The sequence below is a fragment of the Cyanistes caeruleus genome, chromosome 5 (genome assembly GCF_971803275.1).
Source record: "Cyanistes caeruleus chromosome 5, bCyaCae1.hap1.1, whole genome shotgun sequence".
NCBI lineage: Eukaryota > Metazoa > Chordata > Aves > Passeriformes > Paridae > Cyanistes > Cyanistes caeruleus.
The window spans coordinates 73145229-73217317 of NC_141705.1; the positions used below are offsets into that span (position 1 = coordinate 73145229).

Consider the following 72089-nt stretch of genomic DNA (forward strand, 5'->3'; position numbering starts at 1 on the left):
TGGGAGTATTTTATCTCTTGGTCTTCCCCTTAGCAAGAGAAAAGGGATTACAATTTTTGTGCTGCTTTCAAAAGCTTAGACTTGGAGTTTATCTGCTGCTTGAGGGCATAAGTGTGGACAGTAGTAAAGCCAAGCTAGAAACAGGTTCATTCATCTCCCTTCTTATTCTTTGATGTGGTTAAGTCTGTTCCTTGCTGGTTTTCAGCCTGTAGAATTTTGTCTTTTTACTGAAGGAGAAATAAAGGGTGGTTTAAGGTAACAACCTGTTGGAACCTAAATGACTTCCCGATGGACAGGATTTTGTTACAGCCTGGCATCATCCCTTAGCTCCACTGAAGGTGATGTTGGGCAGAAAGGCTGATCCTCATTCAAGAAAAAATGCACAGAGCAAAATTACAGACACACAGACAATTCAAATTTTACATTTACTATCAACCCCCCTTCAAACTATCACATTCCTTTTTTTTTTTTTTTTTTGTGAAAAGACTGTGTTCTCTTGCCACTGACATTTATTAAACCGGTGACTTTGTATAATCTTAATAATTCTGTGTAGCCTGCATGTTATTACTGTTGGGATAGAACTGTTCAGGGCTGATAATGAATCGAGCCTGTAGGCAGGAGGTTAGCAAGCCTGTTCATATAAGGTTATGCTTCCAGAATGTTCTTTCCCCTGATTGGTTGTTGTTTGCTGCATTATTTTTAATATTCCTAATCTCAGTTTATGATAGGAACCCTGCCTTCAGACCTACCCTCAGATCTTCCATATATATACTGCTGTACCCACCCTTTTTTCACCTCTTGTGGTTGACCCTATACTGTGTGTTTGCCTTCTGCTGGGATTTTTTTGCCATTAAAGCAGTTTTAATTTTTGGGTCACCCAATCGTGCCTGTCCCATTTATTTTCCACACCAATCCCGGCTGGCCCCGTGTCCAAGGTTGTGAAGCTGAAATGTGACGGTTACAACTTTAGAACTGGAGCTTACTCTTAGTCATCATGAAACTAAAATAGAACAGCAAGTTGTCAACTCTGAGGTCCACACACCTGTTAGACAAGTTATATAAATTGCTTAAAACTGTTTAGGTAGACATGTTTATGTAGAAAATTTTCTGGCTACCCCCATCTTATGCCTAGATGTCTACTTTGAGCAATTGCACAAGAAAAACACCCATTATAAAGTAGAAAAAATATTTTCACAGAGTCCTTGTTAGCCATAACAAAGCCATAAAGAAATCTCATGTTTTTTTCTCTTCTTTTCTACATCACCTTTAGCTAACTTCATGTTGCTTTACTCACTGACCTCAGTGACTGTATGCTTCAGGCTAAAACTGTTTTTCTCTGCAAACTGCAATGCTTTTCATTAATAAATTCTCTAAAGTCAGATGTTATACATGTCATACATTTTTGTAGCAACCAGCAGTGCTGTGGCAGTCCTTTAGGAAAGCATTGCTTATCAGCATATTGGAGTGGTGGCAGCCTGTGCCACCATGTGGAGTGGTGATACATGGAACTAGAGCCTCACAGAAAGAGCAAGAGGTGAATATTGGCTTAGAATTGACATCCCTTGTATGCCTCTAATTGAGGCTAGCATTCCTCCTTGGAATCATGACCTGACCTTGCTCTGAGCACTGGTGTTCAGTGTGTCAGTGGTGCATTTTGAAGGCACTGATGTTGTTCCAAGGCAGCCCAAACTCAAGCTATCTACAAATCCTATGTGCGTTCACAGTAGAAGGTGGAACCTTGTAACCTGTAACTGATGTTCTCTTTTCTTATCTTTCCTCAGTTCATCTCCACACATGTAAGATTTTTTTTTCCTGGCCATTTGTGCCTGTCCACCCAATATGGAAGAAGAGGTGGTAATGTAGAACCAAAATAAAAATCTTAACTATTAATTTGTAATCTTAAATCTTAATTTGTAGTGGTGGCAAATCAGTTTATCTTTTTGGTTTATATAATAGAATGGCTACTGTGGTACAGGCATAAAATTGGCTACCTAACAAGATCTTAAATTTATGTAGCTTAAGCTTCTTCGTTGTTGGAGGCTCCCTTGACTGTCTCCAACACCTGAAATGGGGTGAAGTTGAGGTGTGAAGACATCCCCCTTAACACAGAAGCACAAACTCAGGATCAGTTGGTTGAAGAAGAGTCCCAAGACCATAGATTCCAACCTTTGACCAAACACCACCATGTCATCTAGACCATGGCACTAAGTGCCATGTCCAGTCTTTTCTTAAACACCTCCAGGGATGGTGACTCCACCACCTCCCTGAGCAGGCCATTTCAATGTTTAATCACCCTTTCTATGAAGAACTTCCTCTTGATGTCCAACCTGAACCTCCCCTGGCACCACTTGAGGCCATTTCCTCTTATCCTGTCACTTGTTGCCTGGGACCCCTGCCTGGCTACAACCTCTTTCAGGGAGTTCTATAGAGCAATAAGGTCTCTCCTGAGTGTCCTCATCTCCAGGTTAAACAACCCCAGCTCCCTCAGCCATTCCTCATAGGGTTAACCCTCCAAACCCTTCATGAGCATTGTGTCATCCTTCAGCATCTCAATGTCCTTCCTGAATTAAGGCTCCCAGAACTGGACACAGCATTTGAGGTGTGCCCTCCTTACTGCCGAGTACTCAAACCAGTTGAGTCGGAGTGCAAATGTTTAACCTGGTGTTTGCAGTTGTTTCTTAGCTTTTGATTCTACTTTTTTTTGGCACTGATCACTTTGCTGAACTGCAGAGATTTGCTGGATCCAAACTAGATCACTGGGTCAGAGAATCACGGAATAGTTTGCATTGGAAAGGACCTTATGATTGTCTAGTTCCAACACCCCTCCATGGGCAAGGAAACCTTCCACTTAGACCAGGTTGCTCAAATTCCCATCCAGCCTGGCCTTGAACACTTCTGTGGATGGGACATCCACAGCTTCTCTCAGCAACCTGTTCCAGTGCTGAAATGAAGGGTCTCTGAAGTGTACTCCATTATGTGCTGTAAGTCCATGGGATATATATATATATATATACTGTTTGGAAGTGCCTTCCCTCTAATTTTCTTTAACTGAGCAGGCTAAAAGCCTTCACTGTACAAATGGGAAAAATTTCAGAGTGGCAGTATATCCAAAGCCACCTTAGAACAAAAGCCCTTTTGGAAACCAAATCTTTAAGAGTGTTTAAGAGGAAGACTCCTGTAGCTAGGTCTCTGAAGTAATGCTTAAGGAAAGGAATGGCAGAGAATATAGGTGATGCTTGCAAATTTAAAGCTCCTTGTCTTTGTTGAGAGGTAATAAAATCACCTGAATTCTCTGATCATTCTGGCCTTTCTCCTCCCTAATTTGGAGTCAAACATAAGGTGTTTGGTTATGGGCTACATCCTCCAAGCTGTCAGGACGGAAATGCTGTCTCCCAGCTCATCTGCCCTATTCTTTCTGCCACTTTCAAGGAGTGCCTATGGTAATTGCCCTTGCACTGATATTTGAGTAGGCTCAGAGTTTTTTTATAGCTCCAACCAGGAAAGCCATTGGAGCACTCCAGACAGCTATGAACCTGAGCCAACTGCAGACAAATAAGGAGTGAAGGAAGAAAAGTTGTATCTGCCAGGTCAAGCTGGGTGCAAATATGCTCTGGAGTTGCTGAAATGGAAGAGGAATTTCACCATGTCGAACTTCTCATGAGAAAACAGCCCTCTCTTCTGTGTCCTCTTCCCGAGGTCTGTGTGAGTCAGCCCAAGTGGTATGTGGTTTGCAGTACTGATAAAAAAAATAACAAGAATCCCAAGGAGATAAAGATGCTTATTATAGAGCCCTTGTACTGCTAAGCTGTGTTTTCTCCCCAGGGAAAAATGTTAACAAGTGGCAGCGGTCAGCATGAATAACAATTTAAAAGTATTATGCTCTTATCGGAAGAAAGATGTTGAAAAACTGACTTCATCAAAAATCCATTTCCTTCCAAGTATTTTACTACTACATTATTGATAGTGTTTCTTTGTTAGAGTATAGTTTACACATAAATGTCATTTTTCCCTTTCTTCTTAATCAGTCTGTGCCAACGCAGGGACTCTTCTGAGTTGTGGATATGATCTGTGGAAAGAACTGGGCATGGAGCTTGGTGGCTTTTACAAGAAAAAAACAGAATATGCGCTTCAACTTGATGCATGTTTTATGTGTGCTGGATTTGCTCTGCTCACTTTGTCAGCATGTCAGTGACCTTGAGCTTATTATCTTACGTTGGACTTGTACTGGTGAAGGCTCATTTAAATACAGTTATTGCTCTGTTGTTGAAAGGACAGAGAAAGGAAGGAAAGTTGAGGGATCATTTGAAAGTTACTGCTAAAGGGACAGTCACCAACCAGCCACATGTCATGCATTTGATGCCCTAAATGGTAAGTCAGAGATGCCCTGTAGCCCTCAAGCTGGTAACATGGGCTCATGCACTTTTTTTCTGAGGGCTACCATTCCTCAAGGCTGAGAAAAACTGAGAGTCAGCACATCAAAGCTGTAAAATCAGATTGACCAACTCCTCTTTTTTGTAGCCTGTTTTGCTTCCCATGTGTCCTACATTTCAGTTAGTATAAAGCTGGAAGTCAGATGCAAAATGGGATGCTATTTTTGCTGCTCCCCTGGGATAGTAATAATAGTAATATTAATAATAATGCTATAGAGTAAATGGCAAGAACTTTTGCCCTTGCTGTTGTGACAGTACGACTGAGCTGTGTGTTCCATAGTGAGCACCCATAGTGAGTACGATCTTCTGTTCCTTTCTCAGCTTCTCAGTACTTTTGTTTCCCCTTTACTTCCATTCCAGCTACTAATAGGATTTTATAAAACATATAGTTCTGTTAAAATCTTCCAAGAAATTTTGTGAAGTGAATTTCTCCTTCCCTGAACAATACCAGAGAAACAAAATGAAGCCATTTGCTGGGTGTAAGAGTCAGTAGGGTCAGGCATGACAAAAATATGTAGAGCTTAAATTTCAAACTCTAGATATATGTCAAGATCCGATTACTAAGGTTCTTAGAAATGCCTTTGCCTGAATGAAGGTGCAAACGAGACCATATGACAATAGTATGGGTTTTATTTGATAGTAAATATGAGAGAGAGAGAATGAAATAAAAAATGGGTGGGGGGGACAGAAAGAGGTTGCCAGAGACAGAATAAGGAAAATATCACCACTCTGTGGATCTCAACAATGCTCCATTGATCCTCTTCAGTTGGACTTCTTGGTGGTGAAGGTCCCCCCAAAAAGCACAGAATCCAATGGGTTAATATACGCTCAGGCCAGGTAGGAAAATGCAGGCACCTCCCTGGGTGGGGGTGGAGTTTGCCATTGTCTCTTACAACAGATTCTGGGTTTGTTGCATCAGGTGCAGTCCGGTAGTACAAGGCCTCAGGAATGACTCTGGGGGTCACTTCTGGGGTGTTTGATGGATTAAGGCACCCCCTCAGCTGCCTCTCGTGTGAATGTCTCATGGATGTGGCCTTCCCAGGGTTGGAGGTTCCATACCCAGTTTGGGTAAGGGAAGACGGGTTTACTGTCCCTGAGCAGAGGTTACAACACACGGAAATTTCCTCCCCTCACCTCGGCTGGGGGGGAGATCTGTGCAAACCTGCTCCCAGCAAATGGGTCTGTGGGCTATGGCCTCCCCCACCCCAAAGCAAGCCAGAGATGATTCTTAGCAGGGCAGATGGGTTTGGCTCACACTCTTCTCCTTGTTTACTTGTTTGTTTCAGGTGATTGAAGAATGGGTTTTCCCTTTATCTAATCTCAGCAGTTTGACTTTCAGTCCTAAGTCCCAGTCAGGTATTTTCAGGGAGGCCTCTTTGGTTGTAGCTTCTTTATACAGTTTTTGTTAAAACGAACTAAACTTTATATCAATGTTTGAGGCATGAACTATTTCAGTCTCTGACAATATAAAAGACCAGAATGTCAAAAGTTTCATTGGAAGATGTACAGAGGAGTGCTGCAAAGCTGAATTAGTCCAAATATTTTTGGACTACTACTACTACTACTACTGTTATGAATGCACTCAAAAGAGCGATATGGTTCAATCAGAGAAAAGTTTTATTAATTACAGCAAGCAAGCAATAAGCAATAGATCAGCGCTGGGCGACAGGGGAGCAGGAGGATTCCCGCTCCACGAAACTGCTGCGCATCTCGCTTCCGTGTTTCCCCTTTTAAGTGCCTCGGCTTCTGGGTTACGTGTCCTTTCTCTGGTGTCTCTGTGCATGCGTCTCTAGTTATTAGGGGGTCGTTTTCTGTTCTCTGGTGGTCGTGGGATGTAGGCTCCAAGTCTTCCTCAATCTTACTCTGCTGACCTTTTCTCACTGTTTTTCTTTTAAGGCTTATCTTGTCTTGGCATTCCAGGAGTCTCTGCTAGGCTGTTAATTATTATGCGAGCCTCAGTGATTTAGCGGCCTTCAACTTCCTCTCGATTTTACACACAAAGCACAATTTTGCAAAGCTATATCATATCTATATATTTAGGCGAACAAAAGAGTTTCTGTCTATTACAACTACTATTACTACTACTACTACTACTACTACTACTACTGCTACTACTTCAGTTTAATGTATTTATTCTAAACATGCGGAAGGCATATTTTTCTGGTCAAAAATACAACCTTCATATAAATAATGTAAGTACAGTCTTAGAGGCTCTTTCTATGAAGCAAAACAACCTGAGTTAAAAGCATTCTTCTTAAACATGCTGTTTCTGGAGCTGACCACAATTTTTTATGTGGAAATTGGAAGTTTATGCTTCATAGAAATACAGAGTGAGCTCCCAGGAGTAGAATACAAGATGGCTGAAGGCACTTTAACTTTAGATTTAACTGAATCTTGTTGACAAACAAAAACACCTCTGTTAGATTCTTCTCTTTACAAAGATCATGTTTTTCCCCTGAAACTTACAGCAATTATGCTAGTAGAGTTGAAACTAATTTCCAAGCAACTCCTAACAAATTGGTCTCAAAGCTATTTTATCTGAAGTTATACAAAGTAACTATTTCATAGATATGAGATTCCTAATAATGAGAATGTAGAAGATTACACTTTCATTATAACTGGGAGAGGGGAAGTGTAGAATATAGGATGGGACGGGGCAGGGTGGGTCTGACCCAGAATTTTTCAGAATCTCATGACAAAAAGAGATCTATGATTTTGAAGTAATTTGAATTTACATCCAGATGCTTTTGGTAGGAAGTCTCCTGCCTTTTTTTTTGATATTTGTCTAAGGATGTGTTTCAGCCTATAAAATTGGAAGGCCAAATTACTTTCTTTTTTCACCACTGCTACACCTGTGGAGCTACCTTCAGATCAGTTCTCTGTCTCCAGCAGTGGCTCATTGAACCCACCACAGCCAAATACAGACCACATTAGTAGCAGGAATATTTTTATTTGAGAGGATGGTATCAAAGGAGGTCAGTGAAGTAAACACCCCTAAAAGTAGACATAAAGAAAGGTTTGTTTTTCTATGTATATTGTTTAATAGGTGGAATGGTCCTTTAATACCATATACAAAACTGCAGAGTTTCTAAAATAAGTCAGCATGGACTACATCAACAACTGATCTGTGGACACTATAAATGATGTAAGAAGTTAGGAATAGGTTGCAGTGGAAACATAGGCTGTATCCTGTTTCCTATTTTCTTTCTCCTTTACCAATAGCAGGATTTTGCTCTAAACTGGCTGTGCTGTCCCATGGATCACATCTGATGTATAGTCACAGCCCACCTACCTCTCTTCCTCTTTCCGTTAGCCAATACTACAAGGGAAAACTGACCACTTTACATTGTTGTCTCTCCTTTTGGCCACAGTTTGCTCTAAGGACAGGATCAGGAAAGAAGAGAAAGTCTGAATTAATTTACTTACCTTTCATCTGTCACAACAGACACTGGATGCAGTCCTATCTCCCCATCAATATTTCTCCTATGGCACAGCAACTTGTGTAATCAAAACTCTTTTTAAGTTGCTCTTGAGATGAGTTTTGAAGGGGAGAATGTGCAATTCTAGGCAGCTCTAGAAAGAAATTATTTTCAGACAGGATTTTCTTCTGTAGACGATAAAGTAAACTCTTTCTTTGCCCGTGTAATTGATCCAAGATGGCCTGTCTGGGTAAACACTGAAGGAGGAGCAATTAGAAATAGTTGTTAGGGTGTGTGTAGTTTACATGTTGAAAATGCAAATCTAAACATAAGCTTGAAAATACAGCTTTCACAGGCAGAATGATGAGAAACTTTTTGAAGAACATAATTTAAAATTATTGAGGCTTCAAGTACATGCTTTGGCATCTTCCTTATGTCTGTCCTGCCATGCCAGCTTCATGCAGTGTTATATTCTTCCAAAAAGAAAACAAGAGTATGGATGCTAAATCTGAACCAGAATGCCTGTACAATTGCAGGCTGCATGGCTACTCAGGCTGCCTGAGAAAATAGCCTGGGAAAAATATGAGAAAGAATTAAAACAATTCTCAGAGATACTAAACAGCCTTGCAGGTATTGTTTTGCAGTCTTGTTTTCTCTTGCAGGAGAAGGCCAGGGGGGGTGATGGGCCCCCCTGACCAATGATGGTGATGTAGTACTTTGTTAACCAATGGGAGTTTCTTTTCTGTACTTTCCACGTATCGGTCTCTGGGACAGAGGTGAAGCAATAAACTAAGGAATTCTCCTGTTGTGACTCCCTTGAGAGTCAGTGTCGTTCTTTCTAGCCGTTCCCAATCGGAACGACACAAGAGTATTACAGGTGGGCCCAGTTATCTTAACTACAGGGTGGCTATACACATAAATGCTGAAATGGGCAGCATTTAGTTTAATGAGTTATTTAAAAAACAAAGAAACAAAAAAGAACCATGGTGTCTGTACTCTGCTTCACCATTTGTTTCTGTTTACTCACGTCAGTGGAGCTCAGTTTACATGATCCACCCCAACCAGAGGTCAGTAATATTTGACCAGAGAAGAGAGCTTTGCATAAATAAAAGGCACAAAAGAAAAGATTGTGCTGGATAAAGAAATATTCCTCCTAGAACTAAATTGCTTTCTTTTTTTTTTTTTTTTTTAATTTATTTCTTTACTTATTTTCTTTTTAATAATACCAAAAATGAGGGCAACTGTACTAAGAAGAATGCTTTTTTCCTTTCAGGTAAGGGTAACAGAAAATGATCCAACATTTTGGACCTGAGTGCCCTTTATTAAAGTCAAAGGCTTCTGGCTACAGTGAGTTATCAAGGCAAAACCTGTATGCTCTGTAATGTCCTTGATAAAGGTCACTTGAGACTAAATGTCAAACCATTTCCATCTCTTTACCTTAAGTAAAAACACTATTTCATCTATTAAGCTGTCTCAATTCATTTAGTGTTTCAAGGAATTATTTGGGTCCAGCATGCCCAGGGTATTTTTTTGTTAGTTTGTAACAAATGAAATGCTGAATTTGGAACAGGCAGCACCCTGGAGCATCTGCTTCATGCATTAAAGAGTAATGTCAGGCTGGTTGTCCGCCCCTGTTCAGGACTCACCTTGCTCATTTAGAAGTCAGGTAGAACAAAGAAGAAAGCTTCAGGAGAAACTCAGGCACTCATGAACTACAGGGAGTAGCATGGCACTAATACACAGCCAGTCTTTTTTCTGGCTGTCATCTATAAAGAGTTTTCACCAGAGGCCAGTTTTCTCTCATATATGATTCTCCTCCTGTGCAGGTACAATTCCTCTTGCCAGGTGTGACCTCCTCTATCAGTTGCCCTCACTAGTTTCTTAGGAACTTAACTATGGGCTTCTTTGCACCTGGTGAGAAGACTGTGCTCAATTTTCCAGCCACTGTTTATCAATAGCTGGGTTGGAGATGTCAGGGGTCAGTGAACATATTTGTAGCTTTTTCTTTGAGATAATATTTTTCTAAAGAATTTCTGATTGTTTAAGTAGAACGAATGTGCATTATTTAGTATTTTCAGTGGCTCTGGACAGGGTAGCTCAGTACCTGAGGGGGGCACTACAAGGGAGCTGAGACACTTTACTGAAGGGCAGATAGTCACAGAATCACAAAATGTTCTGAGTTAGAAGGGACCTGGAAGGATCATAGAAAACTTGATATGCATAGCTGGCAAACTAGGCTGTAACAGGTCATGACTGGAACAATTTGACTCTAACCATTTGTTTCCTTGGACTGTCGCTTCTTACCTGGGAGAAGGGACCAATCCTCACCTTTTGGGTAGCTGTAGAGAGTGATGAGGTCCCCCATGTTTCATTTTCTCCAGGCTAAACACTCCCAGGTTCCTCAGCCACTCATCCTCAGTCTTGTGCTCCAGACCCTTCTCCAGCTCCACTGCCCTTCCTGAACACACTCCCTCACCTCATGCAAACAGTGATGTGTACAGCAGGGTCCATAGTGCTTGACCGTTGGCTTGAACCCCAAAGTACCACATTTTTTAAGCTGAAAGAAGGCAGGTTTATATTAAATATTAGGAAGAAATTTTTCTCTGTGAGGATGGTGAAGTACTGAAACAGTTTGTAGACAGAAACTGTGGTTGTCCCATTCCTGGATGTTTTCAAGGCCAGGTTGGATGGGGCTCTGAGCAATCAGATCTAGTGGAAGGTGCTCCTGGGTGGGGGCTGGAACCTGAAAACTCCATGATTCTAGGATAAAAATGAAGAGGTCATAACCTCAGAAACTGACAAGATCTGTGTGTTTCCTGTGGTGAAGAGTAGAGATAGAACCTTGTTAGCATGAGTGCTGTAGCAGTTGGAGATTTTCAGCATATTAGTTATGAAAAGCTAAGAAAAGACTTTGGAGTAGCTGTCTGATGATTGGGTCTTTGGACCACAACAGGACCCTGAGAAGCACCTGAGAAAAACATGAGGCCATGGTTTCCTGCACCAGATAAATCATTCAGCTTCAGTTGAATGATAGGGCAGGAAAACTGCAACTGCAGAAAGAGCAGGAAAGGGTAAGTTCTTGACTAGCTCTTCCTTGTGAACTTCCTGCATTTTGCAGTCAGTGTGGGGAAAAAGGCTTTGCTTTGCTCTGGCCAGGCATGTTCTTGTTAACAGTTATATTTATGCCAAAGGAGGATTAGTTTTTCCTGATAGCTCTTCCTCTTTTCCCACTGACTACCTGACTAACTTTGTCCTCAGCAGAGATTCTGTTAAGGCGTGATTGGGGGATATAAATTTAATGTGGTAATTATTTTGATCAAATTAGCATACTTAATCTGGATTTGCAAAATGTCAGGGTGTCTGTTTTAAGCACTTCATTTCATCCAAGCCTGAATTTATGCTCATTTGCCACTTGACTTTATGTCATGGGGTGACTTTAAGATAGCTTTGGGAGCTAAGGAACTTGAAGCTGCTGGAGGCTGATGGGAGTTTTTTCTTCTGACCAATTATCGGTCATTTCTGAGAATTGGTGGTGGTTTTAACCATTGAGAAGTGAGACCAACTTGTGAACACCGCCTTAAGATGTAAATCCAGGGCTCTCTTATTCTCTTTGGTTTCCAGCCTCTGAGCCGGCCAGGCTGTCTTGGTTTGTAGTTTCTGTCGCTGCACTGAAACTTGACACCATGAATATCTGCAGCTTTCCAAGACTTTAACTCTTTTACTACCTGGATGAGACTTAAAGATTACTCCTTTTTCCCAGAGAGACATAGAGAGAGAGACAATCAACATGAAGAAGACATCATAAAACCGTCAAAGACAGTGAAGAAAAGAGTTAAGTTTTAGATGGAGAAGAGAGAATAAGGAGATGCTTTATAAGCTAAAATATTTTTCTGTTAAAGCTATGGAGATGGACAATAGTGTTCTGGAAAAACTGCTTTAATTCATGACAGAGTATATTAGGAGGAATGGAGTGTTCAAAGTGTGGATTTTGAGCAAACAGTAGAGAGTAGTTGTGATACAGTGAGGTGTTGGAACAGAGGGGGAGAAGTAATAGTTGAAGATTTGGGGCCGCTTGAGGCAAAGAGAAAACGTCTGTTTCCAGAGAGGCTCACAGAGACAGATAAAGAGAACTTTTGCCTTTAACTCATCCTTAAAAATGACATCCCTAGACTCATTGAACCATACACACGTCAGAGTGATGTGAAATGGGAGGAGTGAACAGATGACAGGATTTCCGGGCAACTGGCATCAGAGAAATAGAAAACTATAACAGAAATAGTTTTCTTGTGAGAAACTCCATGGATTAGCAGGAGAAGACTTCTGTTTCTCTATAAAGACTAATAGAAAGACTATAGCAAGAATTGTGACTGTTTTAAATACCAAAGTTCCAAAGTTTTTTTTTTAATCTCTATGTTGTCATGTAAACAAGGGAATGGTTAGGTAGTGGGAGAAAAAGGGGCTTTCTGGAAGTTTTATTCTGGTTTTGTTATTCTTGTAGTTTGTTAATAAACTTTCTTTATTTCTTTTAAGTTTTAAGCCTGTTTTGCTCTTGTTCTAATCCATATTTCACAGCAAGAAATAAGTAAGTTTTCTAGTAATTTTTTAGTTACTGCTTTAAAACCATGACATTTATTTGGTGTGTTGGCCAGGAAACGAAATTAACATCTAAACCACTACACTTCAGGAATGTACTTGGCAGTTCTCTTATTCTGATATGTGAAGCGAGTCCTCAGTTAAAATATATAATGTAATTGTGGATAAATATTCATGAATAAAATCTATAGGTGGGGGTAAACTGTTCCTGAAAGGAACACAGCAAGGTATTCCAGGAAAATCAGAATGAATTTTCAGTGTTCTTAGGAACCTGCTTTGAGAAATCACTTATTCTCTTAATCCTGATTCACATAATTTTCCATTTCGTTGGAAACCTCTCTCTTTCCATGGTTCTTGATTTCTGTTGAACTCAAAAATTAAAATTAGTACCTACATGACAATTCAGTTATAAAATACTTAATGCTGAAGTCAGAATTATCGAAGTTGGTTGTCACTAGTCTAGTCCAATTCTGATTTTATCAATGCTACTGTCTGGTTTTAGTTCTAGTCAGGTTTGCATTGGACTACTGCAAGCTGCATTTGAAGATACTGTCCTGAAAGATCAGTTTTACTAGTTTGAAAGCAAACCAGTGAGACTCTGAGTCAGAACTACAATTTAATAGGAATATTAAAATAAATGCAATAGTAAAAAAACACTAACTCAGAGTCAGAGTACAACCTGACACCCTGGTGGCCAGGGTGTTGGTAGCAATCTGATTAAATGGTGGCTGCAGTCCTCCTGGAGTGACAGATGTGGTTCTGTTGAAGCAGTGATCCTGTAGAAGGGTGTGGTTTCCCTCTGAAGGTCCAGTGGTAGTGTAGAAGGATCTGGTCTTCCTCTGGGAATCCAGTGGAAAAAAAAAGGCTGCTTGTGGTGTTCCAAAACTCAGATTATATCCAGGTAGGAATGCTCCAGGGTGGAGCATCTCACAATGGGATGATGTAATTTTATCAGTCCTGCAATGAGATTCAATGGCCCATTAACAGAAGGTATGCCCCTGAGAGGAGGATGGATCATGGAAGGGATAAAGAACACTGCCCTACCTGGTATAAGCAGATAGTGATAGAATACACACTTTTGGTTTCATCTCCCATTGCAACTTAAGACAACAGTATGTAGATTTATTCTAGAGACTAAATAGAATTCCTACTAAAAAAAAAAAAAGGATTGCAGTGCAAGGTGCAAGTCACTCAAGTCCATTCCTTTTGTTGCTAAAAAGACAAGTATAGCTAAGAGTATACTCATGATTTTATGTTTAGTTTGCATTCACCTACCTTTGAAATAATGGCATATAGAATTGTTTAAAATCATATTTCTGATAAATCTCATGACGGTACAATAAAGTGGAAGAAATAAAGTTCACAAGAACCTGCAGTAACATAGTCTAGTATGTTGAGACAAGACCAATACAGGGACAAGTAAATGGAGTGCTATTAAAAACAATATTTATGCTTTCAGAATATTTTGCTTTTGCAGGAACTACTGATCTGTCTACATCTAGTTTGCTTATATCAGATAGGATAAGAGGTCTGGACTCATTTGTACTATCTAAGCAGATTGCACAAGTTAGATGATGGGAGACTTTTTGCTATGAAAAATAACATACTATACAAGATTCCTTTTCTCTCTTGGAACAGGATGTGACCTCCTCCTTTCACCCTCCATTAAAGACAGCCTGTCTGAGAAAAGCAGTGAGCCTGGAAAGTTTCTGGGGTAGGAATCATTTCTGGGTAATGGGGAGATTGTCTAGTCCTGAGGCACGGGCCAGCTGAACCAATGTGAAAACACATCGGGCTTGGTGAATGTAAAAGGGAATTTTTGTTACATAAAAAAGCTCCAGGGCAGTGTTTTGCATGATATCAAGGGAAGTTAATATATGACAAGTAACTCACCCAAAAAAAGAAGAGAAAAGGTTATACAAAGGACCTTTTTGTATCTCCCAGGGCAGCACTATGTCCATGTTGCACTGTGACAGAAGTGTCAGCTTCTACAACTAAAAGTTCTTCTGTAAAAACCCAAGGGAAGGAACACTGATTCTCCTTTAACAATGTGGTTGTAAATGATTTTAAGGTAATCAAAATTGCCTAAGATTTTTTGATTTGCTTGCACTACTTCTGGCTGGTTGTCTAAATTTAATGGAAATGTCTCAGATCCAAATGTTTAATAATCTCCTGGGTTGTCTGTTTCAACAATATGGCTATTTCAGCAATAAAGCGACAATTAGAGAATTGCAAACCACATGATCAGATTTCACTCTATCCTTCCTACTTTGGAAATAGATTACTAATGTAGAGATATATTTTCAGTTTACTGCTTGCAGATGTGACATCAGAGATAGCTCTTCATTGTCATGAAGAAGCAAATTCGCAGAAAAATTACATTAAATAACAATAAGAGTGATAATTTTTTCTAGGTGTGTGGTTTGCATTTTAAGGCAAAATTATTGCATTTCTGTCATCTAAAGATGAGGTTTTTTAGAAGATATAAGTGATGAACAGATTGATTTTTACCAGAGACAGTAATTTTTGTTACCAATATGTGAGCACAATCAAGTAGTGCTAAATGCTTTTGGAAATTCCACCTATCCTCCAGTATAGTGTAGTGTGACTTAAATTATATATTCATTTACTGTGTCCTACTTACATCATGAGCTAATTTGGTGACTGATTTTTCACATCTATGCAAGTTTGAGTGTTTTTATTTACATAAGTATCAACAATAGCTTTAAAACTGTCTCTTATTGTCTTTGTCCCATTAAAAAAATAAGATTTTTTTTCCTAAATCACTTGGGTATTTAATGAATCAGTATTTCCCTCCTCTCACTTCTCCCTGTTTAAAGAATACAATCTATTTGCTGAATTCATTTTAGATCTAACTAACTATCTCATTTTTCAGCCTCAGTTCTTCACATAAATAAAATTAAACGACAAAATACTTCAAATGTTAAACACATGAGAGGAAAAGCCATATTCTTACTGTCTTGAAGTATAACAGAATGGTTCATTAACGTCTGGAACTTCAGTCAAAAATTAATGTCTGAAGGTAATGCCTTATTCAGCAAGACTTTAACATTGTCTGACTGGTTTTTTTATGCTGCAATCCAAGGTGCACTCAGCCCCCTTGATAGGCTCCCAAATCCATCAGCAGTGTTTGGATAATGACCAAAGAACAATGTGTGGTTAGATAGGACGCTCTTCCAGAGTGGAATAAGGCTATATTCTCCACAATAGGATGAATTGGCAGTCAGGTCTATAAAGAATACTTTAATAATATTACTTTGGCTGAGTATCTGTGACCTCCCCTTTTTTCCCTTTCTATAGTACTCATTTTGGCAGAGGTCAGTAAATTCTTGGCTCCCACAAATTTTTTTAAAGTGTCACATTTAAAACAAGTTTTGAAGGAATGAGCTGCCCCAGAAAGGATTTAGAGCCTTCATTTTTCTTCAGACACATATTCAAACTCTGAGACAATTAAATATGGATTGAAGAAGAAAGTCAATAGCAGTGTCACTAACATGGAAAAGTATCTTCAGGTAATATGTAATCTTGTTCTAAAGGACGTCTGATATTTCTGTCTTAAAGGTCATTTATTTCAATGCAATTTAATTTATTTCTTTTCATCTATTAAAAAATATTTAGAAATTAGTATTGATCACGAGGATTAAAATGTCAGATTTTGTAATTTAAAACAACTCCTGTTGCTAAAATACATACAGCTGTAATAGCATATAATAATGGAAAAATTATTTTTTAGATGCCATTAAATATATGAGAAAAAGTGATCATTTACAGCAAGAAAGATTGGTGAAAGTATAGCTCATATTAGATTTTTACTGTTCTATGATGTGTACAAAACTTTCACTCATGTATATAACCCAGTGGAATACGGTGGATAAAGAAATGAAGGCTTCACCAAAAACAGTATTTTTTTCTTTTTTTCAGTTGAAAACCATTAAAAAAAATATTCATGAAATGTTAACAGTATGATTTGTCAAGGGAACAGCACATAGGTGGACTTTACAGCTGGGCTCGGATTCAGTATTTTTAAGCATTAATTACACACATCAATAGCTTCTTCTAGACTTGATAATGTCACTCACATAGTAACACCAAACATGGCCTTAAGTGCTTGGTGCTTGGCCATTGCAAGATAAAAACATTCATTCACATTTAATGATTTTAGGAAGTCTCTCTCCTTTTTTAAGCTTCACAGAATGTTTAGACTTCAAAGATTCAGACTGTTACGAGCTGGTTCTCATTAATGACTAATCAAATCCCTATTCCTGAATGTGTTACCTGCTGTTGGTGTAAGGCACAGCAGTAATAGTCCTGTTGGTGTTTTCAGACAGCGTCTGATCTGGAAAAATGTATTAAAATGACATGAAAAAGAATTCAGTATTAACTCCTCACTTTGAATATTGGGCTGTGGGACAGACATTGATTTTTATAAAATAATATTGGTTATTTAAATGTATGGTCCATTTATGACTAGACCTGGAAATACTAATGAGATTTAAAAATGTATGTTTAAAAACATATTCTGCCATATGTTTCAAATGGAGTGTCTCATTTTAAATAGTCCCTAAAGAGCCACTCATCTTAATGTGTGCAAGAAAGTAATTAAAAATTCAAGGCAGTAGATAAACCAGATTTAACATGTTTGCATCAGGTTTAAATTGTCTAGAATCCCAAGAACCACCAAACTGTATCCTAGAAGTGTCAATTCAACTAATTAATTTTTCTGAGCTGCAGGTGCATGTGAAAATAAATCTCTTAAGATTACAGGCAATGCAGAAAATTTTGCTTGGTTTCTTAAAAACCGGGACTCTTATTATCTTGTGGAGATAAATAGTCATAAATATTATTTTACTTAGGCTCTCTAATACACTAATACACTGTAATATAAGACCTTTTTTTAATGTGTATCTAGTACTATCTAGTTGTTGTTTCACAGCTTAGCAATAATTGTATTCAAGAGTGTCAAAACATTGCTCTGCAGAATCAAAATTGCTTGATAAACATTGCTTTGTGATTTATTTAGATGATTCTCCAAATAAAAGGTGGAAATATAAATATTTTATTTGTTTTATAGCCTTAAATTAGAAGTAATAAATATAAAATCAGGGGAAAAATAGGCAGTTGTAGGTGCTTGTAAGTAAAAATTCTGTGTTTGGCTAGTGTAGCAATATGAACTATAAAATTTAATTAGAAATTCATTTGGAGAAGTAATCCAATGTATCTGTAACTGCAATTACATTTGTAATTGTAATTTGTCCTAAGAATTGTCTTCCCTGTTGATATAGGGATGATGCTATCAGAACAGAGTATCACACTGTTCTTTTCTGAGATAGTATTTTTTCTTCCTAATGTTACTTGCATTAGTGGCCAGTAAATAGCAATTTTGTTCTTGTAGTAATAGAATGCTGTATAATAAGTATCTCTCTATGATGTCACCTGCACAGGGAATTTCCTGAAGACAAATAGTTATTGCTGAGCATAGTATCATGAATAAGAAAGATAAGAATTTTTTATTTTGCATTCAATTCACAACCCAAACTATGCTAAAGCTATGATCTTTGTTAGATGGTAAGACATGTTGACAAAAATCTCTTGTTTCAATGACTTCTTCAACATGCCCCATTCCTGGAAATGTTCAAGGGCAAGTTGGAAGGTGTTTGGAGCAACCTGCTTTACAGAAAGTGTTCCTGCATGGGAGTTGGAATTAGATGGTCATTTAGATCCCTTCCAACCCAAACCATTTTGCAATTCCATGATTTGTTACAAGAAACATAAAGCATTGCAGTCAGGGAAACAGCAATATTTCTTACATGACATAGACATTTCTGATTTTTTGTTAAAATGTCTTTCTTGAGTCAGTGAACTACATTTTGCTCTATAGCTTCCCTGGATTGATGGCTTGTTAATAGACATCTGTGTCTCACTGAAAAATTCACTGTAGAAACGAGGAGCTATTACTAGTTCCTAACTGCATGACCTCACAGTGTTTTCTACATCATTTAATCAATTTTTTTAATAACTTCACATCTCAAAATGATCCATTTGCCTTGCTCCTTCTTGAATTTACAGTGCATCTTCTATCTGCATCAGCAGGAAATGTATCAACATACTTTACTTTTTCTGTCAAGATACTTAATGATTTTTCACAAGAGTGATTCTTGAAGAACCATATCAGAAATGCCCCCTAGCCCCAGTTTCTTATAACCTTTACCTCCACGTCACCCAGATCCTTATCCATCTTACAATTTTCCTACCTGTTCTGCATATTCCCTATGTTTCCTAAATTAATATTTTCCTATGTGCCATAGTGCTTAATTTTGGATGGAGATCAAATTTCCCCCAGTTTCCCCCAAATATATACCTTTTTTCTAGAGAATAGGTTTCACAAAAGACTTAGTCTGCCCAGGCATTTTTTCTTTGTCAGAATATTTGCATGCTTGCATAAGAAAATGATATTGAGATGAATCCACCAAGAAGAGTCAGTTGAAGTTCTTCTGTCCAGAACACTAGGACAACTGTTTCTGAAAACTGTGCTGAAGGATTTAATTCTCTCCAGAGTTATGTGCTGAATACAGATTACTTTAAGGATGAAAAGAAACTTGTATGGCATGGGTTGCAATTCAAAATCTGTGTTTCTTTCACTGGTTTTAGTATTTTGCAGAGATGGAAAATAAAGTTCCCAAAAAAGTTAGTTACTACCCCATAAAGACAACAATCCAGGGTGCGCCCTTTCCTTCTCAATTTTTCTTTTCGTGAAAAGTTTCCGGAGTGGGAGGAATTTAACATTGTAGGAGGTCATAGAGAAAGTTATCATCATACCCTTCAGGGTAACTCAAATAATTTTCTCTCTTCACAGTCTCTTTCTGATCTACTACAGCTTCCTCAAAATCTGTATAAAAACTGTACCTGATGTGGAAGTTTTCATCTGAGCACTGAGATAAATACTGCAGGAGGGGCAAGGAAAAGATGTGCCTTCCTTTCATAAATCCATGTTGGTTAGGCTTTATCCCCTGGTTGTCCTGTATGTGCTGTGTAATGGCACTCAGGATGATCTCTTCCATAACCTTGCCCAGAACCAAGGTTAAGATGACAAGCCTGTTATTCCTTGGATCATCCTTCTGAAATGTAATGGACATTACATTTACTAATTTCCAGTCAGCTGTAACTTCTCCAGTTAACCAGGACTTCAAGTTCTTTTGCCAGTTCCTTCATTATTTTGGGGTAGATCTCATCAGGGTCCATAGAGTTGTGGGTATTTAATTGGCACAGCAGATCCCTAACCATTTTTGTGTGAGCAGACGTATTGGACTAGAGGATCATGAGATCCTATCCTGCTTCAGCTATTCTGTGACACATCATTGGTAACCAGTAAACATGACCCTTTCTTGCAAGAAAAGGACCTCATAACCTCTTTATCTGGCCAGTATGTAAGCTCTTACACCAGTGTGTGTTGATTTCCAAAACCCAAATCCAGTTCTGAGCTCAGTATTTTAGTTAGTTCCTGTTGTATTGTTGGTACTTTTAAAATACTGCCATGTCTGATACTCCAGAAGATCAGACAATAATATACATTTAACGAGCCACTAAAATAGGTGTGGACTTGAAAAGGACCAAATTTGGATGTCTGGGTTAGCAGATCCAAGGGCTGCTCTGCTTTCAGCTTGGTTAGGGATATGCTGTCACTGCTCTGTCACCTCTGGATAGGTCATTCAGCTCCCCTGAGAAATCTAAAAGAAGAAAAGAAGACCCATGATTTGGGGCCTACCTGAAGCTGTGCCTAGTAAACATCACAGCTTTGTGGTTCTGAGTGCTGGACCAGGGGATTAGAAAGAATTTTTTTGGTTTACAGAAATAGTGAGTGATGGATGAAGAAAAAATGAAATGGTGTCTAAAATTTGTCAATAATTTGGGAACCCTCCCCCCCCCCCCCAAAAAAAAAAAACCCAGAAAAAACAACCCACAAGCCTCCCCAGAACAAAACTTTCCTAGCTTGGTTTTGTTTGTTGTTTTTTTGCTTTCATTGTTTTTGTTTCAATACTCTGCTGAGAGCACTTTATTCAGAATAATTGAATAATTAACATTTAAATATTCAGATGCTGTTAGAACATCAGCATTTCTTTTTCTACTTAGCATATAACTCCTTTTGCTCCAGCTACTTATTTTCTCCATGGTATTAGCTATCTTTTGGCACACAAGTGCTGTGTGTTGAATACTATCTGTCTCAACCTTACTCAGAAAAAGTGGAACTTAATCTGAAGAGTGAAGAGAGTTTTGAAACCAAGTCCTTTGGACTCAGTCTCTGAAGGGATGTTGAATCCCAACAAGTCCTTCTGAAATAAGACTTCCACTGATTTCAACAGGAGTTTTCATTTCATATGTGCCTTACGCAATTCAAATCTGGCAAATTAACTGCAGCCATATACTATTATCTGACATTATAGGAAGCACTCAAATATAATACATTCTTTTACAAAATTTATCAAATGTTTAGTTAAAGAAGCAAGAGGATTATTGGGCTTTTTGATATACAATTTAAATTCCTGGAGTGAATCCTGCATTTCTAAATCACCTTCCAAAAGACAGACAGAAATATGTTGAAGTGAGAAAGAGTGCAGCAGTCAAGATTTCAATTTGATGTGCAATTTCAGTTCCCATTGCCCTCAGGACTCTAAGGGTTAACACAATTTGGAGAAGTCATTTAAATGCATGTGTTATATATATTTTTTTACATTTGGGACGCAGAGCCTACTGTTCAAGGAAATCAATTCACAGCTTTTAGTAAAGTGTCAATGGACCTAACAGGACCATGAGTAAATTAATGCATATAAGGGGTCTTCCTCTCTGCCTCACAGTAATTGCTTACCAGGGCCTCTGACATTAAGCCTCATTAGTGTATATGGTTTAAGCATTTTACATTTGCAGCAGAGAGAAGTTTTTATAGTTTTTTAACTTTTCTGGCAAGAGGCTTTTTAATTAAGGATGTGAGAAAGTGATGACCATATAGATTATAAGTGAAAACTTACCTGTTTGTCCTTTGGCAGAACTGTAGCACAACTCTGTGAACTACCTTGGTGGAAACACAAGTAGAAACCAAGGCAATTCTCAAATAACATGCCTCAGTTCAACTTCTCTTGAATTTCCCTGTTCCCAGCCTGTACTTTGGCAGATAACTAACAGTGAAAAGCACACTCCTACCATGTGGAATTGTGGGTCTGAGAGTTTGTGAAGAATTATGCTTCACAACATAAGTGCTCATGTCATTAAGGAAGGAAGAGTGACTTCTGTTGTAATTTCAGTTATTCCTTGCATTAATTATTATGGGCTGGCAATGCTTACATCATGTTGTGCTGAGAAACATCTCTCACCCCCTGCATGTGGCTCACAAACTGCTCAACATTTCCTGTTCCCGATCACCTTCAGACCTCCATTTGCACGTTTCTCCCAGAGTTTGGCTTGTTCTGTGACTGTCACTTGACAGTAAGGTAGAGTTTGCACTAATTCTTCTCTGGAGGGGTTTGAGGCTACAATATGAGAGGGTGAAAGCTGCTAGACAGAGAGAAAATCAAAAAATAGTGTTGGCTTTGAGAAAAAGCAAAGTGTGTAAGAGCAAAACCACAAGTAGGGACTCAAAGTACCCTATTGTCTCTATCCCTAAGTGAAATGGTGCAGGGTTTACCTCAACTTCTGGAAAAAAAATCTGACATCCGATCATAAGCTGCACAAGTTTACACAGGGTGCAGATTAATTCTTGAGCAGGTGAGCTCCAGAATCAGGGACCAGAAAGAAACTGGTTTCTTGTTAATGAGAAAGCTGAGAAAAGCAGGTATGTCAGCACAGTAAGATGGCTTACTTGCCCCTGGTGTCCTGGCTCCAACTTTTCTACGTATGATACCATAGGCTAGAGCCTAACCACCATACTGATGTATAGGAAACCTTGCCTGGCTGTGATAGATTCATATTTTGCTTTTGTCCTAGGTCAATACATTTCCAACATCAGGTTTAGCATCTGCAGAAGTGGATGTAGTACAGAAATACTGTTCTTTGAAACTGGACCTTTGTCAGCAGTCACTTAGGTGTCAGGAGACACTGGTTTGATTCTATTTAATTATCTATTTAATTAAAAATTAAACTAATAACAGACACAAATATCAGGACCCTCTTTGTCACTTTAAATACTTTACAGATCAGGCCTTTCCTTACCCCTGGAGTAGAAATAATTTATTCTGTTTGCAGTTCTTCTAGACTTCTCCAGGAAATTTTGCATCAGGTTTCTTTGAGGAAGCCTTGCTAATAGATCTAACTAAGAATGCAGTTCCCCTTACAATGTTTCAAGCCTCTGAAAAGGCCTTTCAGACTCTCAAGAACTGTTTCAATTGTAAGTCTGTACATGCTTCTCTTCAATGAGGAATTCACATTTCAAACATATTTCTGAGAGGAAATAGGGTTTGTCTTATCCCAGGAGGTCAATGGACAGAAGTATCTATCTAGACCAAATTGCTTCTAAATCTTACTTGATGACAGAGAAGGAATGTCTTTCTATTGAAAGGCTTTGAATATCTTCACAAATGTCTCTTCAGTAACCAGTCAGAACTGATGACTCTTTGAGACATCTGACATCCTGGGGAAATGTCAGTATCTGAAATAGAATACAGTACTTAGCCCTCAACCCTCTTCCTTCAGAAGCAGAACACTGTATTTCCAATTCTGTAGCATGGAAGAATTTGACATTTGCTATATAGGTCTGAAGACCTTCGCTCACTTGTATATGAATGTCTAAGGAGTACACAAATTCAAGAATGGCCCAGCATGGAAAAGAATTTAGGACAGAAATTGTCAGGATGGATTTAGGTCTTAATGCAATACTTCCCAATTATACATATTTTATTTGCTGTTGATAATCAAGGAAAATGAAGAAACAAAGAAAAGGAAAGAAGTTTCAGTAAGGAACTGCTTTTACAAAGACAGGACAACATTTCTCTATGGCTGGACACTTCATATAATGAGCCTTACCTACTTTCAGGCATATTTTCTTGATTATATCTGATGTGGAGAAATTTGGTTTTGTAGTTTTCTTGTCAGATACTTCTATAACTTCTTTTGAGCTCTCAGAAGCTTTGACTTTCTTAAACTTGAAAGACTTTCCATTTATTTTACACTTTTATTTCTTTTTTTTTTCTTCTTATGCTTTATGCATCTCTTCTTTCCCCCCCCCCCTTTGCTTCTCAACTTTAGCTGCAATTCTGATTTCTTTCTTCCTTTTTCTTCTCTGCTCTTAATTGCTGCTTTTGTAAAGCTGAAATGAAAAAGGGGCTTAAATATGCTTTCCATAGCAGTAGCAGACAGCAACTGCAAAATCTCTGAACTCCTACCAAAGGCTTATGGAAAGAAGGTTTGGGTTTTTTTCCTTTTATTTACTTGAGAGTACATAATTTGTTCCTGGGCAAAATGTCTTGAATTGAATTTGCTCAGTGCTGTTAGGAGGCACTGCTAGGACTATGTAATGCAATAATATAAACATAATAATGTAATATGTTTATGCAATAACATAAACAATTAGTGAATCTCAGTGTATGCTATTGGAAAAAAGGTCAATTATATGAATATTGTAATTTTCTTTATAAAATTTCCATAGTTCTAAAGGATTTTAACTATATATCTTATATTTTCAGTGCTTAAAGTAATATGTCAATAGTAGCAGAGAGCTAAAAGGCACCAATATTAATATTTTAAGGTTGTCTTAGTTGTTTTTTTTTAATTAGAAGTAGAAAATAGGTAAATTCACATTACACTGATCCTATAGGATGACTAATGCTTTCTGCCACTGAATACTCAGATTTCCAAGATTTGTTCTTGCAGGACTGACCACTAAATGAACATTTCTTCAGGCTAGTTCAGCTTAAATTGGACTCTTATGAGAAGTAACATGATTAGCTTGAGGAGAAAGTAAGAAATTAGCTTATTTAGATAAATTTTGTTATCTCACACCAACTTCATCCCTTTCATGCTCCCCCTCCTTCCACTCCTTTACATGCTGTCTGCACATATATTGACACATTTAAGCTGAGAAGAAATGTTCAGGCATGTTGGGAAGAATCTATAAGCTCAAATGCTTCTGCTCTGTCTTTACCAGTGCATATTTTCTCTATCTGATTGTTCCATTTGATATGAAGTCATGATGTGAAACTCCCAACATTTCTGACATTTGGTGGAGCAGTTTCATGAGGAACCTAGGGGAATGGCAAAATTCTGTAGAAGAATAATTAAAACCTTATGGAATGATAAAAACCTCAGTCATCTGTACCCTGTACATATCATTGCTATGCTATCTATCCTGAGAGGATAAAAACAGCTATTCAGAGAGAAGGGAAAAAGATGAAGCTGCACATTTTTACTCCAAAACTTCATGACATGATCTTGATTCAGCAGTGCAATAATTCAGCAATAAGTGGAGAATTATGACAGGTTTTCTGGGACATATTAAAACCTGAAAAACTAACACGTTCTACCATGTTAAAATTTCAAGACACAAAGCATATCAGGAATTAGTGGAGAGAAAATGGCATCTTTATCTGTTGATGAAATTTTAATCTGCATATAAAGTATGAAATAAGATGACTAAATTATGTGTCTTCACTATGGAGCATGGGACATTAGCATTTGGAAGCCTGTTAAATTTTTTATGGAAGTTTGGTCAGTGGTGGATAATCTGAGCCCCTAAAAATGAACGGATAAGGTTGAATATGAGTAGAGACAAGCAGAAGAAAAGAGAAAGATATCAGGAAGTTCAGACAAATTTGCATAATCTTTTTAAGAACATCAGAATCCTGGAGTCTTGTCTGAATCGTTAGTTTGTCTATCTTCTCGCTTATTACTTTACTCCTTGATTTGGGAATAATCCCTACACATAGCTTCTATGATGGCACATATCAGTATTTAATATTTTGCATCAAACTATGTTGGAATTATTTGATATCCTTTCCATGTGTTTCTTATTAATATCTTGAAAGCTCAGGGACTGACCTCCCAGCATTTCCTGCTCAGAAAGACTTCAATTCGAAATGTTTAGGCAATATCTAAAAATAGTTGTTTATAAGCACATTTTTAGAACCTAGCTACATATTCAGAGCCAAACTGAATGTGAAGGACATTTAGAGTTGCTCTCTGTTCCACTTTAGTTTTTGGTTGTAAAATGTGCTGTCATTTTTCTTGATTTTTCTGCTTTATTTCAGTGAAAGCATCCTAACAATTTTTTTTTTTCTTTCCATCTGTTTAAAAAACTTCTGTGCTGCTTTATCAGATAAGTTACAAAGCTGCACAATACTTAATTTTGTGTTTGGGGTTTTTCCCATTTAGAAAATAGAAAAATAGATGGTCTGAAATTCCTTCAACTGGCAGGATTTTATTCCTACCTTATGTGGACATCCTAATACTCAACAGACAGTTGCTACCAAGGCTTCCAGCATAAGTTATTTTATACAGCTTAGCTGTCAAGATGAAATACAAGGGATAGGACCACATGCGTTGAGATGATTTATTGTTCAAATAGCCCGATAAGATATCAGTCTCGGGGTGTGAGATTTATTGGAACAACAAGTCAACCATTGCTTGAGGAAGTTGAGGGGTTTCTTCTTTGCACAGACATTCTAGACAATAGGCAGTTGACACGAAGCTTGTTTTCACTTCTTAACCTATCACCTTTACTTAATTTTGCTGCACTCTGTCTCTCTCTCACCCACTAAGCTGACAGGTTACATACTCATGCATCTCTCTGTTACAGTTTTTAGATTTCTGACTTACTCTATAAGTCATACTATTACAGTTCAAACTTCAAACTATTTTACCTAATATAATTTTTTACCTACTTAAGATGTATTCTTACTTATAACTATAGAGATATAAGTTTATAGTTTCTCCACTCACTGTCCGCGCACCTTCATCACTGCATCAATCCAGGCTTTTTCTAAGGCTGTAGATTTTCAGTTTCCAACACTTGGCAAAAGCATAGCTGAGCATCAAAGGGATATTAACATTTCAGTTTGCCAAGAGTGGCAGATCGGATTCAAATCTGGCAAAGAAGACTAAAAATAATGGCCTCTTAAAGAAAGGTGACAGATTTTTTTATGCTGTGTTTCATGTGCAGTCGAAAAGCATGCTGGAAGACCCAGTTAAAGCTCTAAAAAAAGAAAATACACCTTATGGCAAAATTCAGCTAACAAAAAGGCAGGGAGAGAGATGCATACAAATTTCAGGGCATTCCTTTAGTTCAGATACTTGGGTTGAGGTAATAATTAGTAAGGATTTTTGCCTCTCTCTTGGCTCACAAGTAGCTGGCATTCACATGGTGGGGCTGGGCAATGTTCCCATGCATGCTTGCTGAATAAATTCTGTGAATAATATGCAGTGTCTTGCTTGTTCACAAGCATTTCTCCAGTCATGAGTGTTTGCTATGCAAACTGTTTATTTTGAAGGTGCAGGTCATAGAGCATGTGTGCTCCTTTACTGGAGCAGAGTGAAGGTTTGGAAAAAAAATTTAGGATTATGAACTTAATACTTCTTTATTTCCATTTGAAGACACTTGTATTTCCCTACAGAACATGATTCTGATTTTTTTTCTGATCAGTTCTAATTCGAAATCTTTGAAAAAATAATTAGCCAAAGGTAAATGCAAACCAAATGTTTGCACCTTTCTCTATAAAATTACATGCATATACAAATATCCAGGAAGTCCTGTAGATCATTGGGGTCCTATTTAAACTAAATTAAACATGTTCTGGATCTCACTGCTCTTGGAAAGCAGCATACTTGTCTAATCCACTAGTCCAGACTATTAATGGAAAATATTTTTTTTTCCAATATGCATGCCAAAAACCACACTTAGTGGAGCTGCAGAGAGGAAACTTGAGAGTGGGTGATGCATGCTATTTCCTGTCTTTAGTCTGTCTGTCTGCTCTTGCATGTCCAATAAATCTGAGCAGCAAAACTCTGAGTGCTGTAATAAACTCCTTAGACTGGTCTTACAGAGGGATGAGGTAACTTGAGCAGGACCTTTGCAGTTCAAAAAGAAGTTAATGCATCTTCTTGGTAATGGGAAACAGTTTTCTGGCTCCAAGTGGGAGGCACTGAGAGCCTAGGACACAGGTATTCCAGTTCAGTGCTTCCAGGGACTGATGCAATCTGTAACATCCCCTTTTGCTTCTTGGGCCTGCTTCAGATTTTCAAACTCAAAATGGGTGAATTTTCTTGAGAAATATGAACGAGGGTTTGCACATCATTAGCCAGGCTTCAAGGCATTGTGGCTGCCATGGTTGGTGTAATTTTCAGTGTCATTCAATGCACATTCACTGATCAGTAAATTTGCATAAAAATTTCTAATGGCTGGCTTTGATCAAAGCCCATCAGCCTGTGGGCAAGATGCTGAAAAATATGACTGGAGCAGATGATATGCAAGTGAGGATGTGGTGGGAATTGACAGCCATATGTTGAGAAGTTGTTAGCTATGTGACCTCTATAAGGAAAAATCCACATCTCTGGAAATGTAGGTTGATGCTAAAGAGGGCATTAAACCTTCCTTGTGCTTCTTCCTTAGTGTGGTTTGTGGTCCTATTGATTGGAAGTTCCTAGTGTGGTTTCTTAGGAAACGATGTCCATGGGTGAGATCTGGTGGCCCTGCAGGCTGCTCACCACAGTGGTCTTGGGCAACCAAGAAAAGCTACAAACCCCCTCTCTGCAGCATAGCTGTGCTTCAGTCAGTTGCACTGCTGTTTCCAGCAAGAGTCTTGCCTGAGGCAAAGGTATCAGCCTAGATAACAGTTTTGATAACAGCCTAGAAGAGAGAAGCTGAAGACAGCATGGATCAGAGTGCATCGCTGACAGTGGGTAGTGGGTACTGAACTGCAGCCAATGGAATTTTAAAGCATTAAGAAAGAACAAAGCAGATTTTCAAATATGCTTGTATTTAGCAAGGTATGAAGGGCCATGTCTGTCATTTATTGAAATAGCAGTACTGGGGCATTTTTAAAGCAATTTTTTATTGAAGTGGTTATTACAATACCTAATCCTTTCAAAAATGTGTTTGTGAGCATTTTTTAGGTCACATAATAGATAATAAAAATATTTGAAAGAAGAAACACATTTTCTTTCCAATGGTTTCCTTTTATTAAAGCTACAGCATTTAATAAATGACTGAACAAAACAAGACATGGAAAAATGAAAAAAACTACACAGCCAGCTTTACTTGGGAAGAGGATCATCTGTTCACAAGGCAAGACAAATCCCTGAATGCAATAGTTTTCCATGTAAATGAAAATCCTGGTGCAGGCAAAACTATTTAAATTTATTAATATCTGAGATCTACGTTGATATGTTTTTAAGTATCTTATTCCATAAAATTGAGGGAATTTTTACGAAATCAGCAATATCTGGGAATGAACTGATGAAAATGTTCTCACATCTGTCTGGACTTGTTGATAACAGTTTCCCAATATCATAGAGACACAAGACCACTTTGCAGTGCTTTTAAGCTTCTGCTTTCTTGCTCCAAGCTTAAACTGAGTTCAAACATGTAACTGAAAATGTTTCCAGCTGGTAGAGAGGAAGCTCTAACAACTAACCTATGATAGGCTTTAAGTGCCATTCCCCTTTGAGCTGCAGGAGGAAGAACAGACAATATGTTTTTTAGGTTATGTTTATTAAAGGGCAAATACTGGGGGACCCCCACAGTGTGGGGAAGAGAATTCAGACAGGGCACTGAGAACACCAGCTTTGTGATTTATTGCATATATCAGGTCCCTAAGAAAAAGGTTATGGTGAGTTATGGTGAGGGAATAGTTTTATCCTTTGTAACTGAAAAATAACTCTTCCTTATTCTTTGCAAGAAAGACTGGATTCATTATTTTGTCAAGATTTTTCCTCATTAATATAGGAATTGATTAAGAGAAAAGTCTTTACAAAAAGTCTTTTCCATGTATCTGAAATGATGAAGAACAATACTTTCCAGGAAAATAAATCCCTGAGATGTAGACAGGAGCTTTATCTTTGTCTATTTATAAAATAGCATTCAATGCAATAGCACAACTTTAAGAAGCAGCTTTTGGTTTTACAAAAATATTTGGGTTTTTGCTATAACATAAAGACCCCAACTTACTGCAGAACCCAGATAAGGCGCAGACCGGGTAGTTGTGAAAACCATATGCTAACTTACAGAGACCTGCTTTGCAGTTTATTATATTTATACATTGGCTGTTTTTAGGGACCCTAAAGTACTTTGTTTCTACATAGGATTCACATGTAGGAAATATCCATATATTTCAAGGTTATAGATTGTTCTGCTATCTATCCATTTGGCAAGACAAGAGCCATGGTGATGCACTCTCTCCATTCCCCTCTTCCCATCCTCCTTACAGGATGTTTCTCTTCTCCCTTCTTCTTCCGGTCCTGTGCTCCAGGGTTGTGATGTAGGACGAAATGATTTTCAGATATTGAGTAAAATCAGATGTGGGAGCAATTCAATCACCTATGTAAAGTGACTCAGTGCTTAACAGGGTTATTTCTCAGTCTGTAACAGCAGTAAACCCAAGTGATTTGAGTGTAGGTGTCTGTGAGATTTGGACTTGCACTGTAGTCCAAGTCATGAGCTAAATTAATTTTGCAGATTAAACTGGTATGTGCTCTTGAGTCAAATTATATGTAATGGGATTTGGGTGGGAATTTTAGAGTTCTCAGGAGCAGCAGCTTGCCCAGAAAATGAATGCCTTTCTGTATGCTGTTTTAAGAGACTGCTGGAGAATGAGGGTTGCCATAGCAACACAGAAAAATTTTAAACAGTTAATACTTCATGCATGGCTGAATAGAGTGGGCTGAGTAGCAGAATCTGCAATCATCATCTTTAGCACAAGTAGGTTCATTTCAAATGCATTTATTAAATGTTTTCTTATGTCACACTGGATACTCTGCAGAACCTCAAAAGTGCTGTGCAGTGTAACAGATCATTTGGAGCAGCGGCACTCAAGGCAGGCACATTTAAGTGGAGTGATGACAGCTGAGTACCACAACACAAGATGACTCAAACCTTGGTGAAAGACCAAGTGTGACAGCAAGAAAACTGCCAAATGATGTTTTGTTCATTTGAAAGCTATAAGGACCTTGATTTTGACAGTCCCTTCTACAGCCAGACTCCACTGTAAACTGCATATTATAGAAGGTTGAAAAAAATCTTTTGAGGAAATTTGCCACTTTTTCCTAATGCACCAATAATATGATTCTCATTTTTTGATTTTTTTTCCTTGATTCATCTTGTACCAGTCTTCTGCCACTGTTAACAAAATTGAGTGCTTTCAGAAGCTATAAACAGCAGGGAGGTGGTTCTCCTTTCTCTAGCACACCCATCCAGGAATTAACTCTCCAGACTAATTGTGTAGTTGATAAGTTTATAAGCTCTTGTGTGTTTTAGGGGTGTTGGTTTGGTGTCCGTTTTCATTATCTAGCTGCTTAAAATCAAGAGTCTCTTTTACAGTTCACTTTTAGATTGAATACCTTGATCAGTTTTCTACTATCTTCAAGCTTTTTCTTCTCATTTTCTGAATTTTCTGACAGTTTATGGCTTTGCTGAACACTCTGGGTCTCAGAACAGGTCCATGAAGGATTTGTGACAGAAAAAAATATTTCATCATTTCTGCAAAATGAGCACTTAATCTCTTCCCTATCTTCTATTAATGATTAATTCACAAGAAAATGCTTTAATTTTTCCTTTCACATGGAAAAACATGTGATCTTGTCTAAAGGGTTTGAAAGAAGAAACTTTCGAAAAATTTCTCTCAGTACAAAATCCAGCAGGGAACCTGGTCATTTTCTATACCATATTTTTCCAGCTTGGGGAAATAAAGTAGCTTAGTTGCTGAAGATAGTATTTTCCCTCCATGATTAAGAACAGTCACAAGTAGTCTATATCCAGATTTCTCCTATATAAGCACATCCAAAACAGTCCCAGTACTTAGGTCCAGCTTTTCTTGGTGCCATGTTCAGCTGTGGAGACATTATTCCAGGCACAGGAGACATAGAAAGCTCAAAAGCCTCAAAACAAGCACATTGTTTTGAAGTAAGTTTGTTATGAAACCACACTATCATGAATGCTGATAAAGGCTATTTTTTTTTTGAATACTATGCTAAGTAATGAATCCAGCTATGGACTTGCGAAGTTCCATTATACAGTCACCTAAGGGGCTTCTCCTTGCCCTTGCTGTGCATACAGAAATGTGCAGTCTAGCAAGTAACTTGTATGTGACTGCATATTTTATTGTTCCTCTAAACATTGTGCTGTCAAAACATATCTGTCCTGTCACATAGAGGACCCATGTGTCAAGATAAGCTAAATACCCTTGAATAGGTTAATGATGACTAAAAATTCCATCATTTTTGAGCTTCCATATTTTATTTTTTTTTCCTGTTTGTTGCTTTTGGTAGCACATGATGTCTTACAGGTGCTACCCACAACTTTAGGCACAGGCAGTCTCATGGTTAGCTGTATGCTTTCATTATCTGTGGTGGCTGTGTTCATTTTTAAGCTGACATGTTCATGCACCTGGATCTGGTGTTTGTTTTCAAGAGAAATGCAGCTATTTTTATAAACCACAGCTTTTTCAAAATCATCCCTAAGTTATTGTATTTTTTTCCATATCAATAATCACAATAGATTTGCCTTGTATTCTTTTGGGTGTCATCTTTGTTTAATGTCAGTGTCTTTAAAGGATTTCTAGTTTTTTACTTGTGATTTTCCATTGAGATAGTTTCATGACTGACACATTACAGAAGTTGCATTTTTCTGTACAAGCATCTCTGTCTTGATATCCCCTGAACAGTGGTAACACAGAGAGTCAGGACAAAGGAAACAAGCTGTCAGCAGATGTAAAACTTTATATCTCTCAATTCCATGTCCTTTTTATATCTTTGGATTGTCAGGAGAGAAGTACTACAAAATTACTACAATGAGTTCTACATAGGTAAAAAAGACGGGTAAAGAAGGAAATACACATCTGTCTTCACTTCTGATTTGAACCAAGAGGTGATTAGTTCTTGCTCCTCATCTTTAGCATTCTGATTCCTTTTCAACTGTATTTTCTCAAATAATTAAAGAGTTCTTCCAGACCCTCTAATTTCCAGAGATTTAGTATAATTGGTGATATTGTCTCAGAAGATTAGGCAGCCAAAGTGCTTTGACTTTTCAAAAGACAGAAATCCTTAAGAATATACACTCACCTACAGTATTACCAAACCTTTTTTTTTTGGTGTTACAGTACACCAGTACACCAAGGTACATGTCAACAACAAAACAAGAATTTTCAGGTCTGACTAGCTTGCCTTGGTTGTGCTCCTATTTGTGCTTTCTCCCATTGGAATACTGAGAAATGTTGAAAAACAAGTGTTAATAATCCTATAGTGAGTTCCCACAAATCCTCCCTTCCTTGCTATCTACCCACAAGGATAGCTTGGGGACTAACCAGAGAGCAGCTGAGCTTTGCAGCATGCAGATGTACTCAAAAATTTAGTGACACACCCTCTGGAGTGCAACAGCAGAACACAGAACTATGAACATGGCTTTAGAAAGTGTCTCCGAACATCTCCTGCTAAGTCAACCCAGATGCTTGGGCCCCAGGGGCAATTATTCCAGTTTATGCTGTAGTCCAAATATGTCACACATCCCATTTGAAAAGGGACCTTCAATTCCTAAGTGATGTCAGAGTAATAGTAGCTTTAAGAGCTCAGCCTGCTTGCTTTTGCCCAAATGTAGAAGAATTTCTGTAGATGCATGAATGATGAAATGCTATTTTAGTCAGGGAAAGTGACAATATCAATGTATTGCTTCTAATGTATGAGTTCTATTTAAAAATTTTTATAAAATAAGGTAGCTTGGAACATTTTTTTCTTCTGTCATTTCTTTTAAATCTCCTACTTCTGAAAAGGTGCACAGCAGATGCACCACATTAGAATATTAACTGGAAATTACACTTATTTTATGAATCTCTGGCTGTTGTACCCCCTGAATTAAGGGAGCTAATAGAATTTTTCCTAGTGATTTATGAATCTTCCTGTGAGAACTCAAATAGCAGAGCTCCCTACTAATAACAAATTTGGCCACATTTGTAAGGATATGGATACCAGAAAAGCCTCAACTAAGAATACAAATATTCTCTCTCTCCCCAAGCCCTAACACAATGGACAACAATGGAGAAAAGAGGGAAGAATGAAATGATGTGAAATGTCTCCAAGTGTCAGAGGGGGACTGGCTAGGGACAGGTATTTCTCATTTATTTATTTGGTTATTTAATCCAGTGAGCACTAACACATACATTTGGTAGTGAAAATACCATCTGTAGTTTCTAGTTGCTTCTTGGGACAATTTAGATGACTTTTGTTTTTCCTGCATAAACATAAGAGCTGCATCCAGTTAAAACTTCACACAGCACAGGCTGATAGGAGTACAGAAAGAATATGGGTTAATAACCATTGTGTCTTGATCATCCCTAATGAAGTACTTATGAATTCACCAGAAAACAATACTTAAAAAAATGTGGCACATATGTACAAAGGACTTTATTTTCTCAGTCAAAATAAACAAATCATGTTAAGAATGTAAGCACTTTTTGATCTTTGAACTCCCATGTTGGGAATACTATTTCTCAGATGCTATTTTAACACTATGGCTTTGCTGTAGAGCAAAATGGTAAGTTTGCTATAAATTTTCCCATATGTTATTATGTGGGTGTGAAAGTAAACTTCCTGAATCTGGGGAGGTGAAAGAGTTACCTCACAGCTCATTTTCTTTCTTAAAATATCTCTGAGTAACTGAATATCCTCATTTGTTTTCTGTTAGGGCCTCCAAGGTACTGAGGAAGGAGCCCTGGGAGGTGGTATGGGATGTGAAGTGTAGGAATTCATTCAGTTTCCCCATTATTTATATAATGAGAAAGCCAGGATCACTGAAATAAGCTAAGAAGATTGCCACTCAAACCACACGCTACTTGCTAACAAATTGGCACTGAGCCCCAAAAGAAAAACTGTGATGAAGCAAAGCAGAATCATGTCTCCTTTTTAATGCTACCTGGAAAAAGCGTATCTTATCTGTTTTCCTTTTTTTTTTTTTTTTTTTTTTTTTTTGTTCAATTTTCCATCTAAAGACTATGACAATATATCTGAATTTATTACTGTGTCCAGTTCTTGAAATTTATTTTTAATGTACTTGAAAACACATATCTGGCCAGAGGTTTCTAAAATAGCCTTTCAGCCTTCCCACCAATATTCAAGTTATTATATTACCCGTAGTACATTGGAGAAGCCATAGTAATAAATATATAATTTAGTGGGGACTTTCTAAATGGTTTTTCCTATGTGACCTTTTCTTAAACTCAGTTCCTCTTCTTTTCATCCCTCCTGAAAAACAAACATGAAGTGGCAAGAAAGAATTTGGTACAAAGTAGTTGAATAACATTATCATCCAGAGTACTGGCTATTTTCAAGACCTGTTATTTTGTATTTTGCTGTTTTCCATCTTTTTCTCTACAAGTCAGCTCTGGTTGTGTCTGAAAATTACACACTGGAAATGTTATCCATCTAAAAACTAACAAAAAGGGAAGGAGAAGCTATAGAAAACTTAACAAATCCACCCCACTCTGTTCTCTATTAAGGCCTTTTTTTTTGGGTCATGTGGAAAACAAATCTAAATTCATATTATGGAAAAATGGGATTTGTGTCCTTGTATGAATATTTACATCCCTTCATGCATCAAGGAAATGAGCTGCATCATGGTACTGTTGTTCCCAACCATGCCATGGGATCACTCCCTTTTTCAAGAGGGTTGATAAGGCTCACAGCTCTGTCCTCATTGCCTCCCCTTCTAAATAATAGGCTTGCTGCTAAGAAGTTTCCCTTGCACAGAGATTTTTTTAAAACAAAATGAAAACTGATGCTGAAGAGTTTGTATTTTCCATGCAGTATTTGTTTTGTTGAGCATCAGCATTAATGTCATCTGCAATAGTATATTTCCATTGTTTATATGTCAACAGGGTGTGATTTTGTAATTTGCTCTTTTATACTGAGAATCAGGGTTTTTCAATACCATTTTTAGTGTGTAGCTCTTCTTAAAGGACTCAAGACAGACAAGCTGCTATTATCTCTGGAGCTCCCAATGCCAGTTACATCCTAAGTTAATGCAGGTGCTTTTGGGCTTTGTTTTTCCAACAAAATGGTGTCTGAGGGCTTAGGATTAGTAAGGAAAGTGGGAAGGGGGGAATAAGAGAAGACAAGGGTAGCAATGGGTTCTCTCTGGAGAATGCATTAAGAGGCAAGACAGTTCTGCAGGTTTGGCATATTATGGGTTTATATCATGGGAGAACAGCTCTCCTTTATAAATTACTGTCATGATAAGGGAAAACACATATCCTGCTCATCTATCCAAGGAATAATAGCCTACATCTGTTTTTTTCCCATAATTATCTTTCCAGATACACATCTCTGGCTACAAAATTGTGGGAATCAAATCAGCTGGGATAGATCATACCTTGGACCAGGTTCCTGAATGGAGGGAATCAACCTGAGGCCTTGGGAGGCAGGGTGCTGGGGGGATGCTGATGGAGTCATCCTAAAATAGGACTTGTTTCTATTTCTAATTCTCCATTGGTTCAGGACCTTAGACTTATAAGGTCAAAGCCCCTCTCCTGTGGTCACGATTGGATACCTGACCCCAGGTAACCCTATCTATTGCTGGGTTAACCATGCTCCCAGGCCTTTGGAAGTAGCCCCTTGGACCACGCAGTCTCTGTGTACATTAGAAGCTATCTTTGGGCACTCCATCGTACCCATCCCTATTTATTCGACCATGCTCAACCTGGCTGAACCAGATGAGAGGTCTCAGGACTCCACTGAGACACATAATGACTTGAAATGTACCCCAACTAGTCTCCATGTTCAAACATTTAAAATTCTTCATATTTGAATTAAGAAAACAGTAACAGAGACAAAAATAATTCTTATTTGGGTGTTAAAAAGGGATTAAAACCAAAATAATTATGTTCAAACTCCTACATGCAGAAGCCAGAGTAGTCATTATTCCCCATTGCTGAAGTGGGTGATGCTTTCAAGATCAGGCTCTTTGAGAACCACCATTGTGAAGACACTGGAAAAGAGGAGGAAGTGTTCTGTAGGCTCATTATCATAAAGCAAGCCCAAGTATGAGGCTTCTTTACTTTATTTCAATTCCCTTGCTTCTGTCAAGTCCATATATTTTATTGTGATTACACTTCTATAAAAGAAAATTTAAATTATGAGCCCACATACCTAAAACATCAGAAAGACTCTGGAAGGCAACAAAAAAGAAACTACTATATCATCATCACTTCTGAAGCTCTCCACACCACCCTTCTCTAACATGCCAATTTTTTCCCCTGTTCGGTATGAATTTTTCAGCCATCTAACTTCTTCTAGTCCTTCAGCCCTCTGGTATGAAGCAAACCCACAGGATCATACATGGTGCTTTTAAATCACAGATAATTTGACTTGGGAGGCAGGAATGTAGCACAGTGCTGAGGCGTTGTTATGGTACTGTCCTGTTCTGTCACTTGTTCCTGCTTTAACTTTCCAAATCATTCTCGGGATAGTATTTTGTAATGATATAAACTTGAAGCCATAAAAGCATGCTGAGGCCAGATCTTCCAGTGAGAAAAGTTCACAAGTAATTTGACTTCTTCTGCCCCAAAGTGTCTCTGAGGTAAATTAGGTTGCTATTCTCTTGGATTCACAGAGGTATGATGAGACCTTTTTTTTCCCTTTTCTTTTTTTCTTTTTTCTTTTTTTTTTTTCCCTTAAGAGATCAGGCATTCAGAGGTAAATGCTCTCCTTCTGGTTCTGTGAAGAGCTTTTACATTTCAGTGGTCATACCATTGTAATGTGTGAAACCAAGAGACCATCTGGTCCTCTATTTGGTCTCTGGTAATAGCCAGTACCAGATGCTTCAGAGGACAGAACTGCAATCTGCAGCTGAATAACTAGACAACAAGAGAAGGGTATTTTTAGCTCCTGTCAATTAGGGGCTCATTTATGCCTTATAAATTGAGCATTTTTTATTTCTTGTACTTTTTGTTATCCAATAATCTTAGTCTTTAAATTGTTCAGCACTATTTTGGTCTTGGATTCTAGAAATACTAATGATAGAAATACCAGTTTCTTATTCTTATCCTGTGTTACCTTTTTCAAGGATTTATTTCACCTTTATATGTGACAATAGTCACAGGATTCTATGTTTTATGATATAAAGGCAATAGCCATTGCAGATACGTTATCAGAAATAAAATAAATTCATTAATTCTTTTCAGTGACCATCCTGTACTTCAGCTTGGACATTGTGTTTCACCCTAGTTCATTGGGAATTTAGTTTTGTACTGATTAGAGTAGAAACTGGAAAAATTTTAAAAATACTAAAGCTGAATTTACAAGAAGCTGCTGTTTGAGTGGGCCTTCCTTTGATGCAGGCCAGACATAATATTGAATATTGTAATTCAAACTTATAATTCAGAATTATTGAGTCTAATTAGTACCTCAGATCACAAAGGCTTTGTTGATCACATTTGTGTCTAACTGCATGTTTCTATAGCCTTTGCCATAGCAAAGTGCCACCTTCAATAGTACCTCTTGGAGGTACTGCCGTACCAACTACTTAATTATAATTTCTAATTTGCAGGATTTTGCATTAAGTACAAACCGGGTTTATTTCAGACTGCTATTTCCAACTAATGTGTTACAGTGTGCTGTTGTAAGCAAGGCAGTGGGGTGTTCTCAGTCAGAAGTGATTTGTATATTTTATGTTGGTTTTTTTTTTAAGTTTTTAATCATATAGTTTGTTGTCCCTTTCATGCCAGAATGGTGAACATTTTTATCTTGTAATATGAAATTTGATGCACTGGTTGTCTCAGATATGAAAGACTGAAAAAGAACTTGGAGCTGAGTCTGTGTATTGCACCCAGGTGATGGAGAGTCAGAGCTGTGTAGCCCAACAAACCAAAGGGTTATTCCATGCCCTGTGACATCATCTGCAGCAATAAAAGCTGAGAGAAAGAAGGAAAGCGGATGTTTGGAGTCTGTCTTCCCAAGTAACCTTTATGGGTAATAAACTTGGCTGAACACCTGCCTCCTGCTGGAAAGTACTGAATTAATTCCTTATTTTGCTTTGATTTTATGTATAGCTTTTGTTTTCTCTGCTGAGCTGTCTATCTGAAGCCAGGATTTTCTTCCCCTTTGCCTATCCCATTCCTTTCCCCCATCCCACCACAGGGGAGCAAATGAGTGATTGTGTGGGACTTAGCTTCCTGCTGGGGTTACTCCCCAACAAATATTTAAAAACTCAAGTATCCATCCCAAACAGATATTGACCTCTTGGATTACATTTTAATACTACTAACAGACTCCCAAATTACAGAGGTCTTTCAGACCATTTCTCAGATGCTTAGATCTTAGATGCCTTTTTCTACCTTTGTTGTGCTATAAATTTTTCTTTTTTCATTTTGCTATTCACAAAAAGATCTAACAATGAAAATGATGGCTTTGGTTTTTTGTTAAAGGATTATCAGATAAAGAAAGGTTCGCAAATCAGATCTGCCATCTATCCAGAAAATGATGGTGAAGAATTAATTCATATATGGGAAGAGCATGCAGTAGAACATGATTTCACTTCAAAGTGCACAGAATCAGCACATTTATGACAGATTTACTTTGCAGCTACTTCAGAGAACACGATATAAAAAACAATCTGATGCATGAATTGAGAAATAGTGCAAAACGCATTGAAAGTTAACTGCAACACTATGAGGTGTCATTTTGTCCAGTTTTTAGGAAACTTAAAGATGTCAAACAGCTGTGAAGTCTCTGATGCTTCATGGCTGAGTCACAATTGATTTGGATTCATATGGAACCATGTATATACACAGATGAAAAATTAATGTGCGCTCTAGAAAATCATCAGTTTTTTGGACAGGCTTAATGTACAATCTGCTGTATTGGTATGGATGCAAATTTAGCAGGTTTGAAAGGCTTGCGGTGTACAAGGGTAGGTGCAGATTGGTTCCTGGATAATTAAACATGCAAATGCACCCTCAGCTCAATTAGAAGGTAGTGTTTAGGTGCAGTTCTTTCAAGCCCTGCATAACATGGGCATTTCAGAGTATGTCATCTGTTAGAAGTCATCCAGATTACACAGAAATACTAAAGAAATTCGCTGTTTTACTAAAGAAATTAGCTGTTTTACTAAAGACAAAGTTGCCATTGTTTTCAGCTAATTCTGGTGAAAATGCATCAGCAATTTTTACAAATCACTGCAAGTAGTAGAGGGGAGGGGAAGAAATGGATAGAAAATAATCTTTCCAGAATGAATATTTACTGTGGCATAAAAAGACATTGATTCTCACTGTGATTAACTTCAAGGAATCCTTTGACAGTAAAAAAGCCAATGACAAATTGGCACAGGGAAGGAATGAATGAAAGGAATGGGTTTTCAATATACACGTAACCTAAAGCATGGCCTCAAGTCACCAGATGGCTCAAGGGATTAGCAATGCTATATAGTCTTTTCACCTTCTCCCGTTCCCTCCCCTTCAAGCAACAGGTTCAAATGTTCAAGTAAGCAGCATAAGAATCCAGACAGACACAATTTAATGATCTTTATCTACAACAGGCAGTGTAGTGAAAGTACTACTGCCTAGTAGTGTTACCTCTGTGAGAATAATTATATGCTGGGGATGTGTAAATGTTTCTTTGTTTTCATTGGGGCTAAATTGAAATCTTCCCTTTGAAATGTTTCAGTTTATTTTCACGCCCTTTCAAAAACTTCATTAGGTTTACAGTAATTTTGTAAACTTTGAAAAGAAGCATCATTTAGAAAAGAAAACAGTACAGTTTAAAACCTGTTACAAATCACACAATTGTTTGCTTCAGTTAGGAAAGATCAGATTTGAACTATAAATTTGTGACACAGAAGTAATATGATTCTGATTCTTAATTTTCAATATAGTGTTCTGTCAGAGCCATTTTGATGGATTTCGCTTCCATTCGTACTGTTTTCTTAGGGGAACACATGCACATACTGTAAAAGTATGATCATGACTGTTAGTAAATGAAAATCCTTTAGGAAATCTCAGTAAACTACACACTACTTTAGACAGCTTTTTATTTAAGACATCATATGACAAATTGTGGGGTAAAAGCTGTCGAGAAGTTATCTTTTTCTTTATGTTTGTAGTGCTTACTTAGTAGATAAATAAAGTACTTTAATCCTTTTAATGAAAACTAGAGGCTATGTTTCAACAGCATGAAAATCAGTAACCAAAATCACTGAGCATGTTCTATATTTAAGTTAACAGTAATGAACAAAGTGAAAAACAAAAAAGACCAAAACAAAAAACAAACAGCTAATGATGGAGAAAAAGGTAAGGCAAAAAGCCACTGAGGTTTGTGTATAAATGTATCCCTGGATATTGTACCATTTATTCTTGTGTGACACTCCTTTAATTTAAAAAATATGTGTCTAACTTGAATTTTAGGCTGTTCATACTTGGCTAACATTTAGTGACAGAACTAAATTACTTTCTTTTTTCAATAGAAGTAACAGTTTGCCTTCTGCAAGACAAATGCAGAAGAAGAAGAAGAAGAAGAAAATAGTTGAATTTAATGACCTAATTTTTTGCTGCAGATTTTATAAAACTCTACTTTTCTCCTTTTGCTCAGTTACTTGTTTCTGATGCCTATTTTTGCAGCTAGCTGCAGTACAGTGTATGATTTATACTTCAGATTCTAAAACATTTATTTTCTTAAATGTTCAGGCAAGTTCTTTGTTTTATATCAAAGTATATTTTGTAAATCTTGACCTTTCAAGATGATATATTGGCCCCACTGACATCACTGGCAAGGCTGTTTTGGACTTGAAAAGAGGGCAGGTTACTCTCAAGGATGCTGTTTTGCTGAGGCTGCAATGCTCCTAGGGAGCTCCTATACTCAGATTAGATCCATATTGTCTGGGATTTCACTCTATGCTTTTTTTCTAGTACATGCTGATGGTACCTCCCCAATAACAGTACCTATTCATCAGCTGTGCTGTGATATTTTGGTACACCAGTACATGTAAAGGACAAAGTCTGAGCTGTAGATTCTTATTGGCTCTATTAAGTCACAACCTAATACAGTTCAATTTATGACTTAGTGCAATTTACTGCCATCCTTCTTTTCCACCAAGGATGTAAGTGGTGTGATTGCATATTACAGAGCATACAAACATTAGTTTGAGATGGGCACAGACTGGCAAATCTCCAAAATTTGTGGGAGCCTTTGACAGTCCCGTCCTACTTAACCACTGCACATATTCTCTAGAGTCAAGGTCCTTCTCTTATCTTGTACTATATAGGAACATGGAGAGCAAGGAAGAGGACTTCTCTGTCCTTTGCTCCTTTGTATTTAGGCTGTCCCATTTATATTAAAAGAAAACAGAGAAGACAGGAAGGCTCAACTTGAACAACAGTCCCTGATTCTGCTAGGACCTTACAATAAATAATTTCTTTGTGCATAAAGAAATCATTAGATTAAATTTCCTCATGGAAGAGAAGTTAAAAACAATGTGACAGCCATCACTGAGCAAGTTCAATACTGAATAAGCAAATCTTTTGCTCAGATTCTCTTTACTTATATGGTCTTGCCATTATCATGATAACTAATGAACCTAGAAGAAAAGCACCAGGAAAATAAATAATGTAATGTAAGCTAATCTTGAATACAGTTTGGCTTCTGGAAGCAGGAATGTCAGACTGAAGTGAATGTTAAACAAAGTCTGCACAGCAAATCACCAAGCACTACACAAGTTCACAGCAATTCAGCTGAGAATAAGGGTTTACACCTCAATAATCCTCTTCTGAGACTCTTTTTCAGGTTTTTCACATTTTGTCTTTATCTCATTTTCTGCTATTTAATAGTTCATAAGTAGCAGACTATCTTATTTTTTATTTTAGAATTTTTCTTTGTAATCTTCCTTGGAACTTGCTGGATTTTTTCTCTATTATATATCCAGAGTATCATGATATCAACATGCCACTTATAGCATGAATTTCAGTACACTTGCAAACTTAACAGTTTTATGGTGCAATTACTGTGGCGTATTTGGCAGACATACGAGCCTGCATTTCTTATTTGGGCAAAACTTCTGTAAGTTTATGAGTTAATCAGCAGAGACAAATCATGCTGACATTGAATGCGTAAAGTTTGCTGTGTGTTTATATATTGCTTCATAAAACTTGATCACACACCAGTACACTGAGAGTGGTCAGCTTTAGGAGAATTTTTAGCATCTCCCACTTTCCCTGGTTATCATGGGCTTCTTCTGACTCTCTGAAATACATGTGTCATTTTATATCAGCTCAAGTTTCAATTCAAATAACAAGGGGGGATAAATCTGTTGGTCTTCAATCATTTTAGCCTCGTATGTTTGTTTCTGTGAAGTGTCTTCTGTATAAAGTGATGTTCAGTTTGAAAGTTGCAGAACTGGTATCTTAACAGAAATTTTCTTTAGTCACAGTATTTCTACATGAACTGTTTATTGAAGTGCAGAATGTACAGCTATGGGCTCTAACCATGGACAACAAAATGTAAGACATAAATGCTTTTTTGTAAAATACACATTTTAGTCCTTCTCTGAGTGCTGTCAGCACTGTTTAAAAATATCTGAGGCACAAAATTTGTTTTAAAGGAAAAACTTCTTAAAAATGTTTGACAAGATACAGTCTTTCAGTTGAAAGACTGTAAAGTTTGGCTCCCCAAGTTCAGTGTCAATATCCTCAGTGCTAGTCTTATTTTGAAAATGGGGAGTTTTGGACAATTTTAAAGCTGTTCTCAGATTACAATAAAATACAACCCAGACTAGAAATGTGCATGTTATTGTTAGCCAGTTTCAGCTCTGTCAGCTCTGGCCTCATAAAATAAATTTGAAACTGCAGCTTTCCAGCAGAAAAGCTCTCAGACCGCTCACTGTTCAGGGCCATGTGAGATAAAATGGAGGTGGGAGGAACACCCTTTTCAGAGGTGGGCACAGGCCATGTAAACAGATGTGGCTGGGCTGAATGGCGGCATTGTTCCCTGCCTGCCCTCCCTCCCTCCCTCCCTCCCAGCAGGGACCCGGCACAAATCCCACTCCCAAGATGAGAGCCTAAAATCTGCCTGTTACAATTCAAGAAACCCAGAGTGCACTGAAGTTTTAAGTCTGTCAAATACCACACTTACTCACCTCCCCAGAGTCATTCCAGAGGCATTCCTGAGCAGTTTATAGGAGTTTTTTTCCCAACAACATGGCAGAATTAATTTTAAACAGACACTTTCATGTTTTTTTTTTTTCAGTGCAACTTTTACATTTCATAATTCATTATAGTTTATTTTTGAAAGCTGTCTGTAACATGTGATGAACATATAAAGAGTATCTTCAATATATGCATATATATTCAGTTCAATAGCTTTATATTAAGTGCATTCCAAGAAGGAATACTCAGGAGATATTACAAACATATTTTATGTAATTACATATGTTAAAGTAAAATCCTCTAAACTAAACTTCTAAGCTGATTGTAGGGACACAATTCAACAGAGTTGATAGAAGTTTATCTTTTAGCCTCCATGCCGCTGCTGAGTTTCTCTACACATGTTCATGGATTTATTTCACTTGGGAGCTGGTTTTGTGGAATACTTGTAAAGGTCACATATATGAGCATTTGGAAGCTTGCCCAGGTTGCTTTAAGTAACTCCAGGGACAGAGAGCTGTGTGATTTCAGAGGCCTTTGTAGGGAAGAGGCAGAAACAGTAACTTAATTCTAGTTTAAAGAGTTTAACTAGACTTCATTTAATGGAGATAAAACAGCACAGTTGTCCCCATTATGTTCAGAAACTGAAGCTATAAATGAAATAAATGAAACTTATAAACTGAAGTTATTCATGGAATATTTAAGTTCAGTAACGTGTTATTCATTAAATACATGCTGTTGCATTCTGCTGCACAGGAGTGGTGGTTTTCCCTCCCCCCTTGTATTGACAGAAGTTTGTAATCCATGTATTTCAGATTTGTAAATTCTATCATTGTGCCAACTGTGTGCGTGAAGGTTATGAATGCATTTTAAGCATGTCTGTGAAATGAAGCACTCTAAACATCACCAGAACAGAAAATTAGAATGTGAAACAGAAGAAAGAGGGTAAAGGAAAATATGTTTTGTAAGTGCCAGTTTGCATTTCTTTCATAGTCAAAAATTAATTGTAATTCCTCTGTAACAGTTCAAAGGGCACACATTGTCATAGGTCCAGTTAATTTTCTGACCCCAGAGTAATTTTTTGTATCAGTAGTGGCTTGAGGAAGCAAAATGAACCCAACAGTGTGCTTTAAACAGTATTTCAGGGTCACCCTGCCAGCATTCAATTTGCAGTTCTGCTGTAAATCTGCTACCATAGGCAATGTACAGAAGTGTGCTCAATCCCTTTTCTGGCGGGGATAGGATTCACTTGTTTATTTTTTGACACACTATTAGAGTCTAGTTTGGTGTGGCTATTTTTTCCTTTCAGTACTATGATTTTATCTCAAAAATAGTGATAGGGAATAAATAAGGTGGTCTGATTTAATTTCTTGTTCTGCCACACACTCTGATTTTGTGTCCTATTTATTAATAGATCTAATAGGATTTTTGCATGAAACCAAAGAAAGGGAGGGAGGAAGGGATGACCTGCAGAGAGAGCTGGTGCCTTTCTCAATCCAAAAGCAGTGTCAGGTCTATCAGCCTTCTTTTTAGTCCTCCCTGACAGAGCTAGAGGCATTTCTCTATATGTGAGTGTGTCTCATGCATTCATGAGGCTTTTTGACACCACAGCCTCTTTTGTTATGAGATGGATCATAGCTCTCCCCTTCTCCCAGCTACCATATGGTGCGGTGGAAAGGGGCTTTCAAAGGGAGAGCTGGACTGAGGAGCTGAGGCAGGGAGAAGAAAGTGATCCAACTGCAGCAGTTGAGATTGATTTATTTTCACAGTGAAGGAGGCAAGTTACTATGACTGGTGGAGAGAGGGGGTTGTCTTGGAATAGAAAACTGTCTCCAGAGCAGGCACTCCCAGGCAGTTGGGATCATAGCCATGTTGTGCTTGTTCTCTAGGTACAGAGCTTGAAAATAAGCATATGCATTTTTATTATCTTAATGCTGTCTGAGAAAAGCTGAGAAAGTCTTATAGCTCCTGTGCCTTGGCACAGGATCTCAGCTGCCTCAGCCTGGCTTAGATTTTACATTTCTCTGAGACTGAAATCTCTCTGCCCTACCATATGTGCATAACTTCCAAGCTTTAGTCTGAAAATGTTAGAAGATTCCAAAAAATATTTGTCTTCACCATGGTGTTTGGAGTAGGACTGTTTAAAGGAAAACACTGAATGATAAATTCTTCTCTATGTTCAGTGAGTGAAAGTGTACTAAAATCAACAGAGTTTTTCAGACTTATAAGTCATTACCTTGTTTTATCAAGGTGACTTACTCTATTAAAAAAGAATAAACTGACTCAAATTTACTATGTGCCTTTTTTCCTGTCTTTTACTTCATTCAGCTTCAAAAGGAAGTCTGTTTCACAACTGCCTGCAGCCACTTTGACTTCCATATTTGGTGACCAAATATTTCAACTTAAAAAGAAAAACAAAAATTATGCATGTGTGTCTTAATCAAAATAATTATTGAGACTTCTTAAATTGTGTGGCAAATCAGACTTCGATCTTGATGTCAGTATAGATCAGAAAAATACATGTAAGGACACGCTTCACAAAATTTAGAAAAAGTTCCGATAAAACTGATTGGAATTGTGGTTTTTATTCCCAGAAGAATTATTTGAATATCCCTGTGGGACTGAATTAAATTATGCTGAATACACAGGAAGGGAAATAACTATATTACTTGGAAATTTTGAAATGTTTTGTTCTAAATACATTTAAGGTCATTTTGTGTCTCCTTAACTGCTTCAGGAAAGTTATGGAAATTACAGTTCAAGGCACATGGGAGAGGACAGGGAAGATCAAAGATAGAGACCATTTCTACAGGAAGGGAGGATACATGGATGGAAGAGGCAATGAGAGGGATGTGGAGCAAGTTTAAAAAAATCGTGCTTGGCACAGTAGTTAGGGAGCCCATTATTTACTATTTCTCAAGTAAGTGACTGGAAGACACCCAACACAAATTTAAAATAAAAGTTTTGAAATGAATCAAGTAAACTCATCTATTAATGCATGTTTAAATTGAAGCTTTCATTGCTACTGTAAATTCTGAAGGCAAAAAGTATAGATGGGTTTAAACAGATTCATTTGAAGAAGAATAAAGTCAATATTACAGTACCTTAGATGAAAACTGTAGCTCAAGAAGTCCTAGAAATGCTGCATTTTTGGGAACTGAAACAACATGTCAAAAGAAGCAATTAAATTCTAATTTTCTTGTATTGTTTTACCTCTTCTATTGATGACTGCAAAAGCCCAAATGTATATGAAGTTAATATTTTATCTGCCCCAGTACAATTTTTCTTTTGTTCTTATAAAATATTTATCAATTCCAGTAAGCCAGGCTCTCTCATTACTTCGTTTATCCAGATGGGTATCATTCATATGTTTAATTCTGTAGTTCACTTTTGAGGTTTAACTGGAGATAAGATATTGAAGCATCTTGGAGATATATCAGACAAGCAAAGTTGTGTCAAAGGGGACTACTCCAGTCCGCATCCCATGAGACAATAAGGGAAGCTCAAGTGGTTTCTTATGGATGCTAACTATGAGCAAAAGCAGGGAGCACAGTGTCTGTGGAAAAGCAGGTCACAAAGTGGCCTGGGAAATCATAGGGAGGAATTAAAACAATCCTCACAGACAGAAAACAGCCTTGCAGGTGTTGTTTGTCTGTTCCTTGTTTTCTTGCAAGAGAAGGTCAAGGGGTGGTGTACCCCACTGACCAGTGATGGTGATGTGTTAGTTTACTAACCAATAAGAGTTTTACCTTTCTGTACTTTCACATATTGGTCTATAAAAGAAGATCTGAGATAATAAACCTTGAGCAACTCACAAGAGAGTCCGTGTCGTTCTTCTCACTGTTCCCAATAGAGTGACAGTTTCTTAAAGTGACTAAACAAAATACTATTGTAAAAAATTAACTGTTTGACTTGGATTTGATATAAGATTACATTTAAAACTGACAAATTTGGTTTTAATACAAAAAATTGAATTACAGCTTTTGTTACAGGTAAATATCATATAAATGTTGGTGTTTCCATTTCCCAAACTGTACTGCTTGTTTGTTTATTGACTATTGCAGATGGCAACAGAGCTGTTAGGACAGATCACACAGGTCCACTGAAACACTGTAATACTTGGTGTAGAGAAACAAGATTGTCCTTTCACACTATTCCCTGGTCAGAGGAGGTGAAGAAATGCCAGTCTGAATTCTATTGGCTTGGATTCAGCAATACCTTTGAGTAAGAGTCAGCAAAGCTTAAGTGATGGTGCCACACACAGATCTCATGGAGAAGATGTGCAAGGGATCACATTCCCCTTTGATGCACATGTCAGCCCTTGAGAAAAGTAGAACGAGATGAATAAAATCACTTCACCAAGATTATTTCTGAGAATTTTTGAATGAGTCATCCAAGTTTCACATCTTTCAGAATTTAAATTGTCTATATAATTGTGATTTTCTTTCTGCAAATAAAAACATACGCAAATGGTTGAAGGAAAGGAAAATAGTATTTTTGTAAGTGGTGGTCACAAAAGAACTATTTTGTTACTTGTTATTGAAGTTTTTTCTGTCAAGTGAAAAGACATTGCCATTGCTAATCATCTTAAAAAATACTGCTACTTTTTGAAAAATGAAAAGCAGCATTTGAGCTAAATTCTAACTCTGCACAATAAATCAGTGTTAGTCACAAGTATTAATTTTTTGTAGCTAATTTTACAGTATGAAGAGAAAGACAATTTTATACAAAAGAACAGAGAGATAAGTAACTTTTTTTCTTCTTTTATTACTATTATTGTCATTGTTTTGATTAATGTTTTTGAAGAAATGCTCTGCTGGGTGAGACTGGTGGCCTAGCTTCCAGGAATGTTATAGGGAAGAACATGTGAGCCTTTGTACCTCTAAAAGTCCAGCCCAGCATTGTGGTACTATCTGGTTTAGGACTAGGCAGGCATGTACCCCTTTTTAATCTATTTGATGATCTTTTGACCATGAGTTTATCTAATCCTTAACCTGCTGATACCTCTAGACAGGAAATTGGAAATATCAATAACTTATGTGAAAGAGTACGTTCTTATAATGTTTAAATCAATGTTTTACAATGCAAAGGAAACCGTTTATTAAAACACACCATTTAATATGTTTTATGCGATCAAAGAATTTGGCCAAATAGCTCTGGGTTTCCACATAAGATTTAAACCAACTAGCATAATTGGTGATATTCAAATAGACAGATTTACAATTTTTTAGGACATAATATATATAGCTATGAGTTTGCCTCAATAATGCCAAGCACAATAAAACAAACCAAAAATGAAGTGTTTGTAAGTTTAATAGAAGAGACTTGAAGTACTTAGCACCTTGCTATATTCTAAGTGAACTGCTTATGCACTACCATATGGTCATGACACCCAAGTGAAGTGAAATGTTCTTAACAAGGTCAAGCAAATTATTTAAGAGTTTGATTTTCATAAGGATGCGGTCTCAAGTATAGAATAGGAGAATGAATACAAATTGCAATTCCTTTAGACAGATGTTCCTAAAATTACTGTCTATGTATTATATTTGGGCTACACAGTAAAACTTCCTTATACTTGTAGGCAGAAAAGGAGCTAGAGTCTTGGTGCTTCAAGGGTAAAGCATGTTAATTCATGAAATATTTCAGCAGCCTCACAATATTCCCAGTGTGCCTTGCTTGTGAATCTGTATTGCAAACCAACAATAACTGTATTGCAGTTATATATATATATATTGCAGGGGTAATTTTGCCCAGTTTTTGAAAAAGGATGCCAAAGCATCTAAGATATCTTGCTTCAGGTACCACAGGTACAGAGAATCCTAAGACCATGTGATCTGCACAAATATTTATCCCTGCATAAAGATATGACATCTATCTTGATTTTCACTGAGTACAGAGTTTTAGAAAATCATTTGACAGGACATTAGACAAGCATTGCTCTACTCAGGCATCTCAGTGCATGATTCTGAGTAGCACAGAGGTGTCAAAATGCATTTGATTTCAGTTGCTGTTATTCATACACGGTTTTGACAATGAAAACATTATTATATCAGATTTATTCAAGTATCATAATTAGGCATCTCATCACTTTACAAAAATTATGGTCTGTCAACAAAAGCAATGACAGCAAGAATTATGTGATATCTGTAGAAAGAGATGCATATTTTATATTTAAACATAATGTAATATACTTAGAACCTGTGGTACATACTGTTTTGCTTTTTTTTAGAGAAGTTAACTGAGAGAACTCATATCTTGAGAGCCTTGCAGCCTCCAGGTAGGTCATTGCTACAGTTTGGAAATGGCATTGTTCTTGAGTCTTTCTCATTGAGGTTTCTCCTTGATGATACTCAGAGGAAACAACTACTCAGAAAGGACTAGGCAGCTTCTATTTTATCAGAGAAACCTTTAAAAGCTATGACTAACAGTACTGAAAACTTACATTTGGAAATGCATACCCAACAAAGCTACAAGTTGTTTTTACATTGAATGGAAGAGTTTTTGGAACACTTAATGTATCACCTATTGCTACAAGTCCGCATTTTAGGAGCATTAATGCAGCAAGACTGAAGTAAATAGCTCAGATACTGCTTAGCTAAACTAATACAGTAAATTCCTGGGAGAGTAGTATCCCACAGCTTGACATTAGCTAATCCTATGCTTTTGAGGGAAAAAATATTTCTGGTTTTTACCCAAAATTTCCAATAGCCAGATTAATCCAGCTAAAAGGTATAGCAAACAATGTCTAAACTAGTACTGTTAAGAAATTATGCTTGTAAAGGCTGAGTAGAACTATGCTCACCAATAAAACAAATTGTTTAAATTTAAAATATATTAATTTTTGTTAGTAATTAAATAGATCAATAGAAGAAAAATGGAATGCTTAAAAGAATCTTAGGGATTCTTTAAGTCTATGTGGGAAATAAAACATTCTTATGCAAAAATTATTATTCCTGAGTTAAGGCATTATCAAAATGGAGTAATATAGGTTATCCTTGGTACTGAAGCAGAAGAAATCAGTAGAAATGATGGTGCTTGAAAACGGTTTAACTTTGAGTCATTCTTAAAAATAAATTTTCCTTTCTTTTTAAAACACTATATGGAACCAGCCAATTCCTTTCACTGGAAACTCTTGGGTTCTCAGCAGCTTTTGTTGAAAACAGCCTCTTACATGACTTTACTAATTTAAATTACAAAATTTTGCTATGTACAGATTTTCATAAGCATTGTAGTGTTGCAGTTAATAAAACAAAAAAGAAAAAAAAAAAAAGAAAAAAAAAAAAAGAGAAAAGACAGTATCTTTGTTCCTTGTATCTGAAAATGACCAATGCTTTTACTCACAAAATATCTTCAAAGAAAATGATACTGGTTTTGTCCACAGCATTGCACATGCTGAGATAGGTGGTATCCTGTACTGTCTGAGCTGGGAAGGAAAAAAAATATGGAAGGAGTACCTTTCATAATGCCCAATAAATGTTGCTGCATTAAATAATTACTTTGTGTCCAGCTTCATTACTCATTCTGCTCACTGCATCATATTTCATTGATCTCTTACAAGCTGGAAGTGTACTTTGGTTTGTTATCAAAGTTAAACTTTCTGCCAGATGTTTTCTGCTACATTCTGGAAAAAACACCAAACCTCAAACATAAGTCTTGTCATTTTTGTCCCCAAGTTGAGCATGGGTCATTGGCATACATTTCTACAGCATTCAAAGATGCTGCAGGTAATTCCTTAAACAAAACCAAACATAAGCAGAGGCTATATTTCACAGAGAGTTGTAAAGTCAAACAAATAAGACCCCATTTCATTATCAAATACAGTGCAGTAAGTACACTCAGCCTCTGAACAGAAACACATTTCTTCTGGTATTTCAACCCTTGAAGAATCCCTGTGGCCAAATAAAGTAAGATGAAAAAATCCCCTCTAATGAGAAGCAGGATATTATCCTGTTCATCTCTTTTATGGTGTCACATGCCTTCTGATGATAAAGCTGGATCGTATAGCTCTTTCGTCACACAATAAGTAAGTAAACACTGAATCTCCCCTCTCCCTGTCCCTGCTCCTTCCTCTCTGACCCTCAGAGGAACTGTGCAAAGAGCAAAAGAAAGGGAAAAAAGATGACTTACATGTACTAGGATTTAGCTTCTGGCAAGAGACATTGTAAGGAATTCATTTCCTGGCACATAATTTACATTTCCAGTCCTCCCTCCCACTCCTTTTCTTTCTCCCACCCTTCCCCCCTGCTCCCCTTCCAAGCTGTCTTCTCTTTCTGCAGTGCTTGCTGCAACTTCCTGCCGTATGTTTGCTTTCTATTTTCATATCCATGGGAAAGGAATCTGCTCTAGCACAAGGCTGCTATCCTGCCTGTGCCCATGCTGGTGGTCACTGCCACTTTTAGCTTAGGCCACAGGCATTTGGACTCCTTTAAGTGATGGTGAAACCATCCAGCAAATGACAGTCGTTAAATTTTAGCAGAGTCAGCTGGAAAAATTTTCTCTTCTCTCTGAGGTTTTTACTTTTTGCTAGCAAGCTCCAGACAAAATAAAATAATTTTCAATTTTAAAAATTTAATCTAAATCCTGGTTTAGTGTTTTATTTTTTGGGGAAAAGAGTTATATCCCTCTTGCTCATTAAAGGGCTCTCTGTTGTGTATCTTTGATGCAGCTTTGGGCAGCTCTGCTACTTTGATCCTCTTAGAAACAGGCTCATTACAGCATCCACCTCACAGAGTAACACTTCAAAGCGTTGCAAAGGACAAAGAGAGGAATTTAGAAACAGAGCCAAGTGGCTCTCAAGTATCTTGACTAAATTAACTTAGTATTACGTGTTACTGGCCCAGTTGCAATTTTGAGAGGAGGAAACAAAGCAGTAAGTCTATGTGCTTCTTTCATGCATTTTATATCAAACTAATAAATATGCTTAAAATCTTCTAGGACACTGCCACAGCATCTGCTAAACAAAGCAGATACCACAGATGTTGTATCAAAGGTAGCAGTTGCTCTGGAGATGCTAAAAAGGCAGATTGATGTTGTTAATGGATTGATTAATTTATATTGTTCAGAATGATAGTTATTATTAATCAACCAGTGAGATTAACAGAGGAAATAGGCAGTTCTCAAAATCAATATCTCCAGAACCAGCAGTAACCACATTCATCTTCAACACTTTCAGATCTATCCTTGCTGTAATGATTAGCATTATGGGTCATTCTCCAGCCTAAATTTATTACTTCTGACATGTTTGACTTAGTATATCAGTCAGGACTGTAACAATATACTATTTTCACTATGTGCTTTCAGCACAAATTGCAGTGCAATGCTATAAACACAAGCTTCTTAAGCAGTCTTGTCCAGTGAAGGTACAACATTAATTAGAAAGCTCAGCCATATTCTGAGTGTCACAGTCATGCTCCCTAGCAGTAGTGGCCAAATCAGTGTAGCCCTAGTGGGTGACTGTGGGTTGTGGGCATTTTACATTGCCATAATCCCTGCCATGAGAAAGGTTCTTACTTTTGAAATATCAGGTGACTCTGGTTTAGGTGGTAATGATTCCTAGCATGAACTCTTTGCATAAAGTGCTGTAAATAAAAAGCAGGTGCCGTTCATTACAGACTTTGGAAAGCTCTGTGTTGGTCTCAGTCAAAGACATCAGAAAGACTTGAAAGTTACTATTTTATTATTTATTTTATTTTATTTTATTCTGCCTTTTGAATCCTTTACCTGAAAGTTTTTCTGAACATATCAGAGTACCATTTTCTGAGATCCCACTGAAATAATCTAATCCTGTCAATACTTTGCTAGGCTTGAGACATAATTAATTTAGAAAATTCTCCTTTAACTAATGTATGTTTTACAGTACTGAGTGTTGCAATGCAAGTTGTGCTTCTGCTTTGAAAGTGTAGTAAGAGTGGAATAAACAGAAAAAAATCACCAGGAAGCCTGCACCTTTTAGGTTCCAGGATGGAGGGTACAGATGGCTGCCATTTATGAGGGCTAGACCAGGTTCATTATATGTTTTATTGCCTCAGAAGAACAGTCATAGTACCTTGCTCACACATATTTCTACTCTATCTTCCTAGCAGTCCTTAAGACGCACTTACGTGTCTCCCTGAACCATTAATTTCCCTCTTGAAAAGAGTTATCAGTAAATATAATCAATGAACTATGATTTTTAGGGAAATAAAAAAGAGATAATGCTTTATAAACTTTTCATAATATACAAAATTTCTTTGAAAACAATCATACTTTATAAACATTTGGTCTGCCCACATGTATTCCTTTGTGAGGTATGAACTCAGTGCTAATATAGCTCTTTGTCTTGATTCAACAGGACTCCCAGGAGTCTTCTGGGAAAACAGAGAAAGAGAACAACTTGAATAGGTCTCTAACATGGATGAATTTTAAGTAGAACATATGAGGACCAATAATAAAGCTGGTAATTGGCTTATATAATTGACTTCACTTAATGAGGAATCTACTTCCCAGCCAGTCCAGCCCATATCAGCTTACCCAAATGAATGATATGATGACTGCCTGCTTCAATTTTTATGAATGATTTGTTCTCTGCTGTTACATTGTTAAACTGGAGATTAAGTATCTCTTTCATTTCCTCGTCAATATGTCCCAGAGCTGAAGCATTCTCCTGGAGGTTACTGTAGGCTAGAGATAGAGAGTTGCTGCTGCTTTGGACGCGGGAGAGCTTCATGCTGTCCTGGACATGGAGTCTCAGCATGATACTTTATTCTTTATTTTCTCTTTATTTTAAGCCACATTCAAGTTGGCCTAATTTCTGATTTATCATAGCCTTCCATCCAGAAGTCCACTTAACTTTTGCACTTCAATGATAAGTCTGGAGAATCCACTTGACACAGGCAGAACCCATGCTTGAGGTTAGGAGTGTATGACTAACTCCTAAGGAGTGTAAGTTAAGAGTGCAGACACCTGCAGTGTGACTTATGTCTTCATATGTGTGTAATTCATGATCATGCATGCTGGGTAAACAAGAAATCCTAGTTTTGTCCATGTCAGGTTTGCTTTGAACATTGATACCTGCTCTGTCTGGAACATAAGGCATTTGTATAAAGAGACTAATGTTTTGCAATATAGCAGAAATGTGTACTGCATGCTGCATGAACTCTGGGATCAACTCCTCCCTTCAGAAAGTGGTCTTTAGGTAAAGTAGAATTTTGCTGTTTTTACTGAACCTGATCTCCAAAGCAATTTCCCAAAGCAAAGATCAGGTTATAAAGCAGTTTCCTAAAAATTTCCCACTCACTACCCAGAGAGCTTTTGGGCCCTGTCAGCAAATCCCAACAGCAGTATTTTCTCCACCAGCATATCAGTGACAGAGCCAAATGGTGACAAATAGAGTCCCCTCATAAATGCAGTTATTCCTCACTCTTTCATTCACATTTCTGTTGGCACGGGGATGTTGCCAACATTGTGATTTTGAAATAGCAGGCCACTAACGCAGTGGTTGTTATAACCTTCTTTTATGTAGACAGGTATTTATTTCCCTGTTTGTGCTAAGCAAAGCAGGAAACCTTGAGATATTTTAAAATATTCTTCCACTTGTGAACCGACCTTTGCCATTTCTGCCTCTAAACTTATAGTGTCTTTATCACCAATAAACTCAGAAGTATTTGAAGAGAATACTTGCTGACTGACAATTTGCCTTCAGGAAATAAACTGCTGTAACTAAGCTCTGGAAAAAGCTCTTTTGGGGCAATGGGAGGTTTACTGTCCTGATGTTGTGCATACTCTCCTGAGGGTGATTCTTTCCAAGTTATATCCTGCTCTAAATTTCTCACCATTTTTAACACAGTTGATCTTTAGGCAATGAAATATTGGTTTCTATTCACATCTGAGTTCTTTTCAGTTCTTTCCCCCAAAGTCGATCCTAATCCATAATTTAGTTTCTTTTTAGTATCTGCTTCAGGCATATCTTTATGCAGAAGTAGACTGAATTTTACACAGCATACCCAATGGGACATCCATGCCCAGCATGTGAGGAAACCCAAATTTTACTGATAATTTTAGTTGGCTCATAATGTTTAACATCTCTCTGCCATGTTCAGACAAATAACATTTTCCTTGGAAATACTACAGTTCGTATTTTACTATCTATTTCATTCTCTTACTTCTCTATTTCACTGTTGACTGAAGAAGATCCTAGTAGGACAAATCATTTAGTGTTTTAAAACCTGCTTACTAGAAATCCCAGTTTAGTTCTTGCATAATTTATTCTATTCTATTTTGAGATATGTATCAGTCTCTGTAACAGATATAAAACCACCGAGTAGTAACTTATATCACATAATTCACAAATTCCGTGATTTACTTGGAATCTAGATCACATGTGAGTTTTTAAAAACTATTCTACTTCCAGCTGCTGTGCTTTGGACAGCTTTCCTTACCCTTTAGTCCCTCTTCTAAAGATGTAACAGCTTTACTAGTGAAGCACCCTTAGCAGCACTATGAATGGAATGTCATCCTTCTACAACACATATTTCTATTTTTAAAGCAACTTAATACTTCCTTATAAAGCAAAATCAAGTCCTGACACATTTCTTAAAATTGTGACAAGTCTCTTGGAGACTGTTGCCTAACTACATTCTTCAGTTCATAATAAGTTTCTCTCTCAAAATCTTTGGTTTATCATCTTATGCAATTTTCAAAAGGAATACATAGTGATAGGAATATATTAATGACTTGAGCTGCTATCTCGTGGGAATCTTGTTTATCTATTAGTTTACTTTCTGAGTTAAAAAAAAAACAACACTTGTTTTTATCAGGAAAGCTAAGAAATCAGAGGAAACTGTTAAAGACAAATGATGGAAAGGACTGAGAAAATAGGACTGGAGGGAAAGGAAAGTGCTAGGCTTTTTTCTGTTTTTAATTACAGCTAGTCCTCATTTTACCCCCAAACACATGGAAAACTCCATTCCCTTATTCCTTTATAGCAGAAATAAAAACAAATGACTCCAATTATTTTCCAAGAGAAAGATTAAAATGTACATTTTTTTCCCTTTAATTTGATAAAGTGCCATTTCAAGGGTCTCTAGATTAATAGATACTCTAAGCAACCTAACATTCCTTGCATTGTGTCCAAGTTAGTTTCTAGGTGGCTGAGATGGTAATTTCATCTGAACTGTTCTATTCTAAATTATCTTGAGAGTTGACGCCATACAACAGTATCTAAGTGCTTGTGATTATAGACATCTGTAGCAGTAGTAAATACATTCATTTCCCACACATACCTTTTACAATTTTCCATAGCAGAAAAGATTTTATCTCCTCTTAACCACACGTTTAACAGAAAAAGGCTCTATTTTCAACTATTATCTAATTGACATTTTGGAAAAAAAACTCCAACCCATATCGTAACACTTATTAGTTTAAAAAGGAGCATATTTAAATATCTATTTTTACTAACAACAGTTGAAATTAATTATTTGGCAGGATGATGGATTCCACTTCCAAATGAATTCTGAAATCTCTGAATGGATTTTTCTAAGGTATTGATTGAAATTATGACTCATAATTCCTAATTTATGGATTATTTCAAGATCTAAGGCAAATAAATGCAGACAAGTCATTAATAATGCAATTTCAATTATATCTGCATCATGGGCTTATCAAAATTATGTACACAGACCAAATGCATTATATTTAGCTGGCTATTTTCTAAATACAATAACAGATAAGCACTTCAAGGCTGATAAAAAGGCTTTGCATAAACATAAAATCCTCTAGTAATTATAAATTAATATTTGTCTAGAAACTCACAATGTTCTTCTATGTTCATGCATTTTGGGATAGACAGTGAACTGTTACTCTGCTGAAGTATGTGAAATGGTATGTCTTTGGGATTAACATGCTATTTACATGGCTGTTAAGTAATGGATGAGATAGTGGAGACTGAGGACAGGGTACCCTTGGCAGCTGGTCCTGATGCTGCTTGTGAGACCTCTGGGTTCCTCTGACTGCTGTGGGGACATCAGAGCAATCAATGTGACAGGCACTAGACAAAAAGTCTGCCAGCTTCTTTCTGCAAGATGAAAAATGATATGGTAGTGTGGATGCTAAATGCAAAAAGCAAGCAGGAGCACACAGAGCCTGCGTGAAACTAAGTCACGCAAGGTTCTCACTCTGGCCTGAGAAAGCATAAGAAGGAATTCAAACAGTCCTTGGAGAAGGACAACAACCTTTGTAGGTGTTGTTTAGGATCCTTGTAAGGATCCTTTACTTGTAAGAAACAGTCAACGGGTGGTGTTCTTATTTGACCAATGATGTTGATGTGTTAGTTTCATGACCACTGAGAGTTCTACCTCTTGGACCTTCTCAGACCTGTCTATAAAAGATCGAGAATTATAAAACTTGCTCTCTTGTGCAACCTAGCTAAGAGAATCTGTGTCGTACTTTACCATTCCTAATATAGTGCAACATCTGGTGACCCCTCGACATGCATTGCAGCCACGAGCTGAAGAGCATGGGAATCTCCGTCCTCCTCCTTTGAGAGGTAAGGAGTTTTTCCCCGCATGCTCCTGGAGAGCTACAGGTCTCAGTGACTGTTGTATTGTGTTGTTAATTTTGCTCCCCATGTTGTTATGTTAATGGTTTGTTCTCCTCTCCCCTTTGTTTTTGTTACTAGTTTAACCCAAGTTGTACACTCCTACCCCAACTGTCAATCCACCCTTACACCTGTCTCTTGCTCTTGAATGTTCCCTCTGGGCCCTGTCTGTCACTCGGCTAGTCCTCCCAGTTTCTAGAAAGTTCAGGGAGGATGGTCAAGTGATAGGACAGAGACAGAGGAAGTCCCTCCCTAAACCTTCCTCATTGATTCTTCCAACGTCCCTCTGATCCCTTCACACTCCCCCCTTGTTTCCCATTGGTTTGAGATCTGTCCCCTCCCCTGGTTCCTCCCCCAAATTTAAGTTGCTGTCATCGCTGCTTCAGGGGCTCTCCTGGAGCAGTATGCTTGAGATCTGAGGTCCATGTGAGGACTTAATAAACCTTGGACTTGGCCCTTCAAGAGAGCCTGACTCCTGCTTCCTCTGTTGTTGCTGTGGTCTCTTCCATCAAGCTGCTCCTCTGATTCCCAGGGTTCAGAGGGGTGTCCCCCGCAGGCCGACAGTGTCGAGCTAGCCCGGATGGGTGGAGTGGTAACTCCGAAAGGGACACTGCGACAAGTGACCCGGGGCAGAGGGCCCAGCCGGTGAGCGGGCCTGGAACGGCAAATCTTAATAAAGCTAAAGCTTACATTCCCGGGATAAAGCCACTGCATTTGCATATTGCACTCGCGGGCCTTTGAGATAAAAGGTTTTCCACAATGGGAAACAGAAGTTCCACAGAGGAAGAACTCGTCCTCTCTCTGAACTGTACGTAATCAGTGCTTAGAACTCCGTGCATCAGGCTTTAAAGCGTTCCAGCTGTAGCCATCTGAGCATGGTAATGCGAGAGTGGCAGCAGCAGCACGACCCCGCCATGGCCAGCTGGCTTCCCCATCCAGCATGTACTGCCAGCCCGTTTGGGCTTCTGAAGACATGGAATACCTCCACTGATACAAATTTGGACGGAACACCGTGGTCCCAAAGCTGAAAGAAAGCCGGACAAAAGACGCTGTAACAGAGTTTTCCCCATGGTCCCACCCTGTGGGTTTTGGGGTGAAAAAGTTTGCTTTCTGAGTGTTTTATGCCTTTAACTTTTCCTATGTTTGTTTCAAGGATTGCTGTGTGCTCCCCTCCCCTCACTCCAGTGTCGGAGGGGCCAGGATGGCAGCCGGGCGGGAGTTTGGCAGAGCGGCTCAGGTTTCTTGGTGTGGGCTTTTCCCTCCCCCAACCCACCACATGGCGTGGCAAACACTGCTGTAAGATTACCACACAGCGGGGCGGGGGCAGGCGTGGCTTCCCTGCTCCCAGAGAGCTGCTCTGTCCTTACCCCGCCTCCCCCCCCTTCCCCTGGGGGCAACGAATCTACTGATATTGTTGATAAGCTACAGTTTTAGGGGTTCATTTGGTTTTTACACCAGAATTTTTGGGAATCTTGTTTTAAAATTTTATCACCTAGGAGATTCTTTTTCAGTTAGGGTGGGCACTGGCCACACCTCAGCTCTTTCTGGATAAGAGCTACCAACAGACTGAGATATTTCTGCAACAAAAATTACACATTAATTCTTTGACTTGGCAATTGGACCTATAAGTATAACAGCTGAATCAATCTTTGGAATGAACCTGAAACCCTTGCCATGGAGAGGTGCTCAGGTCTCTTCACTGGAAAGAAACACTTTCATCTGTTTGTGGTTCCTAGGCTGATCAAAATAAAATAAAACAACGCCCCCCCCCGCAAAAAATAATAAAATTGAGCAAGGTATATTTGTATTAGAAATTTGTAAAATGAATTATTAAATCTAAATTTTGATTGACTAATAACAGTAAAGTTTAATTAATTTATTAACTTGGGAGAAGATATGCCTATGTTTTATTATCAGCAGATTCAAACAGTCACATCAGACAGCCATCACCTTTGAGAGGTGAAAAGGGATGCGTGTTTGAGGATTCAAGAAGATATCTAGTGATGCTAAATATCAATATTTAGCTGATGGACTTTTCTCTGAGTTTCACTCATTTGGACTCTAAGCCAATAAAATAACTAATTTTCCAAAAATATGTAATTCACCTCATGTGAATCTCACATGCTTTTGGTTTGTTTGTAGTTACCAAGGGCTATGGTTTTACTTTGTGGTAATTGGGATCATATAGATCTTTGGGAATCGGGTTCATCAAGCAAATTCCTTCATTGATATTAATGTTTTCAATTCAAATTATCATCCTACATCCATTGACAATTAAGTGAACAATAGTCCAATCCTGCAATGAGTCTTTCTAAAACATAGAAGCTGCAAAGCCCATATATACCACTCTGGTATTTTCACCACAATTCTGCAAAGGTAACAACTGTAAGTGCAAATACTCAGATTTCCAAAAGCTCAGAAAGGGCTTTGGAGATTCAGAGTCTAAATATTTGGCCTGTGCAGTTTTGCAGCCTTTATCGGAGTAGACGTTCTGCTCCTTGAGGAAGTGGGTCACCCCATCAGCTATCATATGCATTTGCAAACAAAACAAAACCAAAACAAACAAAAAAGCAGCATCCAAGCTGTCTGAATTAATTGCTTGTTTGAAACAATTTGAAAATTGTTCTTCCAATATACCAGGAAGACTTTTAATGAATCTTTGCGAAGAGCAAACAGTGCGCCTTTGCAAAATATGCTGCAGATTTTCAGGACAGATTGCTTATCATCTGCCCAGATGCAAATTACTGAAATTGGCAAAATAAACCAGTTTGTCATTGCAGCCGAAAATAGCTGGGTGCCAGTGCAAAGACCACCATCATTTATTGATGGCTCAGAAAAACAGGAAAAGCTATTGTTACCTGGAAGGATGAATCTGACTGGCAAGTGCTAGAAGGTCACAAACCAGGCTCGGCCCAGTTACCCCTGAATCTGGTCATTGAATCTGCTTATATAGCAGACATAGCCAAATGTTTGGATTATTCATTTTTGAAAGAGGTCAGTAAGGCAACTTTGTTTCATTATTGAAATTTTTCCTGCACATTCAGAGTCACTCCAGTTTACCAGGTTTAACTGACTCCTTGCAAGAATGAACAACAGAACTTGATGGTAATGCATGGAGGATTCAATAGCATGTGCCAGAGAATCTCCCTGACAGTTTTATGTCCAAATTGATGTTCTGTCTGGTAATCAACAAGTTGCTAAAGGGACCTCTGATGCTGTGTTTGTTCTCCTTCCTGCAAGGGCCAAGCAGGAGATTGCAAGTGCCGCCTTTCTGCCCTAAAACAAAAAAGGAGAATTGTGGATGCTAAATGCAAGAAGCAAACAAGGAGCACAGAGCCTGTGTGAAACTAAGTCACACAGGCTTCTCACTCTGGCCTGAGAAAGCATAAGAAGGAATCCAAACAGTGCTTGGAGAAGGACAACAACCTTTGCAGGTGTTGTTTAGGATACTTGTTTACTTGTAAGAAACAGTCAAGGGGTGTTGTTCCCAATTGCCCAATGATGGTGATGTGTTAATTTCATGACCACTGAGAGTTCTACCTTTTGGACCTGTCTATAAAAGAAGATCTGGAATAATACAACTTGCTATCTTGTGCAACCCGGCTAAGAGAGTTCGTGTGTCGTACTTTACTGTTCCTAATATAGTACGACATGGTAGAGTTCAGTGATTCAAAGACATTAATGTGACCAAACTGAGACACTAAACTATCGCATCTTGCGGGAGCTTATCTGGCTCTATCACTTCGGCCTGCGACAGGAGTGGGTCACACCCCAGGAGCAGGATGACCCAAGGTGTGACTAGAGCACTTGCTCTACGGCTTTTTGGCTGTCAGTCTGCGCTTTGAGGAGACAAGGATGAGAGGGAGGTCTTTTGCATGGGATAACAAAGGATTTATTGCTCTGGGGAATCTTGGGGGCAAAAGACAGAAAATGTGAGCGTGCAACAGCTGAAATAGGGAGGTGGTTCTAAGGGAGGGTACAAAGCATCAGCTAATCAGAGATATCCTGGGGAGGGTAAAAGGCAGGGTTTACAAAATCATTATCCAATGAGGGAGGTAAGGGGGGAAAGTTGGGTCACATGGACTAATCAAGCATCAAAGTTTAGGGGATTTCCAAAGTGGAATTCCAAGCATGCGGTGGGCCTAAGACAGATTGACAGGAGACTCAGGGTAGATTGACAGCATGGGGTAGGAGGGTCTCATTTGGACCAAACCATCAACTTAGGTAATAACAGAACATACTATTAACAAAAACAAAAACTCTAACACTAAACTGGCCAGGCATAATTCACAAACTAGTATTACTCCAGGCAACATGACAAAGTGCTCTGGCCCAGGGAGATCTAGTTTTGATGTACTGGCATCTGAATGAGAAAAATAGAATTAAGTGTCACATAATTTGTTTCCCACTCCAACCCTTCTTAAGATATTGGATAGGGCTCACGGGAGAGCACAGAGGTTTAATGCCAAAGCTGATGAAAACTGACCTGTTTCAGTTTACACGGGACTGGTAAAATGGATTTTAGAGAAACTGGCAGAAAAGCCACATGCTTTCAATTGATGAATTGACCTAAAATTGAATCTCTGAATTGCTCTGAATTGCTGAAGACAGCAGATGGGAAACAGAGCAAAGCTTTTATAATATGGTGGAACAAATAGGGACATTTCCAAATCAAATAAATAAAAAAATGAAAGCGTAACAAAGAGCACCTTTACAAAAGTGAGTACAAAGGGCTATGGACTCAGCCACTACAACAAACCTTTCTTGTTCTATCTTTGTTGCCATCAATAGCATTGTTACAAGCCATAAGCCAACAGTACTTCACTGAATGACTGATTTACACATTGACTGCAAGTACAGTGGTAGTATAGACATAAGGGGTTTTTATCGAGTTAATGAAAGTATGAGGTAAATATACCGGGTTTGAGGTACTGATATACCTCTTTTTCTAACATTGTATGGAAACTAAAGTGGTCTCATAAATATTAAAAGTGTGATTTAGAATAGCCTCTGAGGTGCATGGATTCCACAAGCTTCAGTCTTAAAACTACAATTATTAGTGCTGAAGGCTGGTCACAAGCTAATATACTCTGCCTACAATTTCTGGACTGGAACTGTTGCTGGGGGAACAGATATGTCTTTTTCTATCTATATAAATCTGATGCAAAGCAATTATATAGAGGCTTATATCAGATTTGCTAAATTGATTCACAATTTAAATCAATGCAAGATGTTATAAGTGGTCCTAGGTTCCAGATACAAAGGTTTCTTAAAGTGCTTCATCATGGCTATGGAAGAGCTGCCTAGGTATGGAAGGCCACCCAACCTAAAAGTGACTGTTGTGAATTAAATGTGGTGAAACTGCTCAAAAATGCTGTCTGTGATTTGCTAAGTCTCACTTATACATGGATAATAATAGTTTTTTTGGAACTGTTTTGGAAGTGGTACTTCTATACTCTTTGTTTTCTCTTTTTTCCCTCTCTTTTTTTTTTTTTTTTTTTTTTCCTTTCCTCCTATAAATCAGGATTTTAATTAGTTTCTTTCTGGAATTACTTGTCCTTTAGATAGAATGGTGTTTTCTTTCTCTCCTTATCAAGTACAGCTGCAAACACTGAACTCAAGTGCTTTCTGGACAAGATCACAGCACATGGATGGTATGAGCTGGCCTTTTGCAGGTCGGTATTAGCTGACAGTACCTGATACGTTTTATAAGAGTCAGGTGTGAAATATTTTGCAAGCTAACAACTTCCCTATATATATAAATGTCTCACAGATATTTTCTTTCAGGGGTATATTTCTGCCCACCTTGTGTAGCTGCATTTGTAAGATGCCATGTAAAGCTCCATTCCTCTGCAGTTTGAACACAAGATCAGCCCTGCACTAACAGAGCACACAGAGCTCCCAGACAGCTCACAGACTTGGTGAACTCTGGCTCTTTTAGAGCCCAGTCAGACAGCACTCACATGGGCATGCAAAACTCTACATAGGATTTAACCTTCATTATGTTAAAGGGGCCTTTGAGTATTCATTTCTTTTGAGAAATAATGGCTCTGAAAGTTCCAAGTATTGGCTATGTGGTAACATTTTGCTCCCACTAGTCTCACCTATAAAGTTGAAGGTCAGGATTGAGTGGATGAGTTGATTGTAGCACAATGTAATGTCTACTGGCTTATTTTTACTCTTAGAAGGAGCTAGAACCCTTTGTCCACATTTTATATTCATTCATGCCTACTTACTAAGTAATTATTTTATTCTTCATCTTTCTATACCCTGACACCTTAATCTTGCAGGCATATTACTGTTGTTAATGAGAAATACCTTCCTGTCTATGATGATCACTTTCCATCTCTTAACACTGAGGCATTAGATGATAGTTCTTTGCAAGACTTGAAAATGTTGTTGATGTTGTACTCTTCTTTTGAAGAATACATTTATATTAACAGAGCTCAAACTAGAACCAGTAATGACAGCCTTACAAACATGATTACTGGCTGAGAGACAAGTACAGTCACTCTCTTGAATACATCACCCAGGTATAATTTTCAGCTCCAGACTTGAAAGCAAATTCGATATATCACAGACAAAAACATGGCACCTACCTCTAGGAGAAGCAGAACCAATCTAATATCTGTGGAAATATAATGCATCTTCTAAATGACACTGTTTCAGGGATATCTATAAACTCTCTGTCCAGAGGGTATTTCATTAATTCCAGTTCCTATAAAGTCCATCTATTTGAGACATGGAAAAGCTTTTAACGAGCAAGATCTCTGGAGCTCAAGAGACAAGGTGTTCTGAGAAAACAAACAATTCAACTCTGTTAAGCTAGTGCTCAAGGCCTAGTATACTAAATTTTGAAGGGAAAAACAAAGCCAACACAAACCAGCAAGGGGTTGAATTAGTTTTTAGTACATCTTAAAAAAATCTGAATAAGAAAATCCAGGTGACTAAATAAAACATAAACTACCTATTATGCTAGTAATGTGACAGAAAGAATTAGCAGTGACCAGGTGGCACTCACAGCACTCTGAGAAAAGGCAACAGTGCTGGTCTTGGTTTCTCTCAGTGTGCTGAAGTTGTGACAGGAATATGAGGAGAGTTGTTGAGCCACTGCTGCACTGAAAAGATACAACCCATACACCAGGTACACCTTGTCTTTTCAAGCCAGGTTAACTGCCCTGTAGCTGAAATATAGAGTATATTGTTAAAATAAACCCTAGCTCTATATGGGAAAAATGAACTACTATTTTTATTTGAGCAGAGAAGGCTGCTGACTGATGTTAGTGTGCGTTATGCAACAAAGATTGCCTGATTCTTCCAGATAAGAATCATGCCCAGAGCTATCTGCTTAAGGGTAATATCCAGGTTGTGAATCCAGCAACCTCTCCATGCATACCATTTTTAAAGTCCTGCTGGAGCTTTGACTGCGGTGTGCTGTCTTGGTTTGAAAGACAGGAGTCTGCCAAGGAAGGTGGAAACCCCCTTCTCTCCCAGTTATTATAACTTTGAAATTAAGGGGATTTCAGGCAAAGATATGGAAAAAGGAATAACAGTTCTTTACTAGTGCGTATAATAAGGCAAACAAACAACAATGGTAACTGTTGGAGTCGCATCAGTAACAACAAGCTGAGAAACAGAGCCAGAAACCCAACCGCAGCCTTCTCTGGGCTGTCAGGCACTTTCCCCTTCGGTGCAGTTCCGGGCACAGCCGGCAGGGGCGCTGGTGGCTCCCGGCCGGGCGCGATGATTCCCCCGCGCCGGCAGGGGGAGCTGTGACGCAAGTTTGGCTGTCCCACTCTCATGGTGAATGCAGAAGAAAGCCGGCAGGAAGGGATGGAGAAGGGGCTTCTTTTACAAACTCATAGGCCCAGCTGATCCCAGTGCCCCGTCTGGACAGCAAAAGGAGCTTTAGCAGGAACCTTGGAAACATCAAGCTGGAATGGCAGGGACAAGCAAAATCCCGGAGTGGTTAAATGAGATGTATCAGAAACTCCACTGTTCTAACAGGAGCTGGTCCCTGCAGACTGAGGGTGCATGGCTACAGCGTAGCAAAAACCTTCAGAGCAGTAGTAGAGACATGGCTGAGCAGCAGCAGCCCAGCTCCCAAATACAGCAGGAAGATGCTCCTGAACACAGCAGGGAGAGGTTCTCGCAATGTGGGAAGGGACTCAGGGTCCCAGGGTTTCCCCTGCGGCACCCAAGCAGATGGTGAAGGTCCTTTTTTTTTCTAGTGAGGTAGGGTGTTAGTAAGGTCCCAGTTCAATGGCTGCTTTCATGAGCAAAGGCTCACCCACAGCAGGAGAAACAGGACAGGCTGGGCTCCAGTGGCAGCAGCAAAGTCCCCCCTAGTTAGCCACAGCTCAACCAAAACCGACAGCAAGAGACCAGGAGCTGCACCAAGCTGCTTCCTCCAGCCCACATCTTGTGGTAACTCTGCCCAGGAGAATGTCCCTCAGCTTGTAAAGCCAGCTGCACTCCTTCCCCTTCTCAGTGATTCCTTCTTTTGTCTCTTTTAGATATCAGTTGTTACTGTTTCTCAGCAAGAAAATGGGAGAAAATTCCCTAAGAGAAGTTAAACAAAAAGGAAAAATCCTAACCTCCAATGTATGCCAAGTCTGCATCTTTGTAATATGAACACCTATGTCAAACAGTAAATCTGTCCAGACTTAGGCTCTGCACCAGTGACACAACTCCTTGATGTCCTCTGATCTCACAACCTGCTAAAAGTAAGCCAGACAAGTCAAAATTGTTTTAGATGGCTGCTTCTCAGGTTTGGTTGGAAAGGGTAATACTCTATTTCATTCTTTTTCAGAGATCAATGGGAAGGGCTTTCCTTGTGATGACTGTTCTATATTATTTTTCTGAATCCAATAAATTTATTTCATTGTCTCTTTTCTGACAGTGTTACAATGTTTGCAAACTTTGCCTGGCACACGTTTTCACTTACTTTGTCCATAGTATAATCAGACTGGAAATAGACACTGTAATTAGAAGTTTCATCACCTAGAAAAATTAGTTGTCTGATTACAATTTGGCAATCCCTTCCAATTTTAGCTCATTAGCTCTGCTATTCCACAAGTCGAAGAAGAGGAGTGATGGTGGAAACATGGGCCTCCAGCATGGGCCTGGTAATACAGGTATTAGATGAGTTAAGATGGAAAATCAGAACATTTAGAATAAAATGCTGAATAGCAAAAGGCATTAAACTTATTCTGCTGTCTGATGGTTTGAGCTGAGGCTTCTGCCATGATTTTCTGTGTGCAACTGTCCTAGTTCAAAGCAGCAATATATTTTATGTGCCTGTATCTATCTTACTCCTCACCGAGTTTTTCACTGTTCTAGAGAAAAAAACCAATTAAAAATCTTTGATAATGAGCGAACCTCTACCTGATCTGTTTTTCCAAACACAGCTTCTGAATACCCTGAGCTAGCCTACCTACATTTCTTCCTCAACAATGGTAATTTGAAGATCAAATGTTCCTCCTGTAATACATTTTTTTTCTTTGTGTGTGCATGTGTGTTTGTTTCTTCTAGGTTATTTGGATTATGAGTCATAAAGTGTCCTGAAACAATGGGAACTGCACTAGATGTAGTAAAAGCACTGCTAGACCACAGCAACAAGTTCTTCAAGTACTGAAATTCATTGCAGAAATCCAACACTTACTTCAAAGCTGGACAGTGTATCACAGTGACTATTGCAAGTCAATGCAGAGCTCATCACTGGTAAAACTCATCTGTCAGCAACTGAGAGACGAGGACATCTGAGTCGAGATCAGAAGCCAATTTTATTGAGTATGCAAGGCATTTACATAGGGTTTTACTTGTATGGCACTTATATAGGGTTCTACTTTTGGTAACAATTTCCATTGGGTACACATTCTTCATGACATCAGTTACCTGGTAATCACTGCAAAGTTTGACAACGTATCTCCTGGTCACTTCTACCCCAGGGAGTGGGTCTCTCTGATGGTTTCTGTTTGATTAGGCCTAAGATACTAAGCTCCTTCATCAGTACCATTGTGCTCTCTACTCATACTCATCTAATTTTATGTTTGCTTGTACAAATTCAGATAACTTCAGTGGCTCTGTAATATATGTAAAATAAAAGTAATATATGAAATATATGTAATATATATAAAATAAAAGTCTTTGGTCAGGATAAAGTGCTAGCTAAACTGCTGGTGTGATAGTGTGGCTGACTTCAAAACAAATACCCATCAATTATTTCATTCATGTAGCAAGAGATTACCTCAAACTTGGCCTAGAATACAACTACTTGTGACCCTCAAATTTGAGGAGAAGCTCTGTCATAAAATAGAACTAATTCAAAGCCTCCATAAGATTCTCTTTTGCATATACTACCTTGGTTCTTCCTTTGGTCACAGTGCATGTTAGTGAAGGAAAAATTAATTTCCCGGAGCCATTCTGCCTTTAGCAATATCACATTGCTCTAAATTATTTGTAAATATCTCATTTCTTAATGATGTTAATGTTGCTGAGTGCATAGGTCTTCAGTACTCAAGAGTTTTGTGAATAAATATCAGCTCTAAATTACTCATCCTGTTTGAACAGTAATCACTCAGACTCTCAAGCAAACAGAAAAAAATCTTCTGCGCTTTTCTCTTCAACTTATTTGAATTTCGAAAGCTTTGCAAACTTCACATACTTTTAATGGTCTATCTGCTTCAGCACTGTTGTAAAACTTTTGACACTTCACCTTTGCATTCTTCAGAATGTGATCTTCAGCATTCTCTGGAAGTATTAAGACAAGAATTAATTCTGTCTCTCCAACAATATCAAGTTTTCCTGCATCCTTGTGCTCCATAATGGTCCAGTTAATGTCCTTCTTGATAGTTTGCTTATCTCCATACATTATAATTTCCTTTCTATATTATATCCTGGTATAAAAAAATCCCTAAATGTATACATTTTTCAAGTTCTCCTCGATCCCTTGTTCATTGTGTACACAATGATCAGTTTTCAAAAAGATAATAACTAACCAGGTGATTGCAAAATAAATATTACAAAAAAAGACCAAAAAACTATACAGAAGGATTCTTGAAGAAAATATGCTGTGTAAAATATAAACTCCTCAGAACGTCTTCCTTATTCCACTTGTCCCTTTTTCTTCTCTCCAGAATCTCTCTTTAATATTATGTTTTACATTATCCTGAAATAAAAGCTTCAAAAGTTGCTGTAATATGGGAAAGTGTCAACTCTAATAGCATATCTGCTTGGGACAGTATTCCTTCTTCAGAAGAATGTAATCTAGTCTTTTCTAATAAATCAAGTTATCTCCAGAAGGAGATGATGAGGAGACCTGAACTTATGTTTTGAATTCACTTTGTTAAAAAAGATAAATTCCAGGATTGTGCCTGTCATTCAAATAATCAAAATCTCCATTTCTCTAGTTCTCTACAATATTATCTACAGCTGGATTTGCCTCGCCTCATCTTACATAAATTTTTTAATTGATAAATTTAATTTAAAATGTTTTATTTATTTTATTCAAGTGTTATTCCTATGGCCTGGACTGATTAATTTGTAGTTTTTGCTGTAATACACAGTAAAATTTGCATGAAATTTTGAAGAATCTTAGGGTTTTTCAGTTACTGAATGACAGATGAGTTGTCAGGACTAGATTTATTTGGGGTTTTTTAGGCATTAAGTGTCTAAATATTTAGCTGGTCTAGTATTTCAGTTGTGTTTAGGTGACTAACCATCCATTTTACTGTACCTTCAAAGGTTCCTGCAGCAGTTATTCAGATTATTGGACATTAAACATTTTTCCAAACTCTTGCCTTTGCAAGCTGGAATTTCAGAGTTTGCTAGGACATTTCTGAAATGTCTATTTATTCTCTGGTTTAGCCAAAGGAATATTATGGATGTTATGGGCCATTACATCAATATGAAAATTAATTACAGAAGTTTGTAAAAAATACTATCCATCTTACTTTTAAAGTCTTCTTCAGGTTTATGCATTGCTGATTTTTAGGTCTTGCATATATTTCCTTGCTGCTTTCCATGATGCCTTTAGCCAGACACCGACTGAGGTCTATACAGTGCTGATTTACATAGATGCTCCTTTCCTGGAATTGAAATGGAGAGATCAGACCGAAACAGGATTTTGAAAGCTACTCTTTATGACCTGGAAACTGGATTTTGTTTGGTTTTCTTCATAAACTCCCATTTGTGAAAGCTTTCTGAGAGCTGCAATTTAACAGCTCTCAAATTAAAATGATTTACCAAAATATGGATATGATCTAGTATCAGTATCCAACTATGACGGACGAAGACTCTTTAACCAATAAGGGTTACAGAGTGTATGTTTATTGGCAGCGCTATGCCAGTGTTGGGTCACCCCTTAATACACACGGCCCCAAATACAGGTGAATACAGACTTTTTATATATTCATAACCCGGTTACCTCCCACTCCCTGCTTCCTATGCTAATTATGAAAAAGCAATTAAGCATGCACAGTTTGTTTCTTGAAATGAGTTGGTGGTTTTATTATGGGGAATGGTCACAAAAGGGAGGAGGGAATATATCTCTTCCTCATTCTGACCTTTCTACCTTTTCAAGACAAAATGACAAATGAACCCCTGGGCAGGTTCCTAGTTTCTTGTTTCCAGTTAGTTTGCAACTGTCTTATGTTCTTGAAGTTCCTTACAAGCGTCTTCGTTTCTTACTTATTTCATTTGCTTACTTCATTTGGTAAGCAAGTGAAGTAAAATCAAAACCATTCAAATATTTTGAGAAAAGGAATAGAACAGAAGATACTTCTTCTGTGGTCAAAATTTACTGGATGATCTTAGTCTTTATACAAGTTCTCATTTAAAGTTTTGTTGAGACAAACAAGTTCTAGTAAATATCTTAATTTAGGTGAAGCAGCATATTTTGCTAAAACTATGATTAGTTGAATACACCCGGACTGCTTCAGCAGGAACACAAAAATTATGCCATGTTGTTAGGCTGGTTTGCAGTCTGCTGACTGCAGAATGCTTTTATATTGTTTAAGCATCTGCACAAGAAATGTGCTGTTGCTTCAAGCTCAAATCATCAGCAAAGCAAAGGAAGAAGCAGCAGCTTCTCATCAGGTCCTTTCTTCCCCAGTTCTGCCAGATGACTGTCTCTGTTCTGCTGCTTCCAGGAGTTTCTCTCTTTCTGTAGTGCTGGCTATTAATTGATCTCCCTGCAGCATTTTTCCCAGCTTCTGTTGCACTCTGTTCCTTGGTCTTCAATGTGGACCCTGGGACCCCTTTCTGCTTGTCACTTGAAGCATCTAGACAGCCCCAATCCGGGGAGTGCTGCATATTTCTCCTGCTCCCCTCACCCCAGGACTCTTTTCTCTCATGGAGTATATTTGGAGATGCCCCACAGCTCAGGAAAGGCTCTATTCTTTTCCACATCTTCTCTTGTTTTGAGCTCAGTCACTGCTAAATCCTCAGGATGGCACCCACCATTTCTTTCCAGCTGGCAAGAAATTTTTCTCTCTCTTTATCTTTTCATATTCCACTCCCAAAAGACACTGCTGGGGTTTGAAAGTGATAATTCAAGCCACATGTCCAACCAAGGAAGATAAACTAATAGCCAGTGGTTCTCAATCAGTTTTTGAAAAGCACAGTGCTTAGGGCTTTGAGTATCCTGCACATAGGGACAGTTTATCCTAGAAGTTTGCAGAAACCTATTATTAGATGACCCAGTGGGACCAAGGTATCATTTCTTCCCAAAGCTGCAGAAACAAAATGTAGC

At 38.0% G+C, this 72089-nt stretch overlaps 3 long non-coding RNA genes across 4 annotated transcripts; 1 reads left to right on the forward strand and 2 right to left on the reverse strand.

Annotated features, from left to right (window-relative positions):
• Window positions 1–6033: 6033 nt before the first annotated feature.
• Window positions 6034–12366, reverse strand: LOC147653248 (uncharacterized). Its single transcript, XR_015287167.1, has 3 exons — window positions 10178–12366; window positions 7857–8106; window positions 6034–6364 (listed from the first exon to the last, which is right to left on the reverse strand). It is a non-coding gene; the product is annotated as an uncharacterized LOC147653248 (long non-coding RNA).
• Window positions 12367–13099: 733 nt separating this feature from the next.
• On the reverse strand, window positions 13100–51957 carry LOC111928963 (uncharacterized). 2 transcript variants are annotated; one of them, XR_015287166.1, is made up of 4 exons: window positions 51892–51957; window positions 51106–51187; window positions 46869–46921; window positions 13100–13399 (listed from the first exon to the last, which is right to left on the reverse strand). It is a non-coding gene; the product is annotated as an uncharacterized LOC111928963 (long non-coding RNA). The 2 variants fall into 2 exon arrangements; XR_002864406.2 differs by lacking the exon at window positions 13100–13399 and adding an exon at window positions 43055–44299.
• A 5266-nt stretch (window positions 51958–57223) lies between these two features.
• LOC147653249 (uncharacterized) lies at window positions 57224–69501 on the forward strand. The gene is made up of 3 exons (XR_015287168.1): window positions 57224–57281; window positions 58205–58285; window positions 67871–69501. It is a non-coding gene; the product is annotated as an uncharacterized LOC147653249 (long non-coding RNA).
• Window positions 69502–72089: the final 2588 nt, after the last annotated feature.